At 36.7% G+C, this 65,911-nt stretch overlaps 1 protein-coding gene across 1 annotated transcript; it reads right to left on the bottom strand.

Moving 5' to 3' along the window:
* Positions 1–17,270: 17,270 nt before the first annotated feature.
* crispld2 (cysteine-rich secretory protein LCCL domain containing 2) lies at positions 17,271–60,682 on the bottom strand. The gene is made up of 15 exons (XM_056462390.1): positions 60,483–60,682; positions 53,668–53,972; positions 50,184–50,302; positions 47,284–47,416; positions 40,912–41,027; positions 40,480–40,580; positions 38,692–38,853; positions 37,324–37,384; positions 37,166–37,232; positions 36,932–37,062; positions 35,535–35,578; positions 35,373–35,445; positions 34,557–34,632; positions 26,669–26,799; positions 17,271–20,682 (listed from the first exon to the last, which is right to left on the bottom strand). The coding sequence occupies exons 2-15, from the start codon at positions 53,920–53,922 to the stop codon at positions 20,631–20,633; spliced, it is 1,521 nt and encodes a 506-aa protein (XP_056318365.1). The 5' UTR covers positions 53,923–53,972; positions 60,483–60,682; the 3' UTR covers positions 17,271–20,630.
* Between the last annotated feature and the right edge of the window lie 5,229 nt (positions 60,683–65,911).

Here is a 65,911-nt window from a genome sequence, read left to right on the forward strand (position 1 = left end):
AGAAAATGATTAGCCCTTTATTCATTTTCCAATATTTCCCAAGTGCTGTATTCCCAGAGCAAGACATTTCCACAGTATTTACTTATCTTATTTTTTATAGTTTGACTGGAATTTTTTTAAATAATCATAATTTTTTTAGGTCAGTAATATTATTGGCTACAGAACAAACCTCTGTTGCTCAGTGACTGCCTAGTTAACCTGCCTAGTTTACTTAATTAATCTAGTTCAGCCTTTAAATTGCACTTTAAACTGAATACTAGTACTGTAGCTTGCAAAATAACTAGTAAAATATTGTGTACTGTCATTATGGCAAAGACAAAAGCAATTGGCTATTAGAAATTACTTATTAAATAATTATTTTAATGTGTTTAAATGTTCATTGAACAGCACTTAGGAAATATAAAAAAAATGATTACTTTCTAATTTCACTGGAGGGCTAATAATTTTGACTTATTTTGACAACAGTCAAATCTATAAAGACTCAAAGTAGTCCAGTTGATAATTATTTCAAGCCCACAATTTATTTGTCTTCAAAAACTGTTTATGAAATCTGAGATGTTTTGGTCTAAGAAAAGCCTAGAAAATCCAAAAAAACATCATAAAGCCTCGTAAAAAAAACAAATCCATATGAACAGATAGGATTCATTCTAGTCATTTAAAGAGATATAACCTCAATAAATTGAATTTAGAATATCAAAAGAAATTTCAACAATTAATAAATATGAGCTTCAACAATCATGGTTAAAAATAAAAATAAAAACTTCTAGTCAAATTCCTTTTAAGGTCTTAAAAGTCCCTATAATCATATTAACAAGACAGGACATGCGCAAACAACCAGGATTAAAAGATCTGTTCAGCTTGCTGTGATCATCAATCATCATCAAATGTGATCAAGAATGAGTTTTACAATGAGAGGTTACATGAGTGGATGTTAAATCAGGTTTATTTTGTATATTAACATAACGGATGTCCATACAAAGGTGGATATTAACCCTGCAAAAACAGTGCAAATTTAAGTGGGCGCTGTGTGTGTCTGTGTGTGAACTTTGTAACGACTTTGCAGAAAGGCTTGAATTAAATCCACAACAAATACATCAAATAATCATTGGAAAAGTTCTTACTGTAGTATTTCTCACAAACGTTACGTGAGATCTGCTTTCTTCATGTCTGTCACTGTGCTGTTTATCTGGCGCAGCCGGAGATTGAGGCACACTCTGACAGGCACGTGGGAACGGTGGGCGGGGAGAACTAGCATTTAAGGCAGAGGCAACAAAAACAGCTACATGGTTGTTCAGAGCAGAAAATCCAATATTCAGCAAGGTATAATAAATAATCTGATGGGTGTTTTGAGCTGAAACTTAGGGAGGTTTTTACAGTGCAGAGTCTCCATCAAAATGCTGTATGCTAACTCCTAATGTTGAGTCTTTCTCCTTATACACACGTAATACACTTAATTTCCAATAAATGTTCTCTGAAAGCACATTTATATGGTTTTCACTTCTGACAACAAGGCTTCTCCAAACACTGCAGTGGGCCATCCTGTAGACGCCAGCGTAATCTTCATGAGCATATGGTGGCAATAAAAGCCTCGACATCCATCAAACAACACCTCAGAAACCATCCACCAGACCATCAACGGTCCCAAAACATGTCTGTTGTTTCAAGCGTACTGCATTAGAGACGTGGTAAAACGATGTACAGAAATAGGCATCCTAAACTGTAACATCTGCCGTGTCTTCCCACTGCGTATATGTGTCACTTTGGGGAAAAATGAGTCCATTAAATTGTAACCCAAAAACAGCATTGTGGTTGAGTTGGACCCAGATTTGACTCGTACTGCAAATCCTTCAGGCTTACAATGATCAACGATGATTTTTCCTGCTGAACAACATGATGGCGCTCTGTGTTTAGATCAATATTTCAAAGAGACGATGTTTGATGCAATGTTTAATACAGGATGTGTTGTCATTGATTTCAGAAGGCTGCATTGTGCTTTGAATACTTTGTTCTTTATACATGATGAATTTGATATTAAGCTATTTCTAAACACACACACACACACACCAATTCACACACAATGCAAATGTAAAAAATGTCAGGTAAATATAAGAAATTGCATTTATGAATGATGATGATTATTATTATTATTATTAATATTATTATTTTTCGTTCATTTATTGATCATTCAAAATAATGATTTATAAGTATTAATAATAATATAATATATTAATAATATTATTGTTATTTACAATAATAAAGACAATAATAATAATAATACAAACATTTAATATTATTATTATTATTTTCATCATCATCATTATTAATAATAATAACTTTTAATATTATTATTATTATTAATAATAATAACAATAATAATAATAAAGATAATAATAATAAATATCAATCATCATCATGTTATTATTTAATTTGTTTTTTCATAAGAATCATTTATAAGAATTATTACAAATAACACGTAATAGTATTGTTATTAATAATAATAATAATAAAGATAGTTATAATTAATATCAATCATCATCATGTTATTATTTATTTTGTTTATTCATAAGAATAATTTATAGGAATTATTAAAAAATAATACATAATAATATTGTTCTTAATAATAATAATAATAATAATAATAAAGGTAATAATAATAAAAATCACATTTAACAGTATTATTAATAATAATAACAATAGTAATAATAATAAAATAAATTCTACAATTAATAAATATGAGCTTCAACAATTTAACAAGGTTAAAATTCCAAAAAAGCTAAGGAAAAAACTTTGCAATATAACTTTCATTTTATATTATACAATTATTACAAAAACATTATTATTAATAATAATGATATTTAATAGTATTAGTATTATTAATAATAATAATAGCAATGATAAAATAAAATTCAACAATAAATATGCGCTTTAACAATCTTGGTTAAAATTCCAAATATTATTATTTTTAATAATAATAATAATAATAATAATAAAGATAATAATAACCATAATATCTAACATGTAATAATATTGTTATTAATAATAATAAAGATAATAATAACCATAATATCTAACATGTAATAATATTGTTATTAATAATAATAAAGAAAATAATAATAATAAAAACATTTTAAAGTATTGTTGTTATTGATAATAATAATAAATAATAATAATCATCATCATATTTTGTTCATATTTTGATTATTCATAATAATAATTTATAAGTATTTTAAATAATAACATTTAATAGTATTGTTATTGTTAATAATAATAATAATAATTTTCAAATAAAAGGCGAACCTGTTTTAGTTGTTTTTATTTTTATAATTTATTTATAATATTTACATTTTATTAAATTGTTTATTTTAAAATAGTTTTTGTCCCTGACTAATTTATAATTTGTTTTTAGATATATTAATTTTATAATACATTCATTTAATACACTGTTCATTTTATTTAATTTTTTCCCACTGGCTGATTTATTTGTTTATTATCAGAAATTTTTACATCGTCGTACATTATTTCATAGAGACTTTATTAAACATTAAAAAGAATAATTTATGCATCATTGATGATTATTTTTAATAATAACATTTAACAGTACTATTATTATTATTATAATTATTATTATGTATTTTCAAAATGAGGAGAACTTATTTTAGTTTTTATTTATATATTACATTTATTACATTGTTAAATGGATTTATTTATTTATTTTTCCCTGACTTATTTATTTATTATTATTAGTATTTTGCATGTCAGTATGCGGTGTGATGGTTATTTCCAGATCCTGCACTATAAACCAGAAGACTCGAAATGTAAATCATTTATTTTATTAATAGCTCTGTGTATTAATCTTAAAGCAATCTTTGCAAAGGGGCAACAAGGTGGCTCAGTGGTTAGCACTGTCGCCTCCCAGCAAGAAGGTTCGAGTCCCAGCTGGGTCAGTTGGCATTTCTGTGTGGAGTTTGCATGTTCTGCTTGTGTTGGCGTGGGTTTCCTCCGGGTGCTCCGGTTTCCCCCACAGTCCAAAGACATAAGTGAATTAGATAAACTAAGTTGGCTGTAGTGTACACTGTAAAAAATCTTATGTGCTATTTACTAAAAAAAATAGTGGTAACACTATTGCACGTATTATTTTTAAGTAAATGTAAGTAAAATAAAGTGAGAGATGAAGATTTTAATATTATTAGCAGAATGTGCTTTTATAATTTAAGCAAATCTAACACCATTTACTCATATTTATTTTTTTAACAAAAAACACTTGAATGAATCATGTGAAAATGACTAGGTTTTTTGAGTGATAGATGATGAATTTAATATTATTAGTGGAATATGCTTTTATAATATAAGCAAATAAATCACCTTATATAATTTCATTATATAATTCAGAATGAACATTGAAGCAAATCAATTTCAAATAATGGGTGGTTAAAAAGACCTGTTTATCCCTATATACATCATATGGCAAAAACTAAGCTCCTGAACAAGCTTGAGAAGCATGTGTCTTTCCTGAAAGAGCTTAGGCTATTTAAGACAATAAAATGATAAACTGTTAATGCATACCTCTTAACATGCTCGCTGTTGATCTGCTCCTTCAAAATGTCGTATGATCACTGCCATTGTTGAGATTCAAATGCAAACATCAATCAAATCCACATAATTGAGTGAATTTTCTTAAAATAAACGTGAAGCCATCTTTCCTCAATATCATTAGCTTCATTGGCTTCTCAAATTAAGCTTAATAATTGCACTAGTTTGCTTTAAAAAAAAAAAGTGAAGATCAAATCTTAGTTATAATAGCAAAATCTTAATTAATAGCTAAATTAATTCTTAATATTTTATAATAAATCCAGAAAATCTAATTTTAAAAGAAAATATGCAATTTTTTTTAATGACCACATACATTTTTTAATGAAAATTACAAGCCTCAAGATTAATTTTTTACAGTGTATGAGTATGTGTGAGAATGAGAGTGTATGGGTGTTTACGCTGGGTTACGGCTGGAAAAGCATCCACTGATAAAAACATATGCTGGAATAGTTGGCGGTTCATTCTGCGGTGGCGACCCCTGAATTAAAGGACTAAGCCGAAGGAAAATGAATGAATCTTTGCATAGTATGAAAAGTAAATTAATAAACATTTTAGTTTATTAAGTGATCTGTTCTACCTGAACATGAAACGCTGATGTTTATCTGCTGATTCTTGTATAATGCCTCTGGAAGATTTGTGGGCCTGTTTTGACGTCAGTAACAGTGTGAACACAGTAATGGTGTTTCCAGATCTCCGGTGATTTATTGCAGCTCTTCTACACACCATTTCCTTCACCTCTGTTATTAGAGGCCCCTGACCTTTGACCTCTCTTATAGCACCATCTTTAAACGGAGACCTATAGTATAAGGCAAGCAGCAAGACAATAATAAACTTTACTGTACTTCAGAAATTGCATCTGGAGACCTGCTTCAAAGACTACCGTTATTATTCACCAGGCCTTAGTAGTTCATCTCCATCTTCTTTTATTGGAAATTCAATGGAATTCTCCTGTAAAATGAGATGAAGATTACACAGATTTGTGGAAGTCTAATGGAAAGAGGCTACGCACGACAGTATTGTTGTCATTCATTCATTTGATTTTCAGCTTAGTCCCTTTATTAATCAGGGGTCGCCACAGCGGAATGAACCACTTATCCAGCATATTTTTTTACGCAGCGGATGCCCTTCCATCTGCAACCCATTACTGGGAAACACTCATACACACTCATTCACACACATACACTACAGACAATTTAGCTTACCCAATTCACCTATAGCGCATGTCTTTGGACTTCTGGGGGAAAGAAACCACAGCACCTGGAGGAAGATCAACACGGAAAGAAGATCAAACTCCACACAGAAATGCCAACTGACCCAGCCGAGGCTCGAACCAGCGACCTTCTTGCTGTGAGGCGACAGCAATAACCACTGTGCCACCTAAACTGTTTTTTTTTCTTCAGTGGATTTACTTACACAAATTAATTGTTCAATTAAAGACTAATGACGTGTGCTAGCAAAACTAACAATGTAAAATTTTGATTTCATGCTAACTTCAAAGTCCACAGGAACCATAAGCAAGAACCTTTTTTTTGTATTGTGACGCAGTTCCTTGAGAAACAGAATATTAAATGAGAAAACAGTGGGCGTGGCTTGTTTTTTCTACTGCAAGTTGATTGGATGTAGTATAGTAGACATTTTGTTTGGAAAGAAAGGGAAAAGACTTTGGGGAGAGTTGTTACAACCTAACAGACTCCTCCTCCTGCACACCATTTTTTTATGCTGGAGAGGTGTGGTTAAGTATGTTAGCCACGCCCAATAGACGTTGACAAACAGGAAGTGCATTTTCAGATTTCAATTTTAGATTACAAGGGCATTTTTTTTTCTCCAAACCAGCAATGTGAGCTAACAAAATCAATCTGGTTAGTTTTGATTTCATTTGTACTTTAATTACTTCACTGAGAAGTCATTCGTTTGAGGTTTTTGTGTCTTTCTAAATGGCTTATCCAGTTTCCAGCCCTTGATTTGTACCAGAAAGAGTGATTCAGAAATTAGGAGAGGCGCTCATTTTCCACTAACACTCCTCCACGCGTCTGTTTTCCAGCATCAGCAGGCCGTCTCTCATTCTCCAAGGTTCATTGTGTTAAAAAAACTCATATTTTCTACTCTTTTCTACCTAAATCTTGCGTCCTCCTCCTCCATGACAGTCCTGGTTTATCCTGCCTTTCCCAAATCATTAATCCATCTCATAATCAGTGCTGAAATTCAGGGAGAGTTTTCTAAATTTACACTGACTAAAACACAGACCAGACTTTCTGAGATACATTAAAGGTGCTTTAGGTGCGTTTCTGACTCTTCTAAATTACAACAATACCATAATACATTTGCAGATATTCAAGAAATGTTAATAGAACACACTAAGCAGGCACACAGCATTAAGACGTTAATATTAGGTTAGATTTAGGTCATGACGTCTGGTGACCAAAATTCAATGTCTAGCCAGAGTCTAAGGACAACGTTATTGTGACGTCCAAAAACGACGTCAAATTACGTTGATATTTTTTGATTTTAGGTTGTGTTGGAAAGTGACCAAAATCCAACGTCTGATAGATGTCATAGTGGTAACGTCCACACAACGTCAAGATGTAACATGATTAGACGTTGATATTTGGTTGATTTTAGGTTGGACATTGGCGTCAACCAGATTTTCATTTCCAAACAAAATTCAACGTCCCCACGATGTTGGGGTATGTCAATATGATGCCCTGTTGACGTCCCCACGATGTTGGGGTATGTCAATATGACGCCATGTTGACGTCCTGTGCCTGCAGGGTATTTGTTTATCCGAAAAACAATGTTAGAGTCACTACTTTGAATGTCTGTCTTTATTTTGGTCTCTATAACTAGCCCACTGCCAGTTTACCTAAAAATAATTCAGCACCCCGGGTTGCCATGTTGGTTGAAAAACACAGCCTATTTTATTTCAGTGATTTAAGCTGCCTCAATATATGAGGCATAGCCTAAAATGTGACTCCCAAAGGATAGAAGTAGACTCAGAAATGACACACAGATTCCGAGTCATATTGTGTTATTTTATTTTAAAAAACAATTCAAATGTTACAAACGAACATGAAAATTTTACACTTCAGTGTGCAAAGACCTGAAGGCTAAATCTTCAACATGCTAGTGATCTGTTTTGTTAACGTCATCAATCTGGCAACCTACTCGGACATCATGTCATCAGAGGAGGAGCTGCGTCACGGAAAAAACCCTCTCCGCTATTTTGAATTTGGACTGCGATTTAACCACTAGGTGTCAATCCTGCACCTTTTAATATGGCAATCATACTGCAATTCCCCTCATAGTTTTACAAGTATGCATTGGCTTTGCTGATCCAGGTTTGTCTTTCCAATAATTCTCACAAATAGAGATGCAAATCCTGCAATAACTCCAAAGTCTCAGCGAATAACAAACTTTCCTGGAGCGTTTGGAGTCTTTTCTCTTCAATCGTTTATCCAGAAATTAGTGAACTTGAGATTTAGAAAATGGTGGTCTACAATAAAGTTTCATTAGTTAATATATTTGCTAACATGAACTAATAATCAACATTACTTGTACAACATTTATTAATCATAGTTCAACCTTTCCTAATGCATTATTACATCCAAATTCATGCTTGTAAACATTAGTTAATGGACTGTGCATAAACATGAATTAACAATGAACAACTCTGTATTTCATTAACTAACATGAGCAAATACTGTAATGAATTGTTCATTGTTTGTTCATGTTAGTAATTGCATTAACAAACTCTATGATTTTCTTCTATGGTCTGCAGTGTTAGTATTGACAGAAGTATTGCTGACTGCTATGTTTGACTAGATTGTTTCCATCATGCACAGCAGTGGGTTTATAACCATAACATGTGAATGAACGTCTCTGAGTCATCCCGATTCTGTCATTTTCCGATGCCGAAGTGTCAAGTCAGAAGCTCAATCAAAAACCGACATGATCCTGTAGACGAGTCTGTGGAGAAAAAAGGCTGAAAACTTTGGAAAAATAAAGTCAAGCTGATGTAAACAAGTTCAACATAATCTAATGATTCTGAATATGGGGACGTTTAAAGGGAAAAAATCATGCAAAAATGAAAAGCTGCTGTTAATTTACTTACCCTCAGGCCATCCAAGTTAGAAGACCTTTTTTTCTTAGGTGATTATAGTGAAAGCTTGGTGATTTATGTAATGTAATTTAAAAGGAATATGAATAATATAACCAGGTCGATTTTATGATATCCTTTAAGATATTTGTGTATACCCTACTGAAAAAAACAGCTTAAACCAGCCTAAGCTGGTTGGCTGGTTTTAGCTGGTTGACCAGCCTGGTTTTAGAGGGGTTTTGGCCACTTCCAGGCTGGTTTTCAGCCATTTCCAGCCTTGTCTTAGCTGGTCAGGCTGGGAGATGACCAGCTAAAACGAGCTTGACCAGCTTAGCCAGGCTGGGAGCCCAGCCCAAACCAGCTATGTCCAGCTTAAACCAGGCTGGAAGTGGCCAAAACCCCTCTAAAACCAGCCTGGTCAACCAGCTAAAACCAACCAACCAGCTTAGGCTGGTTTAGGATGTTTTTTTTTAGTAGGGTACATTGCATTAGTCAGTATCAAACTAAAACTGGAATTAATCTGACAAAATAACTCAATTATATCACAGTGCAAGAATTGGTCCACTCCAGTGAATCTAATATGGGAAAATGTGTTTCAAGAGTTCACACTTAGATATTGTTTGACAACTGTTAGCAGGTTTGGCATGCTGTCCCGGGAGAGAACCCTGAGGTTGGAGATAGTTGAGCCCAGGGCTCCCGCCTGGTCCATAGAGCATATGCGGGGAGTACGAGATCAGGTGGTTCTCGAGAGCTCCCCGTGGTAAGAGGAAGAAAGGAGGAGATGGGGTGGATGGGGGGTTTCTTCAGAAAACGAAGATAAGAGAGTAGTTCTAGCTAGGCTACTTATAGTGAGTTGGGGTTAATCTGATTGGCTAACTAGTGAATGTAGATGAGTGGCCAGCTGCAGTCAATCATATCACGTGCTCCTCTCGAAATTAGTTTGAAAACTTCACTTAAAAAAAATGGAAAATTTAAATAAAAAGGAAAACTTAAGAGAAACGTATTACATTTACTTAAAATAATTTGTGTTCTGGGATGAATCCTAGTATTTTCTGTTATTTCCGAAGGGCAGTCGCTAAATGAAGGAAAAAATATATTTCAACAAAATAAGAAAAATTGCATATCTTCATCCTGTTTAAAAGTTTTCACCCCCAGCTCTAACGCCTTGTGTTCTGGAGCATCAGTGAGGGTTTGAACCTTTTTAGCAGTTGTGTTTGAGTCTCTCGGTCATCCTCAGTGTGAAAAGATGGATCTCACAATCATACAGTCACTACTGGAAAGAGTTCAAATCTGCAGACGATGCTGGAAAACTAAAGAACAGCAGTGAGTTTAACTGTTCAGAGCAAATAAGAGACTCATAAACCACCATCACACAGTAGACAAAGCACTCGCAGATCATCAGGAAACCGCACTCTATTGAAAACCAAAGGTATGTAAACTTTTGCGGGGGCTTATGTAATAATTTCTGCTAGATTTTTGTGTAGTGAACTATATGTTTAACTATATGTATTTTGTGTAAAGTATCTTACTCGGGAAAGTACTAAATAAAAAAGAACATGTGTTTTGTCTGATCTTTCTTATTTTGTTCAAATTATTTACATTCTATTCAAATTCTTCAAAGGGTATGTAAACTTTTGAGCACAACTTGTTTGTGTGTGTGTGTGTGTGTGTGTGTGTGTGTGTGTGTGTGTGTATATATATATATATATATATATATATATATATATAGTTGAAGTCAGAAATATTAGCCCTCCTGAATTATTAACTCCACTGTTTATTTTTGTCCGCAATTTCTGTTTAACGGAGGGAAAACAATTTCTAAACATAAAAGATTTAATAACTAATTTCTAATAACTGATTTATTTTATGTTTGCCATGATGACAGATTTGACTAGATATTTTTCAAGACACTTCTATACAGTTTAAAGTGACATTTAAATGCTTAACTTGGTTAATTAGGTTAACTAGGCAGGTTAGGGTAATAGACAAGTTATATGTACAATATATACAAGTACAATGATGGTTTGTTCTGTAGACTATTGAAATATTAAATTGGGGCTAATGGGGCTAATACTTTTGACCTTAAAATGGATTTTAAAAAATTTAAAACTGCTAGCCGAAATAAAACAAATAAGACCTTCTCCATAAGAAAAAATATTATCAGACATACTGTGAAAATTTCCTTGCTCTGTTGAACATCTTTTGAGAAATATTCAAAAAAGATAAAAAATTCAAAGGGGGCTAATAATTCTGTCTCAACTATATATATATATAGCATAACAAATTATAGCATAAAATGGTAAATAAATACAATCTCCTAATAACATTGAAGTCTTATTAAACTGAACATCCTTTACGGCATTAAATTAAATAAATTAAAGGGATAGCGCACCCAAAAATAAATATATATATATTTCCTCTCCATTTACTCACACTTAAATGGTTCTAAACTTTGATCATTTTCTTCTTTTGTACAAAAAGGCAGATATTCTGAAGAGTGTTGGAAAAAAGCAGTCATCGACGTCCATAGAAAACACAAAATACTGTGCAAGTCAATGGTGTGCATGAGACATATAAGAATATGTGCAATTTCGAGTGACACATCGCACCAAAACCTGACTACTATAAATACAAAATGTCACGACCTATAAACGTCATGTAGCTTGAAAATATGTTATTGAGGAAGCATAAACAAGTGTAAATTACCAGAGTAAACTCTCTTCAATCACAGCTGAAAGATTTATATGTTGTTCAAAATGAAACATAAGAGCTTTTCACACTTAAACTAGTCAACCCTTGGTCATTCTACACCAGATAAGCAATAACTTTGTTTTTTATGGGCTTATTTTGTATTTTCCTTCAGCTTAGTCCCTTATTTATCAGATAGTTATATCTGTATTAGATATTTATATACATAATAGTTTTAATAACTAATTTCTAAAAACTGATTACTTTTATTTGTGCCATGATGACAGTAAATAATATTTGACTAGATATCTTTCAGTATTCAGCTTAAAGTGACATTGTATAGCAGTGGTTTGTTCTGTAGACAATCTAAAAATATGTATTTTGCTTACGGGGGCTAATAATTTTGACCTTAAAATGATTTTTAAAAATTAAAAACTGCTTTTATTCTTGCCGAAATAAAACAAATAAGACTTTCTCCAGTAGAAAAAACATTATCAGAAATACTGTAAAAATTTTCCTTGCTCTGTTAAACATCCTTTGGGAAATATTAGAAAATTTCTAAGTAGGGCTAATAATTTTGACCATCTATATATGTCCAGATTTTAACCTGCACACCCCTGCTGAAAAATCCAGCTTAAACCAGCCTAGGCTGGTTGGCTGGTTTTAGCTGGTTGACCAGCCTGGTTTTAGAGGGGTTTGGGCCATTTCCAGGCTGGTTTCCAGCCATTTCCAGCCTGGTCTTAGCTGGTCAGGCTGGAAAATGACCAGCTAAATCCAGCTAAAACCAGCTTGACCAGCCTGGTTTAAGTTGGACATAGCTGGTTTTGGCTGGGCTTCCAGCCTGGCAAGGTGGTCAAGCTGGTTTTAGCTGGTCATTTTCCAGCCTGACCAGCTAAGACCAGGCTGGAAATGGCTGGAAACCAGGCTGGAAATGGCCAAAACCCCTCTAAAACCAGGCTGGTCAACCAGCTAAAACCAGCCAACCAGCCTAGGCTGGTTTAAGCTGGTTTTTTCAGTAGGGACGTGTGATTATATGGTTAGCTACAGCTGATTATTTACATTTCAGCATTGTTATTACCTGCTGTGACCCTATCAGAACAGACCTGCCAGAGTGTGACATAAAACATGCGCCGCCGTGTGCTTTGACAAGCTGTTTTATAAACTGTTCGGAGGGAATGTGTCCTGGCTAAGAACCCAACTGCCATTCTTGCGAAGAACTGTTTGTCTCAGATGTGGACAGGCCTCATTTAGGGCACTACTTTTCCATCAAAGTATATTCAGGTATTCATCCTAAGAATTGAGCTTATAACGTGTGTAAGAATGGAGCTTATATTTGTGCGTACACTCAAAAAATGGTGTTTACTGCTTGTTCAAACTACTTACTTAAAATGAGCTGAAACAACACAATTCTTGAGGCTTTTTGGGGGGGGATTACTCAATTGTTTTATGTTTAATCAACTTAAATTTGTAAAAACTAAACTATAGCTGCGTCCCAGATTGCATACTTATGCACTATTCTACGCCATTTTGTAGTATAAATAGTGTAAGTAGTGCGTTCACACTGAAAACACTTATGCAACTGGTAATATGAAGTGTGTATTGATGGACACCCACTCAACGACCGCAGGTTTGCTCAGGTAGCGGAAGGGGCGGAGCTATCGGGCACACATGTTGGATAACTGTATTTATTTTGGTGGATGGTGAAAGCAAAATTCTCCTACGAGAGTGATTATAGCGCCTCCCGATGGTGAATGCTGTTATACTCATGACAGATATTATTTGATAGTTTGGTCATTTATTTTACTGATTTGGCAACCGCCAAACGTCACCAAGGAAACGGTTTGAATTTCCGCTTAGTAAATAAACCATTAGTGTTCCATTTGGGACGACACAACCTACATATACTATGCTGTTGAGTGTGTAAGTGCACATAGTTGTACATAGTGCATGAGTGCATAGTGTATAGTGTGAGATTTGAGACGCAGCTTATGTTAACTTAATTCTGTCATGTTGTCCCAGCACAAATTGATTGTGTGGAACCCATCCAATTTTTTAGTGTACACTGATGACGCAGACTTAAGTCTATTTTTTCTATACTGTAAATAAAATGCAGGGTTTCACACAATTCAATACAAATCGATTAAGTTAACAACAAATTTAAGTGGATTAAACATAAAACAATTAAGTTGTCTCAAAAACAAAATCTCAAGAAGTGTGTTGTTTCAGCTTATTTTATATAAGTAGTTTGAAAAAGCAGCAAAAATCTTTGTTTTGAGAGTGGAATTAGAAAAATAATGAAGTTTAATTTTTCACAATTTTGATTGTTTACTAAATTAAGTAAACATTTGCTTAAAACATCAATTTTTTTCATATACACAGTTGAAGTCAGAATTATCATCCCCCTTTGAATTAGCTTTTCTTTTTTAAATATTTCCCAAATGATGTTTAACAGAGCAAGGAAATTTTCACAGTATGTCTGATAATATTTTTTCTTCTGAAGAAAGTCTTATTAGTTTTATTTCGGCTAGAATAAAAGCAGTTTTTAATTTTTTAAAAAGCATTTTAAGGTCGGGGGGGGGGGGGGGGGGTCAGCTACGTTCATTGTTCATTCTACGGCCATGTTATTCTAAAAAGATGCTGCTCCATCTCAGTGTGGATGGGGGAAAACGGAGACATCTAAAAACGTAGGCGGGGCTGCAGACATTCGCCTCTCCGATCTGGGCTTTTCCTCAATATTAAGTAGCCAACATACAGTTCAGTCCTGCATCCTCTACTTGTAAGTTCAGACTTCACAAGTTTGATATGGAAAACACACTCCCGAGGACATGTCGGATAAATCTTCAAAGGGAACAGTGTGCTTTATAACCTTATTCACATCATCCTGGATACGTACGTTGTTTCACTATCTTAACAATAAAATGAAATATTGATATAAGGGACTGCTATTTTCATTTTGATATTAGCAACTTAACAGACAGCAGAAATGTTGAGGCGTCGTTTAGCTGCATAATATAACCGTCATTTTCACTGTATGCATATTTATAACAGAACGGAGCCTATAACATTACTGCCTCCTTTAATTTTCATTGATTATTTGAAACATACCCTCATACCCTTGCTGAATATCAGTTTTAATAATCAATAATGACCATTATAAAAGTATAACGCACAATAAGTTTATACATTATAGGAAATAAAGGCAAACAATCAGTCAATATACAGAAGGTACGTGGTTACATTAATTATTAACTTATCTTTGCGCTCAGCCAAAACACAGTACCTGTGAACAAGTGATAGATTTAACAAACCAAAGTCGGGCAATATGTCGTTTTAGAAAACAAGATTAATTAAATATCAGGTTTGACAAATATAGTGAGATTGGATGCAGTGGTAGATCCTTGATGAACAGTCTGACGAGCACAGCCCTCATCTGGCTAGATATGCTGCAGAGTATGTGTGTGTGGTCACGTGATGTGCATTTTCAGTGGTTTGGTGTAGACATAGAGTTGTTCAGAAACGCTGGGTGAAACGCTGGTGTGGACGCGGATCAATTTCATTCTAAAACGCCATTTTAAAATGAAAACAGCATTAGTGTAAACGAAGCCTAAGCCGAAGGAAAATGTATGAATGAAACTGCAATAATCAAAAGCCTCAAAACACTATGCAAATCTGAGTGTGCCTCACACAGGTGAGTGGGCCTGGCAAACCACCTGTAGAAAGCACACTCTTTCATCTCACTGTCATTTTAACCAACACTTTTGCATCGGATTTGCACTTTCTTACAATTACTCAACGTCTCTTAAAAAACACTGTGCATTTATGAAGTGAGCTTCACACAGGTGAGTGGGCTTGACAAACCACCTGTAGAAATACTCTCTCTAAAAAATCTCTAGCTCTTAATGCTCTGCGCACTTACAGTTTCTTTGTATAATCAGCACTTGTTGTGTGTATTGCCTCTTCTTGTGAAATCGCCGAATGTCTCCTCAACTGTAATTCACTTTGGACAAAAGCGTTTGCTAAATGACTGAATCTTAAAATAATCCTTTTTTTAACGTCATCAAATGATTCTTGTTCAAAATATGACTGACAAGATTTCATCTACTATAACCCTTTCTTCAACTTTGACACGTTTTCCAAAGCAAAAGACAGACACCATTTCAGTCTCATAACTTTATTTAACAGTCGTATTTTTATTATTAATTGTGCAAAAACAATTATCTTCTGGCTTAGAAAAGGCACACTTTCATAATTTTACAACACCGACTCAAAAAAAACAAAGCACAAATCTGAATATGTACACAAAAACACTGTACAAACATTGATGATTTCCCTAAAAACACAGATGCTCAAATAAGCTGCTGCGCTGAGGTAACGAAAATACGAGTAAAAAAGCGATTCGTTACTTTACTTTCAAGAGTTCACACTTGGATATTGCTTGGAACTAATTGCAGGTTTGGCATGCTGTCCTGGGAGAGAACCCTGAGCTCGGAGATAACTGAGCTCAGAGCTCCCGCCTGGTCAATTAGCATGTAAGTGGTCCGAGATCAGGTAGAGCTCCCCCTGGTAATGGAGGAAGAAGAGTAGGGTGAAGCTGCAGGCCTGGAGACTCAACTGCACACTCACACCATCACTTTCAGACCTATTGTTTTCTTAGCCCAGGGATGGGCAAACTCGATCCTCGAGGGCCGGTGTCCCTGCAGAGCTTTGCTCCAACACTAATCAAACACACCTGAACACCCTAATTAGTGTCTTCAAGATCACTAGAAAGCTACAAGCAGGTGTGTTTGATTAGGGTTGGTGCAAAACTATGCAGGGACACCGGCCCTCGAGGATCAAGTTTGCCCATGCCTGTCTTAGCCCATAAGAACCCAGACCAATTTCTCCTTATAGGAAAGTTATGGGGCATATAATACAGACCAAATGGACCACTTATAACATGTTTCTGCAGTTGTTTTTGAAATGCAGCCCCTCTTTGTGAAAGATCTGTAATGTTACATATATGTCACATTGGGCATTTATTTCACAATTGAAAAAAATAAATTTTGTCTGTTTGATTTGCTACATAACATATTTTTTTCAGTTTATTTGCTTTTCCATAACATATTTCAAAGCCCCAAACTAATACATTTTGCAACATCTCTTTCGAGACATCAAAATTCACCCTTTTTTGGTATATGGTTGTTCGTATATTGTTTTCACAACTTGAAAATGTGTGAACTAAATAAAAATAAATAACTACCTCACAGTGGCTCAGTGGGTAGCACAGTGCCACCTGCTGTTGGGTCAGGTTAAGCGGCAGGTCCGGAAATTCAACTGCATGCTCAGACCAGCACTTTTGATAATGCTGCAGCCTGCAGCTTGTTGACGTACTGGACAAGGTCCACTACGTAATGGACGATTGCCTACACCTCCCCCATACCCTAAACCCAACCATCGTAGCTATGTGCGTATTACCTTAGTGACCGGTTCAATGTCCACTATGTATTGGACCTGGTCCAGTACGTCATCATGATTACAGACTGCAGCGAGGACATCTCGGCACTTTCTAGTAAGTAGCAACATCAGACACGTGACCTTAACCCTAACCCTAACCCTAACGATAGGTCTGTGTGTGCAGTTGGGTCTCCGGGCCTGCAGCTTCATAATGTTGAGGAAAAGGGGGAGATGGGGTGGAAGGGGGGATTCTTCAAAAACTAAGAAAAGGGAGATAAGGTTAAAAGGGCTATTTATTGTAGGCTTTTATTAATCTGATTGGTTTATCGATGACTGCAGATGAGAGACCAGCCACGATCAATCATATCACGTGCTCCTCTCGAAATCAGTTTATAAAAGAAGTTGATTTGTGTTTAGAAAGTTAGTAAACTTCATTCATTCCTTTTCCTTAGGGTTTTTTATAATAATAATAATAATAATAAGTCCCTTATTTATTAGGGGTCGCCACAGCGGAATGAACCGCCAACTATTCCAGCATATGTTTCACACAGCGGATGCCCTTCCAGCCGCAACACAGTACTGGGAAAAATTCAGTAAACTTAACATTTATGACTATGCACATAGTTTGTTTACTTAATACTTATTAGACAATGAATTTACTGGGGTTTTTTTTAAAGTAACGTCAACTAATCGCTTTTTACAGTGTGGGTGAAGAGTAAAAAATCTGCGAAAAAACATGCGGAAGCCTTGAAAGGGATTATTGTGCTCCACGGCCCTTATTCCTTATAAGAACATCCACATTCATCCAAATCCTGAACTCTGAACGTGATCCAACTGAGAAATATGCATTAAGATAAGCCGACAAACAGCCGTCTCTTTCCTCTCAGAAGGCACGGCTTTAGTTGCTTTCAGCTTAAGTACCTTTTTATTACGTCGCCGTATAAAAGTGTTTTAAACAAATGGATGTTCGGTGGCTCAGTGGTTAGCACTGTCACCTCATAGCAAGAAGGTCGCTGGTTTGAGTCCCGACTGGGTCAGATGGCATTTCAGTGTGGAGTTTGCATGTTCCCCCCGTGTTCATGTGGGTTTCCTCCGGGTGCTCCGGTTTCCCCCACAGTCCAAACACATGCGTTGTAGGTGAATTGAATCAACTAAATTGCTCGTAGTGTATAAGTGTGTGAATGTGAGTGTGTATAGGTGTTTCCCAGTACTGGGTTGCAGCTGGAAGGGCATCTGCTGTGTAAAACATACACTGGAATAGTTAGCGGTTCATTCAGCTGTGGCGATCCCTGATGCATAAGGGGCTAAGTTGAAGGAAGGAGGAAAAAAAAATCTAATGAAATTTCTTTTGGCAGTAATGACGGGACTCTGGTTTGTATTGTATATAGCGTTTAACTAAACAGGAATATGTTACAAACTACTCTCAAGCGAGCACATATCAGGTGTCACGTTCATAAATATTTGGTTCCGCTCCACAGAATATGCAGAGGCCGAAGGAGGCATAATAATAAATAACAAAAAATGAAGGTACTATAATGAAAGATGAGCCTAAACATGCACTCGCTGACTCTGAATTGTCCAGGGACGCCACATTGTTTCAGTGTTTTTGCACCTTCACCATAATGGCTGAGCAGTGTTGATTCTGGAAGGCTCACATGCATTATGAAGGAAAGGTCTCTTTTGCTTGGAGGTCTGCCTCTTTTTTTTCTTCTCCTTTCCCATTTTTCTGCGTCTATTTGCACAGTCCAGGTCTAACAGATCCCTCTTAATGCACTTTACACACTTAAATACAACCGCTATTCACTGGTTCCACACAATTCATTCATATTGTCCCAACACACGGCACGGTGGCTCAGTGGTTAGCACTGTTGCCTCACAGCAAGAAGGTTGCAGGTTTGAGTCCCGATTGGGTCAGTTGGCATTTCTGTGTGGAGTTTGCATACTCTCCTCATGTTGCTGTAGGTTTCGTCCGGGTGCTCCGGATTCCCCCACAGTCCCAAACACATGCGTTACAGGTGAGTTGAATAAACTAAATTGTCCGTAGTGTATGAGAGTGTGTATGTGAGAGTGTATGGGTGTTTCCCAGTACTAAATTGCGTCTGGAAGGGCATCCGCGGCGTAAAACATTTGTTGGATAAGTTGGCGGTTCATTCCGCTGCGGCGACCCCTGATTAATAAAGGGACTAAGCCAAAAAGAAATGACTGAAATTGGCCATAGTGTATGAGAATGTGTGTGAATGTGAGAGTGTATGGTGTTTCCCAGTACTGGGTTGCAGCTTGAAGGGAATTCCACTGCGTAAAACATGCTGGAATGAATTAGTGGTTCATTCCGCTGTGGCGACCCCTAATGAATAAAGCGGCTAAGCTGAAGGAAAATGAATGAATGAATGTCCTAACACAAATCGATTAAGTTAACTTTACAGATTTAACCAATTTAAGTGGATTGAACATAAAAAAATTAAGTTGTCTCAACAAAATCTCAATAATAGTGTTGTTTCAGCTCATTTTAAACAAAGTTTGAGAGTTAGGCACAACTGGGAGGTTAATAACATTCATATACTTTACAGAGAAATTAGTTTTAACATTAAAGCATTTCTGGCTACGCAGTGGCGCAGTAGGTAGTGCAAGAAGGTCGCTGGTTCAAGCCTCGGCTGGGTCAGTTGGCGTTTCTGTGTGGAGTTTGCATGTTCTCCCTGCGTTCGCGTGGGTGTGCTCTGGTTTCCCCCACAGTCCAAAGACATGCGGTACAGGTGAATTGGGAAGGCTAAATTGTCTGTAGTGTGTGTGTATGGATATTTCCCAGAGATGGGTTGCGGCTGGAAGGGCATCCGCTGCGTAACACATGTGCTGGATAAGTTGGTGGTTTACTCTACTGTGGCGACCCCGGATTAATATAGGGACTAAGCCGAAAAGAGAATGAATGAATAAAGCATTTGTTACGATTTGTAATGTTTTAATTAGTCTCTGTTTGGTTCAGAGCAGAGGATTTTGTCCAATAAATACTTTTTTAAAAAAGTAGATTGTAAACACTAGAAATGCAGGGTAAAATGCAGACAATGTGTTGTTTTCTGTTGTATATTTCTGTATTTTACTTGTCTGTGCAATAAAGTATATATATTTAAAAGAAGCAGGGTTCCACACAATTCCTTTATGTTGTCCCAACACAAACCGATAAAGTAACTTAATCGTGTTTACAAATTTAAGTGGATTGAACATAAAACATTTAAGTTGTCTCCCCCAAAAGAACATAGGAATTGTGTTGATTCAACTCATTTAAAATAAGTAGTTTGAATAAGAAGCAAAAGTAACTTTTTTTTTTGCGAATGTTGAGCTCTGTTCCCGGTTTGGCTTCCAAAAACATTCTTTTAAATAAAGTAAAAAAGTTAAAAAACATATGAGGAATTCAATATAAAATCTGTACAGGTTAAATACACGGTGATCAATAATCATTCTGAATGACAAATGAGCGATTTCGCATATATTTAAAACACTTTTAAAAAAATCTAAAAAAAAAAACTTGATCTGAAAATCAAAATCAACAACGATTAAAACCAGCACCGCTGTTAAAACACCATTCCTACCGCACTGCATGTTGTTAAGAGAATGCGGTCGATATGATACAATGAGATCGTTCGAAATTGTACTGTATATAAAACCTCTGGAAGCCCGTTGATTGAATAGCAGAAAGACTGAAGGATCCTTTGGTCTTCGGTAAAAGGCGTCTTTCCTCCAAACGGCAGCGAATGTGAAGAGTTACATTCCACGTTGACATGTCCTGTCCTTCTAAAGCAAATCAGGAGACTTTTTGTGTCCCATCAGAGGCATCTCACTCTCTGACAGCAAACACACGGAAAGAACCACCTTCTGTATTGGATTTACTGCAAGACAGAGAAAGAAAGACACAATTAATAGAGTATTCTAAATATAAAAACACAAACCTTGCTACTTTATGAACAAACCTTTTTTTTCTTTTTCAACTATTTCTCAAACGATGTTTAACAGAGCAAGGAATTTTTCATAGTATTTCCTATAATATTTTTTCTTCTGGAATTCTAATTTGTTTTATTTCGGCTAGAATAAAAGCAGTTTTTAATTTTTCTAAAATAGTTTTAAGGTCAGTATTATTAGCCCTCTAAAGCAAAATTTGCTTTCGATTGTCTACAGAACTAATTATTATGTTTGGAAATGTGTTGAAAAAAATCTTTAATGTCCGTTAAAGATGGGTATCGTTAAGGTTTTAATGGTATTGCTACTTTTGTCGATACCATTTATCGGTTCGGTACTTTAGCGGTTCTCTTATCAGTACTTTTTGTATTTTTTTTTTTTTACATTTTTTTTTTATTGTAGAAAAAAACATTTGACTCTTTTTTTTTAACTCTACAACCCCCCCCCCCCCCCCCCCCCCCCCCCAAAGCATCCAGATTCAGTTGAACAGGTAAATGTATTATACATGGGCTAAGGCAAAGAAAAACATACTGTATTCCACATACAAAAATACACATTTACATATATATATATCAATTAACTAATAGCGTGAGAGGTATTTGCTTGTGCCATTGTATAGTTATGATCCAAAAATTGTAATAAACAGATCCCAAATTTTATGGTACTCCTTTAATTTGCCCTTTATACTCTAGGTGATTATTTCCAGTGCAATGTAATGTGTCAAATCTTTCAGCCAGTCATCAATCGATAGACTTTCTATGTTCTTCCAATAGAGTGCTATCAAACGCCTTGCAATCACAAGACACATATCAATCGTTTTAGCTTTATAACCTGGTAATGACAAACTTACTGGGAATAAACCCAACGCACATATTTTAGGTGTAACTGGAATTGGTTTTAAAATAATTGAGGAGATTAATGTTACTACGTTTTGCCAGAAAATCTTAATCATTGTAGTGTTTTTTTAATCGAAAAAAACAAATTGAACAGAATTAAGAACACACTATTTTATTATTACGTTTTTAATGTAAAATAAAGCAAAAACAATAATTGTAAAACAAATAAATAAAAGACATCCTGTAAATGAATGTACAATGGTTTGAAGGAAAACGACTCTCAGTGTTTAACCATTTTTCTGGTGAAAAATCAACATGTTTGCCTTTTCTGACAGAAGCCAGGATTTTTCTTGGTTTATTTTGCTTCCTGCAGCTCAAAATACCCTCTTTGAGTTGCGAAATGCTGTTAAATAATCAGATAATGTTTAAGATTTTTCATTAACACATTCAAATAAATGAGTTAATGCTGTTTTGAGAGTTAACAATGTAAAAATAAGCAGTTTTTTTATAATTTCTTAAGCATAGTTTATTATTAGGCTATTCAAGTGCTATTATTGTAAACACAGTAATGTAAAAGCATTTTTAATGTTTAAGATTTATTTAGGCTCCTGCAGAAAATATACTGTTTTTAATGTAAATGAATGTGTGTTTATTAAACTATTAATATTTTACTAATTTAGAGAGACCTTATGTGATTGACTGCTAGCATAACCATGTGGATTATGTTTAGCTATAGGCAGTCAAGAACTTTTGATTTGTCTTTCTGCAGTTAATGCACTTTTGAAAGATGCTTGGCCAGATTGCTTGCATTTCCGCTTATACAAGAAAACAACTTGTTGCGTTTGTTGCAATGGGGATTGTTGCTGTCCACTCAGGAAACCCTGTTGAAAAATCCAGCTTAAACAAGCCTAGGCTGGTTGGCTGGTTGGCTCGCCTGGTTTTAGAGGGGTTTTGGCCATTTCCAGGCTGGTTTCTTAGCTGGTCAGGCTGGAAAATGACCAGCTAAAACCAGCTTGACCAGTCTGGCTGGAAAATGACTAGCTAAAACCATCTTGACCCGCCTGGTTTTGGCTGGGCTCCCAGCCTGGCTAGGCTGGTCAAGCTGGTTTTAGCTGGTCATTTTCCAGCCTGACCAGCAAAGACCAGGCTGGAAATGGCTGGAAACCAGCCTGGAAATGGCCAAAACCCCTCTAAAACCAGGCTGGTCAACCAGCTAAAACCAGCCAACCAGCCTAGGCTGGTTTAAGCTGTTTTTTTCAGTAGGCGATATAACCCGCTTGGTTCTCTTGCCACTCCGTAAGCTTACCAGCTGTGTGTGCGAATCTGTGTGGCAACTCGAGAGTTATGTGTGTGCGCTTAGCGCGAGCTTCCGCTGAGTGTGCGTGCACAGCCAGGCGGACACATGAGCATTTGTCATGTGAGATTGCCAACTCTGCAGACGAATATCAAATATCGCAAATTAGAAAAGGTTGGTCAGTTAAATTATGCTACTGTAAGTAATGTTTATTCAGCAATAATTCTCCAGTACCGATAGCAGAACCATTAACGTCAGAGCTTATCGATATTTCGGTCTTTTAAATTGTAGCACCGATACCGATAAATTCCAGAGTTTCAGTATGCATCCCTATGTTTAACAGAAGACAAATATCCATGGCTAATAATTCAGGAAGGCTAATAATTGTGTATATAGCAGGAAAACCAAACACTATGGAAGTCAATGGTTCTTCAAAATATCTTCTATTGTTTTCAACAGAATAAAGAAAGTCAATCAGATTTGTCACAAGTGAATTTTCAACATTTTTGGGGTGAACTACCCCTCATCTCCTGGTTCAGTTTTCCATTCAGCCACCATTATTGACTACTCTTCTTGGCCTTTTCCTTCCTTCATATATAGACCGGCCTTCAGGTGGTGCTGTATTGGATATTACCGTTTCTTGGTGGCATCAAATTCACTGTAATTACTCTCAACCGGGACCACTGAGTCAGACACCAACGACTTTTCCATCCAACACTAATACGGAGAATATGCGAATACTTCCCTGTTAATAAAGCAAAGTTCACCCGACTGGCTGCCCCCCATTTCCCACTACATTGCATCATATGAATAGCGCTGCGGTGAGGAGAATATCTATCCAAGCTGTGCACGAGTGAATGCTTTCACTATATACGTCGGTCAAGGCCAGCGAACGTTTAAGAGGCAAGGATCGATTCCTTCAATGATTCAAGTGTTAGGTTTCATTACACTGGAGCTGATTTTTGTCGAGTTAAGCATTTCGAGCGCAGCATTGGAGACTCGGCATTGAGACCCTGTGTGGTCCGTCAGGCGATGAGAAACCACATCATTACTCTTCAACCACTAACAGATCTGGCCCATTCTGACCGCTCAACTGGGAAAACACTGCAAAAATCACTCCTTATCTAGTCAAGAGCTACCATCGTATTTCTAGCCAGCAGACTGATCTTGTTTTAAAGGTCCACTGAAATTAAAATTAAAATGTTTAGATGTTAGTTTCAGTCTGCTAATTTGACAAAATTCACATTATAAATTAAATATGATGTGAAATATGTAAATATACAAATATAAAACTGATATAAACATGTAAAGCTTGTAATTTGTCACTTCCGCCTATAAATGAATCAACGATTTTATTCACGTCGCTTCATACTTCAGTTTCTCATCAAATCTTCTGACCAATCAAATGCTTTCTCGTATCTGACATGCCCCGCCCCATCAAGATGCTTCTCGTTTGCTTTTCATTTGATGCGCTCGAGCTCAACCGCTCAATCACAGAGCTGTGATAAAAACAAACTGCTATTGGCTGTTTATTCAAAAGGGGAAGAACTACTCTATGTCCCACCCTCTCTTCATATTTCAGTTGAAATTACGTCAAAAATCGAATAAAAAATTTAGATTTCAAAGCAATTATGTTCCAGTGACGCATATTATGGTTAGCTGCGAGTGTTAACTCATTAATACTTCGCAAAAACAATACAAATGTGGTGTTATATCTGTAAAGTTAAGTGGAGCACTGAATTAAAAACGCACAGCACACTGGCAGTATGTATTGGTAACGAAATTAAGACATTGTAGTTACATTGGCAGTAAACCATGGAATTACCAAGTTATTACTACACTGTGAACCCAACTGTTGTCATCACTAAAAATATTAAGTTGATATAACTTGGCATTACTGGACATTACTTTTGGCATCAAAACTTAAACAGGAGTGTTTAACTTACTCATTAGGCAGCAAAAAAAACTTTTACTTAATATTTTGAGCTCTCTAAACTTAACATTTTAAGTTTACGATTGACTATGTCTCTGTTTAAAATCATTGGTTGCGCTTGAAGTTCTGCCTTGACAACCGTGCTGATTGGTTGATATATTATATGACACAAGGTAGTCATTTTGCTTAAGCGTAGTGGTTAGCACTCTCGCCTTACTGCAAGAAGATTGCTGGTTCGAGTCCCGGCTGGGTCAGTTGGCATTTCTGTGTGGAGTTTGCATGTTCTTCCTATGTTGGCATGAGTTTCCTCCGGGTGCTCCGGTTTCCCCCACAGTCCAAATACATGTGCTGTAGGTGAATTGGGTAAGTTAAATTGTCCGTAGTGTATGTGTGTATGTCCTGGTCCTCCAGGTTGGGGGGGGGGGTGAGCACTGGGCTAACAACCCACCTCATAAAAAGTAATGAAACACCAACATGGTGTGGCTAAATATCAACTTCGATATAATTGGCCCTGGGAGTAAGTAAAGAATATAAAAGCTGACAAATTTGGCTGTTTAGTCTATTGGCCATTTTAAGTTATCTGTACTTAAATGTTTAATTACAGATAACTTAAATGTTTAATTAAAGATAACTTAAATGTTTAAGTTAATTCAATGAAGAGACCACACTTGGTCAACTCAGTTAATTGAGTTGTCGATTTCGCATTACTCAAACAAACCGAGGGAATCACTTTCCTCAAGTCATTCGAGTAGTCTCAACTTATTACGGTTTACAGTGTAAGAGAGTACCCATCTGGGACGTTCTTAATTACTTTATTATGTCAGAGGGACATACTGACAACGTTGTGATTTAGTTACAGGATGGTAATGGAATTACCAGCATACAATATTGTGGTTACGTTGCCTGTTGTAAGTCACAAAATGACCAAAAATGACGTAACTGTTACAGTACGTTGTGTGTTAGCTGGGAATGCTTTGAGAAGTGTGAGTGCTCTGAATCAGGCTCAGGCGCGGTTCAGTTGGCCGGCCCTGGCCTGGTTGGAAGAGGTGTGCTTGAGCGCGGTTCACTTAGGCGCGGTACACTTGTAGTGTGAGTGCAAGTGCACCCAAGCCCGAAACTGAAGACGAAACGTGACTTAAGACGTTTTCATTTGGATTTATTAATCATTTTTAATGTTCAATTAACGCAAACTGTCGTAGATTATAAACATTTTTTACAATTTTTAAAATATTATTCGTGCTCAGGCTCAAATGCAATGTGAGTGCGGGCCGTCGGGGGAGACGGGAGGGGGCCTCAAGCGTGCTTCAGCCCCGGTTCAAGACAAATGTACATAGTGTACTTATTTGACTTATTTTAATAAAACGTACTAATATTAGTTTTATCTTTCATTTTCCTTCGGTATAGTCCCTTTATTCATCAGGGGTCGCCACAGCAGAATGAACCGCCAACTTATCCAGCATATGTTTTACACAGCGGATGCCCTTCCAGCTGCAACCCAGAAACACCGATACACTCACACATTCACACACACACACACACTACGGCTGTGGGGGAAACCGAACCACCCGGAGGAACCCCACACCAACACAGAGAGAACATGCAAACTCCACACAGAAACAGAACCAGCTCGAACCAGTGACCTTCTTGCTGTGAGGAGACAGTGCTAACCACTGAGCCACCACGGCGCCCCTCTTTTTTATCAAATGAAATATAATTATCTTCCTGCACTGGCAGATAACGTGGCTTGTTTCTAATATCTAGTATCTTCTTAAATCATTAATTTAGTTCTCCTATTAAGATGGTTGTTTTTTTGTAGTGAATGTGAAGGAAGGAAACGAGAGATGCAGGACGGGTACCTCTCCGACTGAATGCCATTCTTCAAGGTGCCGGTGTAAGTTTTCCTCTTATCCAGAGCCAGGAGATCCAGATATCCTCCGCTGGCTTTGATCACTCCAGCGTGGATTGCCGCTCGGCAGATACTGGAGCCCTGGACATGAGGAGACAAAAGAGTATTCTTTTAGCGGACACTCTTTCTGGTGCTAGACTCCTTCAGAGAAGCGTTCATAAGTAACTCCACTGACCCTCATACTGGAGATAGATCTTGGGTCACTTTATTTTGATGGTCCATTTGTTGAATTTAAGTTATATTTCAATTAATTCTTATTAGATTATAAGTAGAGTGTTAGGTTAGTTAGGGTTGGGGTTAGTGTAAGTTGACATGTACTTGCATAGTTTCTTATAATCAGTTAAACGTCTGTTGAATGTTTGTATTAACAGATATTAAGCAGACAGTCTACTAATACTCAAATGGACCATCAAAATAAAGTGTTACCAGATCTTGAAACATTTAATATACGCAGTTAACAAAATTATTAGTCCTTTTTTAGAAATTATGAAAAATATTGAGCTTTAACAGAGCAAAGAGTTAAATTTTCACAGTATTTCCTGTGATATTTTTATTCTGGTGAAAGTCTTATTTCTTTTAGTTTGGCTGGAATAAAAAATATATATTTTTACATTTTTTAAATGCTGTGGTTAATATTATTAACCCCTTTAAGAAGTCATTTTTTTCAATTGGCTACTAAACAAACCACCGTTGTCAAATGACTTGCCAAATTAAACTAGTTAAGTCTCTAAATTGCCCTTTAAGCTGAATAGTACAGTATCTTGCAACATAAGAAAATAAAATATGATGTACTGTCATCATGGCAAAGACAAAAAACAGCTATTAGAAATAAGGTATTACTAATTATAATAAATAATTAAAATAAGTAGTATCGTGTTTAAAAAATGTCTTTAGGACAGCACTTGGGAAATAAAAATAATTGGGAGTGCTAATAATTTCATCTTCATATGTGATTAATTTTGCAAGTATAATAACCTATACTCATATGCAACATATACAACATAATGTCTTTTTGAAGGGACCATCAAATAAAGTGTAATCAAAACACTAACAATGAAAGATGTTCTGACTTTGTAAAAGATTAGTGAGAAATACTAGGCATCATACACTATAATACAACGCATCTTACACTGCAAGACTTCAAAGATATTCCAAACATGTAACTTGTTGCTAAATAATATGTGTTGTGAAATTTGCACATTTGTGGATGTGTATGGAAATGTTAACTTTGGAAATTGTCATCATCTCATCTGAAAGCTGAATAATTAAGCTTTCCATTGGTGTATGGTTTGTTAGGATAGAACAATATTAGGCAGAGATACAACAATGTAAAAATCTGGAATCTGAGGGTTCAAAAAGATCAAAATGTTGAATTTATCTCTGAAGTTGTCTAAATGAAGCTCTTAGCAATGCATTTTACTAATTAGAAACTAAGTTTTGATATTTTTAAGGAATGTTAATTTACAATATGTATTTACGGAGCACAATCTTTACTTAATATTCTAATGATTTTGGGCATAAAATAAATAATATTGATAATCTTGACTTATAACGTGTACTGAAGACACAAAGCTACTGAAGACTGGCTTTGTGCTCCAGGATTACATTTGATCTCGTCCAACTCGGATGTATGAAATCAGAATGTACCACCCATCACACACTCTAAAAATGCTGGGTTGTTTTAACCCAAAGTTGGGTGAAAAAAGAAACATTTGGTTAAAAAGTGTCATTTACAGTCAATTAAAAGCAATAATTAGTTCGTCCATTTTTTCTGAGTAAAAATCTACTGACTGGTTCTAACTTTAAGCAAAAATACTGTTGAAACACCCATACCATCCATAAACTCCAAAAATGCTGGGTTGTTTTTAATCCAAGGTTGGGTCAAAAATACATTTGGTTGGTGCATTTTTGACCCAACATCAGGTTAATACAACAGCTTTTTCAGAGTAAAAATCTACAAACTGGTTCTAACTTTAAGCAAAAATACTGCTGAAACACCCATACCATCCATAAACTCTAAAAATTCTGGGTTGTTTTTAATCCAAGGTTGGGTCAAAAATACATTTGGTTGGTGCATTTTTGACCCAACATCAGGTTAATACAACAAAGCTTTTTCAGAGTAAAAATCTACAAACTGGTTCTAACTTTAAGCAAAAATACTGTTGAAACACCCATACCATCCATAAACTCTAAAAATGCTGGGTTGTTTTAACCCAAGGTTGGGTCAAAAATACATTTGGTTGGTGCCAACATCAGGTTAATACAACAGCTTTTTCAGAGTAAAAATCTACAAACTGGTTCTAACTTTAAGCAAAAATACTGTTAAAACACCCATACCATCTTTAAACTTTAAAAATGTTGGGCTGTTTTTAACCCAAGGTTGGGTAAAAAAAAATCGTTAATAAAAGGGATTTACACTTAATTGAAAAAAAAAATGAGTTTGTCCATTAATTAGTCTATTTCTGACCTAACATCAGGTTAATACATCCCAGCATTTGTATATTTTTAGAGAACTTTAAGCAAAAATAATGTTGAATCACCCATACTATCCATCACATGCTGTAAAAATGCTGGATTGTTTCAACCCAAGGTTGGGTCAAAAAAAGACAAACCCAACCATTTTGTTAAAAAGTGTCATTTACATTTATTTGGAAAATACATAATTGTTAACATTTGGTTAGTCCATTTTTAACCCAACATCAGGTAAATACAACCCAGCTTTTTTTTAGAGTAAAAATCTACAAACTGGTTCTAACTTTAAAATACTGTTGAAACACCCATACCATCCATGAACTCTAAAAATGCTGGGTTGTTTTTAATCCAAGGTTGGGTCAAAAATACATTTGGTTGGTGCATTTTTGACCCAACATCAGGTTAATACAACACAGCTTTTACAGAGTAAAAATCTACAAACTGGTTCTAACTTTAAGCAAAAATAATGTTGAATCACCCATACTATCCATCACATGCTGTAAAAATGCTGGGTTGTTTCAACCCACGGTTGGGTCAAAAAAAGACAAAACCAACCATTTTGTTAAAAAGTGTCATTTACATTTATTTGGAAAAAACATAATTGTTAACATTTGGTTAGTCCATTTTTAACCCAACATCAGGTAAATACAACCCAGCTTTTTTAGAGTAAAAAATCTACAAACTGGTTCTAACTTTAAAATACTGTTGAAACACCCATACCATCCATAAACTCTAAAAATGCTGGGTTGTTTTTAACCCAAGGTTGGGTCAAAAATACATTTGGTTGGTGCATTTTTGACCCAACATCAGGTTAATACAACAAAGCTTTTTCAGAGTAAAAATCTACAAACTGGTTCTAACTTTAAGCAAAAATACTGTTGAAACACCCATACCATCCATAAACTCTAAAAATGCTGGGTTGTTTTAACCCAAGGTTGGGTCAAAAATACATTTGGTTGGTGCCAACATCAGGTTAATACAACACAGCTTTTTCAGAGTAAAAATCTACAAACTGGTTCTAACTTTAAGCAAAAATACTGTTAAAACACCCATACCATCTTTAAACTTTAAAAATGTTGGGCTGTTTTTACCCCAAGGTTGGGTCAAAAAAAAATTGGTTAAAAAAGGGAATTTACACTTAATTGAAAAAATAATTAGTTTGTCCATTGTTTGTTGTTTTAAGCCAAGTTTGGGTCAAAAAAAAGACAAACCCACCCATTTTTTAAGTGTCATTTTCGTTTACTTGAAAAAAAAGAAAGAATTGAGAAAGAAATGCAGTAACATTTGGTTACTGCATTTTTGACCTAACATTGGGTTAATACAACCCAGCTTTTTTTAGAGTAAAAATCTACCAACTGGTTCGAAATTTAAGCAAAATAATATTGAAACACCCATTTAATAAAACCGCATGGATAGTAAAAGTGATACTTGACAAGGCACTATCCAACTATGTTTCCCTGTTCAATTCAACAGTCCTTAAAATGTAAACATAGTGAAGCATCCCAGACAAATGACATCACTTTGATGCCTACAGTGCGCAAGAGCAAGACCAGAAAAGGCAAAAAAAGGCTCAGACGCCTGACTTCAGCACAGCTCAGTGTGCGTAAACTCTCTGATACTTCTCTTAACCTGGAAAGACGGTTCAATCCTGTCATCTTCTGTCCTCAAAACAACTCCCCAGTAATAAAAGCTCACAGCTCATCGCACACATCTTATAATACCCATCTAATTGCTCGTGCATTGACTTTCAGTGCATTTTTAAACAAAATCTACCTTTGCAAATAACCACGTCCAAACCACTGTATAATGAGGGTTAATTAGTGCTTGCTGGAGAGCGTGCTCTGATCTGAGGCCAGCTCCACAGACGCTCGGCTTTTACACAGGAATGTGGCAAGAACAAGCCAAAAGGGCCAAAAGGCAACAAGTTCATTTGAGTTCACACACCGCTACACAACCAGGCCAGCAGACACAGGAGAGGAGCTGGCTATCAGGACTGGGTTTAATTAAAGCTAGGTTATAAAATAGTTTTGTCTGTTATGATAGTCACTGTGTCAGATTATGTGATTTTGACTCCTAAATTCTTGCCGGGTCATGAACGTCCCAACCAACCAATCACTGAACTTGTGACTGATGATATTCTACTGAGGGAAAAACAGTCAACTACATCTTAGGCTGGCTGAGAGTGAGTAAATTCAATAAATAGTTCAGCCTATTGTTAAAGTTATTGGCGTCATACAGCCTCGTAGTATTCATTTAACCAAGAAACTGCAGTCAAACATATGGTCTAACATATGGGCTATCACAGGGGCGTAGTGGACATTTTAAAAGTGTGGCTGAATGAAATCCAAAAGTTTACATTCTTAAACACTTGTTTTTAAATGGTCTGTCTCTAAAAGTGAGGGGGACGTATCCACCCCGTCCCCCCTGGTTGCTACGCCCCTAGGCTATCAAACAAAATTGCTCTGCATTTGTGTTAATAATGAACCTATGGAATACTAGGTATAATTATCTTACTTTACATACTCATACACAAATCATTGACACCATTAAGGTGTTTGGTGTATTGCAAAGAATTGGATGACAATAATCTTTATTCTTTAATAATATGTCTCTGTAAATATCATCAGTGTGAAAAGGAACAAACGTTATTGGCATCACACTGCTTCATAGCATTCATTTAACCTAGATACCGCAGTCAAGTACGTTTTTAATGGAATAATGAAGTCACACTGTCCAAGCTGAACAAAGATCTGTGATCTGACCTCAGGCATGCATGAGTCAGTGCAGGAGAGCGGCTCTCACAGCTGCTGTTCTGCGGTCAGTCAGAGAAGTTAGTGGCGACAATGGACTCCTCGTCCATCAAGACTCACACACACACACAATTCCAGCGGTCGAGTCTTGCCACAAGAGCAGCACGCTCACTTTAGCATTCACAAGTGCTCCACTACTACTGCTGTTCTCCCTCATTTCCAGCTGTTCGGTGACATCACACCGCCGTTTTTGTTGGACCCAATTGCCATGCTGCTGATATGGCTTGATTATGTTATGTTGCCCAGTGGTGTTAATATGCTAAACTGCTTTTTATTACATAAACGTGTCTTGACTGATTTATAATACAAGAAATGTGATTTACTGACATTATTAACAGTTAAGTTCAGTGATGCTAATGCAGCGTAATGTTAACCCAGTGTTTCCCAACTCCTGTAGGCACACCAACAGTACATATTTTGGATGTCTCCCTAATCTGACCCAGTAACTTCAGGTTTTGGAGTCTCTTCTTATGTTCTGATGAGTTGATTCAGGTGTGTTATTAGGAAAAGGTTGAAAATGTGTACTGTTGGTGTGCCTTCAGGAACAGGGTTGGGAAACACAACTTTGGGAAATTAATCATATTAAAACCGTTTGCGGATCTCGGATTGGTAATTTTAATTGACTAACAGACAGGCGGCTAAAATAAAAAATAAAAATGTCATGTGCAACGTTATTAAAACCCATTGTTACACGACTGTCTGGAATACTCGATTGGTTGGTCATGACATTCCAAGGTATGTTATTCTGAGAGAACAACCACTAAATAACACAGGCTCATCCAGGAACTTCAAATCGCATTGATCGTCAGTGAATACGTTCAAATCTATACAGTATACTTACATTCACATTAATATGCATCTGCAAGTCTCTGCTTTTTGACAGTTTGGTGCCTTCTTGTAAATGAATAATGCTTAGGATTGTATATGCTTTATTCAGTCATTTTCGTTACTGTCAGCTTTGCGAATTTGATTGTTTGGCGCCATCTTGTGACAGAATAATGCGCATGTTAGTGAATACTCCATCAGCTGTTTTTGTTTCTGTCAGCTTTGCATATAATTAATGAATTAATAAACTATCATGGCTCAGAACAATGTTTTGTGTCAAATTTTTTATGTTGTGTGCCAAGTAGCTATGTAATAAGCAGGATAAAGTACAGGATAAAGGGTTATTTTCCCAGAATAAATCCCTTCAGCCTTATAAAACAGTTTGCATCAGGCAGCCGATAAGCCTGTCGGGATTTATTCTGGGATAACAACCGTCTGGATGTACTTTATCCCTTACTTAACAAATGTCTGGAAATGTAAGTTGAGGCATGGACCAAACACAGTTGGGGGTTACAAAAAAATGTATCCAATAATAGTTGTGTTTTTTCAAATATAAATTTCTTATTCTCATGTAACCACAAAAAAATGCAACCCAGGCTCATTATGGATACGTACCCCTGCATACATTTCTGGACAGCGCAAAATACGTTCCAGGAGGTGTGTTTTTTTGCAGTTTTTGTTTTCATAGATCCACCAGAAACTGCTGTGTATGCTTTTCAGATCTCGAATTTCCCTCATGAGAGCCATTCGTGCCTGCTGTTCTCGCATTAATCCACCAGAGGCCGCTGTCAACTGACTGACTGACCAACCGACCGATTCCCCCATCCACCCCTTCCCTAAACCCAACTGATAGTATTTTCAAAAGCACCAATTGACCCGATCACCCCCTTTCCTAAACCCAACCGACAGTGTTTTCAAAAGCAATCCAGGAAAAGAAAAGCCCTCGCGGCAGCATGATTTTTACCATGTTTTCAGATCTTTCCACGTTCTCAGCCTGTTATTCACTCATTTATTTTCTTTTCGGCTTAGTCCCTTTATTAATTAGGGTTCCTCACAACTTATGAACCACCAACTTATCCAGCATATGTTTTATGTAGCGGATGCCCTTCCAGCCGCAACCCAACACTGGGAAACACCCATACACTCTCGCATTCACACACGTACACTACGGCCAAATTAGCTTATTCAATTTACCTACAGCGCATGTATTTGGACTGTGGAGGAAACCGGAGCACCCAGAGGAAACCTACGCCAACACGGGGAGAACTGACCCAGCCGGGGCTCGAACCAGCAACCTTCTTGTTGAGAAGCGAAAATGGTTTAGCTACCCACAACGCCACCCTGATGCCCTACTCTGTCATTTACTTCTCTATTTTATTTTATGCCTTTTGTTTTTGTTTTACCTGCTATCTGGAACCATTCTTCGCCAGACTCAAACCCTGTCGTCACAATCAACTCTTCTCTGCTTCTCAAGTCTGCTGACGTACGTGGCGAGCCACTAGGCAAACTGGTAACACCAGAAAAGCCATCCATATGGAGGTAAACGGTCTGCGGCGTCATATCCCCCCGCAACATAGTTTTAAAGACGAAATGCAGCCATACGCATCTCTGGCTACATAATTCACGCTCTCCAGAAGTGTATATGGGGGTACGTTTTCACAGTGAGCCTGTGTTGCAACAATGCAATTGAGCGAGTCTCTGTTAGGCTTGATGAAAGAAGCAGATACTCACATCAGCGTAGATGTTGCTGCCGACCACTGGAGCCCAATATGAAGGTTCATTAATGCAGTTTGCAGGGCAGAACACTCTGAAGAAAACGATACAGCGCATTATAATGAGGACAGTGCTTCATATTAACCTAATGTACACTCAATAAAAAGGATTTTGCTGCTTGGTCAAACTACTAATATATATATATATGAGCTGAAGCGACACAATTAATGAGGTATTTTTGGGACAACTTAATTGTTTCTTGCCCAATCTACTTAAATTTGTAAGTTAGCTTAATCGATTTGTGATGAAACAACATGAATGAATTGAGTGGAATCCTGCATTTTTTACAGTGTACACAAAAAAAAATGGTTTAGTCCCTTTATTCATCAGGGATTGCCACAGCGTAATGAACCACCAACTTATCCAGCTTATGTTTTACACAGCTGTTGCCCTCCTAGCTGCAACCCAGTACTAGGAAACACCCATACACTCTCACATTCACACATATACTGCCAATTTAGTTCATCCAGGTCACCTATAGCGCCTGTCTTTGGACTGTGGGGGAAAGCGGAGCACCCGGAGGAAACCCTCGCCAGCACGGGGAGAACATGCAAACTTTACACAGAAATGCCAACTGACACACGGGACTCGAACCATCGACCTTCTTGCTGTGAGGCCTTCTGATTGTGTCAAACTAATTTAAAATGAGCTGAAACTACACAATTATTGAGATATTTTTGACCCAACTTAATAGTTTTAGTCTTAACAGTTCATTTTTACTCTGTATGTTGTACAGTGTACAGTTTTGCATGTTATACAATACTTGAACTCTACCTTGGACAATGCGAGGTGGTCGACTTGAAGGGACAAATCTCAGCCACTGTAGCGTAGCAGTCTATTGTTTGCTCTAAAGAGAGAAAAAAAACACACATACTTGGTCAAAACATTTATTAATATCAATAATACATCAATTATGAAGTTAAGACAACTGCTCACCTTCCACGTTTGACACCATAAATGCATTGCCAGCTTTATATTTACTGAAGATAAAAATCACAGAAGCCATTAGTTTAATCACTATGATAAAACTGAATTAAAAGGACTACAACACTGTGAAAACATATCTGTTAAATAAAAGCTTCTGTATTTTGTGATTTATTTTCCGTTTATTTACGGTTGTGAATTGCATTATGGGACGTTCATCTCTGCTCTGTCGACTTCTGATGTTGAAAATTTAACTCTACAGTTTAACAATGTGACTTTTATTGACATTTTAGTAGTTTGAAATAATATAATATATATAAAAAAATCATATATAGAGAAATAAGTGTGTAAAATAACAGAAAATGTGCTGGCAGTTTGGTAATTGTACCGTAATATACAACACCAACTCAGACAATTAACCCAAGCTCATTCTGAAAATGTACTTCTATATACATTTCTGGAGCACGTGAAATGCGTCCTAAGAGTACATTTTTTGTAGTTTTTCTTTTCCGCAAATTCACGAGAGGCCGCTGTGTATGCTTTTTGAGATCTCAAATTTCTCTCGGGAGTGCCATTCGTGCCTGCTGTTCTCACGTAAAACCACCAGAGGCCGCTGTTGACTGACTGTTTGACTGACTGAATGACTGACTGACTGACTGACTGACTGACCCACCCTCCCCCTTCCCTAAACCCAACCGACAAATTTCAAAAGCAATCCAGAAAAAGAAAAGCCCTCGTCTGATTTTTACCACATTTTCAGATTTTACAACATTCTCACCCTGTTATTTACTTGTTAATTGTATTTTTTGAATTGTTTTTGTCTTACCCAGGGCCGGCACGTCCATAGAGGCGCCCTAGGGGCCAGAATAGTGAGGGTGGCGTCCGCGACACCTCCACCAGCCTTACCGGTCTTACCTGGTCTTGACCGGACTCAAATCTCTTCGTCATGGTCAACTCCTCTCTGTGTTTCAAGTCTGCCGACGTACATGACGAGCTAACGGGACAAACTGGTTACAGCGGGAAAGCTGTTCATACGGAGGTAAGCGGTCAGCTGGTAAGTGCGAAAAGGAATGGCGTCATGCTGCCCCGTAGCGTTCGTTTAAAAAATTAAATGCAGCCATACGTACCTCTGGCTACATAATTCGCGGTTTCCAGAAACGTATATAGGGCTACGTTTTCAGAATGAGCCCATGTTGCAGACAATAGATCACTTTAAACTATTAAAAATGTTCATAAAAGTCACTTTTACGAACTTTTCAACGTTAAAAGTTGTTGGAGGAAAGATCAAGCTCCCATAATGCAATTCAAAAGCATCAAGAAATGGAAGGGGGAAGAACAAAATACAGATAACTGCTAATTTACGGTTGTTATTTTTTTTACAGTGTATATCATTATAACATTCAGATTACCTAAAGGATTCGACACCGTTTTTGGTTGCCTTTACAAAGAACGGGAAGCTGTCTTTTCTAGTGACGTCCACAAGGCCTCCATTGTTATCAATTACTCCATGGTGAATAGCAGCACGGCAAATACTTGATTGCTGCAAACATACAAGGAGAAGGAAATTAAACAAATGAATAAAACTTTCATTATCATCATCATCATCATCATCATCATATAAAAGAGCAGAAAGTGTGACTTACAACGTCATAATACAGCGTTCCCCATACTTTCCCCTTTTTATTTAAGCAGTTTGCTGGGCAGTTGTACCTGTTATTGAAGAAAAGGTTTACCATTAGATTTCTGAAGGTTTAAAATGTATTGAAATCCTAAAAGGAATGATGAATTGTGTTTGACTGACCTATTGCAGGTTGCTCCTTTACACTTGTCTCTCATTTTTGTCTCACACTTGATATTTTGGGCTGAAAGGCAAAAGGGAATAAAAGATTAAATTATTATTATTTATTCATTCAATTATTTTACTTCTGCTTAGTCTCTGATTTATCAGAGGTCACCACAATGGAATGAACCGCATAAATTATTATTTAATTAGATTTAATTACTTCAGTTACATAACTGATTTTTTAATTTTTTTCAGATTTTTCCATTTAATTACATCATTTAAAGAAAATCATAATATATATATATATATATATATATATATATATATATATATATATATATATATATATATATATATATATATATATATATAAAATAAATAAATAAATAAATAATATTAATAATAATAATAATAATAAATAAATAATAATAATAATATTAATGATAAATAAATAATAATAATAATATTAATAATAAATAAATAATAATAATAATTTATAACAATTATTATTAGTAGTAGTGGTAGTAGTAATAGTAGTTTATGATTGCTGTAATTATTTTATTATTATTATTATTATTGTTGTTGTTGTTATTATTATTATTAATATTATTATATTAATAATAATAATCATTTATAATTGCTATTATTGTGCTTTTTATTTATAATCATTTATTTTAAATGAATAACACACTTTATATAAATAATAATAATGATAAAAATAATAATAATTATTATTATTATCATTTTATTATTATTATTATTATTATTATTATTATTATTATTATTATTATTATTATGTATTATTATTTATTTATTATTATTATTAACATTATTATTATTACTATATTTATTTATTATTATTATTTATGTTATTATTATAATACTATTAATATTATTATTATTATTATTTATTATTATTATTATTATTATTTATTATTATTATTTTTATTATTATTTATTATTATTAATATTATTATTATTATTATTTATAATTGCTATTATTGTGCTTTTATTTATAATCATTCATTTTAAATTCAAAACAAACTTTAAAAATAATTATTATTATTATTATTAATATTAATAATATATATATATTATTATTGTCTATTAATATTCTATTATTATTATTAATTGCATTTTTAGTGCTTATTATGTTTTATCTAATTTTTAATTGATGACAAAGTTCCTGTTATTAACATATTAATAATATACATTAATAATAACATATTAAGAATCATATTCATGATAATTAAATAAGTCATCATTTGTTGCTGTTAAGACATTTAAAATTTGTATTACACTTTACACTTTAACACTTTACAATAACTTTACATTCATTACTGTTAGTAAATGTATTTGTGACCAAGAAATAATATCCACACTAACCCAGATTTCTGGTGGTCTTTGGTGAGGAAGGTTTGGCATTTGCAGGTTTTTTGGGCGATGACGGTTTGGGCTGGGGTTTGGGGGGAGTAGTTCGGGGCTGAATCGGCTCCTGAGGTTTTTCCACCTCATTCATATCTGGAGTCTCGTGACGTTCAGAGTCTCCTAAAACAAATCAGAAATTTAGATTTAGAATTTAGATATGTTAAACCTTTTAAGTGATTTTTTTGACACTTTACTTGAAGGGGTGTTCATAAGACTGTCATGATACCTTTATAATCATGAATATGAAGGAGATTTTATACATGTTTGTGACAACTGCGATTTGTTATTAGTTATTTAAATGCAAATGTGACATTGTTTGAGGCGTCTTTGTTATGATAACTTGGCATAAACAAATACATTATAACCTGTCTTTGTCATGACAACTCGACATTACCAATACAACATGTCATAAATCTGTCATAAACATCATGAGGCAATTACAAATGTGTCATGAATATTTTTCTTATCTCTTTTTTGAGTGGAACAAAAATTAATTTGTCATTAAAGAATATTGGTAAAATGTTAATACTCAGTCAAAATAAAATGTATAACAGTGTCATTATTACAGCGTTTCAGATTTTAGACTTTTTAAGACCGTAATGAAGACTTTTACAAGGCTAAACACTATAGGTTGGCCCAGTGGAAAATATTTTGACTTGCCTCATCAAAAACATTGTAATTTATTTATTTCTTAGCGACATATTTGAAATAATGAGTCAAAACAAGCAAACTCTAGTCATATACACACTTATTTTCAACATAACTTTTCTTTTACACAAATGTACTAGTTTAACATTGTTAAAAAGTATATTTAATATGGAGAAAATGACATTATGCCTGAATAATCAAAACTAATTTTGTCGACTATTTGTTGACTTTTGGTCCAAATGGATTGAATATTTATCTCCTATTCAACTGATCCTTATTGAATATATTCTCCTATGTGTTTCTAGTATAAAACCCTTAACACACCTCTTTTCTGCAAAGCGGGAAAATTACTGTTGCGCTGGTCTGAAAATAGCAACACATCTAGGCAAACACGTCTTGCACCTTATTGTGTATGATGGGGCCCATTGACACTTGTCATAAGCATGAATAAAATCTCATTTATACAGTTGAAGAATTATTAGCCCTCTTAAATTATTAGCCCTCCGGTGTGTAGTTTGTTCCCCAATTTTTGTTTAAAGCAAAGTTTTTTTTCAACACATTTGTAAACATAATAGTTTTAATAACTCATTTCTAATAACTTATTTAATTTATCTTTACCATGAGGACAGTAAATATCTGACATCATATCTGACTAGATAATTTTGAAGATACTAGTATTCAGATTAAAGTGGCATTTAAAGGCTTAACTAGGTTAATTAGGCAAGTTAGGATAATTAGGCAAATTACTGTATAACAGAGGTTTGTTCTATAGACAATCGAAAACAATTATTGCTTAAGGGAGCTAATAATATTGACCTTAAAATGATTTTTAAAAATTTATAAACTCATTTTATTCTAGTTAAAATAAAACAAATAAAAAATTCTCCAGAAGAAAAAATATTATAGGGAATACTGTGAAAAACTCCTTGCTCTGTTAAACATCATTTGGGAAATATTTGAAATAGAAAAGTTCACAGGAGGGCGAATCATTTTGGCTTCAACTGTATATTCATCACATGTGATTATAAAGCTTTCATGGCAGTCTTATGAACACCCCTTCAAGTAAAGTGTTAATTTTTTTTTAAAATCACTGCTCACCCTTATAACAGAGGTTGTCTCTACAGACTCCTCCATAGCTTGGTGGGCACTGGGAACAGGAGCGGCCATGTTGGTATGGTGCTTCCCCGATCCAATTTCCCCTACAAAGACAGAGGCCACAGGTTCAGCACGGGTTTGGAAATTACTGCACAATCCACACATTTGACTGATCGTTCGAAACACATTAAATCGCACACTCTCACGGATCTCAATTTAATATAATTTAGCAAAACAATCCCGCGGCTGCCAAATTAAATCGTTAGCTTGGAAAAAGAATAGCCGTGTGTTTTCCTTTCCTAGACAAGCGTTCATTTACTGTACTTTTCCACTTTCCTCGGGATGAAACGTTTGAAAGGTTTGTTCCAGGGGATCGTCAGCAGGAATAGTAATTAGCCATCTGCTGTTTAGTGAATCGATGTCAGGCGGTCTTACTTGGGTGAATAGTTGCAGACGAGATACACGGCGTTCTCCCAGATCTCTCCCCATACGTTCATACGGGGACACACGTGCACGGCACACCCCACACGATTGGTCGTGGCCCAGACCAGCTGCAAACAAAGGAAAACACAGCATTACTGAAGGGATAGTTCTCCAAAGCAATGACAATTTCTACATTCAATAACACTTTGCAATAACAATACATGACTAATGATGTACTAAAATGTAAACAAAAATTTCTGAATATATTGTTTTGGCGTTATATTGGTTAGCACTGTCGCCTCACAGCGAGAAGGTTGCTGGTTTGAGTCCCGGCTGGGCTAGTTGGCATTTCTGTGTGGAGTTTGCACGTTCTCCCCGTGTTGTTTTCCTCCGGGTGCTCCGGTTTCCCCCACAGTCCAAACACATGTGCTATAGGCGAATTGTATTGCGTAGTGTATTGGCCGTAGTGTATGAGTGTGAATGAGTGTGTATGGATGTTTCCCAGAGATGGGTTGCAGCTGGAAGGGCATCCGCTGCGTAAAACATGTGCTGGATAAGTTGGCGGTTCATTCCGCTGTGGCGAACCCGGATTAATAAAGAGACTAAGCCGAAAAGAAAATGAATGAATGAATGAATGCGTGAGTGGGTGTGAATGTGAGAGTGTGTGTGGGTGTTTTCCAGTACTGGTTTATGGCTGAAACTGCATCTGTTGTGTAAAACATATGCTGAACTAGTTGGCGGTTCATTCCCCGGTGGCAACCTCTGATAAAATAAGGGACTAAGCCGAAGTAAAATGAATGAATGAATGAATATATTGTTTTGTGTTTAGAACTTCTGTTTAGAAACACTGGTAACACTAACAGTACATGGATAATGATGTACTAATTATGCAAATTCAAGAGGAGACTAATTATGTAAATTCAAGGAGATTGAGCTCAGGTAGATCTAAAAAAAACTCCACTGCTGATGTGGCTAAACGTGAACTGCTTCAAGAAGGAAAAATACTGATGCTGAGCTAGACCAGTGTTTCCCAACCCTGTTCCAGGAGGCACACCAACAGTTCATGTTTTGGATGTCTCCCTCATCTGACCATTAACTTCAGATTTTGGAGTCTCTTCTAATGTTCTGATGAGTTGTTTCAGGTGTGTTCGATTAGAGAGAGGTTGAAAATGTGTACTGTTGGTGTGCCTTCAGGAACAGGGTTGGGAAACACTGCTGTAGACTATGGCGCCTATTCGGCTAAGTCAGTTTACGCATGACGCATGTCTTTGGATGGTGATAGGAAACCGGGGAACTCGGGGGAAACCCACACGGACACGGGAAGAACATGCAAACTCCGCACAAAAACGCCAACTGGCCTGACGAGGACCAAAGCCGGTGGTGTTCTTGTTGTGGGGTAACAGTGCTAACCACTGGGCTGCCATGCCACCCAATCTAGGTAAAGGCGGGTGGACAAGGGGAGGAAGGGGGTTTCTTCCAGACGAAGATGGTTGTGGAATGAAGTCTGTGGTTATTTATTGTAACGAAGGAGTCATCTTATTGGAGGATCATCTAATAGCTAATGCAGGACCAGCTGTGGTCAATCATAAGCACGTGATCCTCTTGAAATTAGTTTGTAAATAGACCTTAAATGTTACTTCTTCAGGAACTAATGATGAGTTAAGGCACGGGCTAATCATGAACTAACTTTAACCACAATATGAGTCACATGAGTGAAAAATGGCTACCTTAATTACTTGTATGTACATGTTTGTTAATCAATGTATTAACACTTTAGTTTAAGCTAAATGTAACCAACATGAACTGTTAACGTATCTTTATGTCATGACTTTACTTAGTGGGGCACATTATTATTAACTCATGTTTAAACTCTTTATTTTGATGTAGACAGAGAATTTTTCTATTGTCAATGTCAATGTTATTTATATAGCACTATTTAATACACCAGAGGTTGACCAATGTGCTGCACAGTACAAATCAAAACACATAAAAAACAAATGTATATATAGAATTATAAAATTATTGCTAAAACAGACCCTTTTCACTGATAAAACGCCAAATCAAAGAGGTTTTTAACCTAGATTTAAAAACAGATAGGGATGAAACAGATCTGATACAGAGCGGCAGAGCATTCCACAACCTAGGACCAGCTACAGCGAAAGCACGGTCACCTCTGCATTTCAGCCTCGACTTAGGTATGCATAACAGTCTCTGGTTAGATGACCGAAGAGACCGACCAGGCTGATGCTCAATTAAAATGTCTGACAGATAAGAAGGTGCCAGGCCATTTAGAGATTTAAAAACCAAGAGAAGCATTTTAAATGTGACTGGATAGTGCACAGGCAGCCAGTGCAGAGAGGGTAAAACTGGTGTAATGTGCTTATGTTTCTTGGTCCCTGTTAAAAGCCTTGCAGCAGCATTTTGAACTAATTGTAACCGGGATAAGGTTTTCTGACTAATCCCAAAGTATAATGAGTTACAATAGTCCAATCTAGTGGTGATAAAAGCATGAATTATTATTTTTTTTTTTTTTTCTGGATAAAATAGATTTGACTGTTTTTAAAAGTCGAAGCTGAAAGAAGCAGGATTTGACCACTGCATTTATCTGTTTGTCAAAGCTCAAGCCATCATCTAGAATAACACCAATATTTTTTACCCAGGGCTTCATAGAAAAACGTAATTTTTCTAGATTAACTATCGGTGCTCTGGAAGAGTTTGACGGGTCGAACAAAATCATTTCACTCTTACTTTCATTAAAATCTAAAAAGTTCAAGGACAACTTTGTTTTTCAATGTAAACATGCATTAGAGATACGTGCATGATGTTAGGTAATCCGCAGATCGTTGTATAATGATGGTTTGTTCCAGCCTGATCTCACGAGAAAATGTAAGTATTTTACGTTTTGTCAGTTTAGTGGCTAATTCGTACGAATTCGTACGAAATTGTACGATTTTAAAAAGGAGGCGTGGCACCTAACCCCGCCCCTAAACCCAACCGTCATTGGGGGAAGACCAAATCGTACTAAATTGTACGAATTAGATCGGACGAATTCGTACGAATTAGCCACTAAATCAAAAAGTTACGAATTGCCATGAGATTGTGTTGTTTGTTCTGTAAACAATCGCAAAAACGTATATGGCTTAAGGGGGCTTATAATATTGATCTTAAAATGGTTTTTAAAAAATTTAAAAATGCTTTTATTCTTGCTGAAATAAAACCAATTTGACTTTCTCCTGAAGAAAATCTATTATCGGAAATACTGTGAAAAATTCCTTGCTCTGTTAAACATTGTTTGGTAAATATTTGAAAAAGAAAAATTCAAGGAGGACTTTATATTTTGACTTCAACTGTATAATGGGATCAAATAGCTTTTCTTTCTGCATGCATGAAAGATGCAGGTCTTTTTGCTGCCGCCGCTGCTGTTGTTGTTGAAAGCATTAAAAAAAGACATCCATATCGGAAGTGTTGCCCAGCAGGAAGTGTCTCCAATCTGGATCAGCAATGGTGGATTGATGGGGCCACAGGGGCCTCTGAATACAGACTGCCCTCTTTCATTCTGCCCTGTAGGCCGGAAGGAGAAGCACCTCAAGTGTGACCAGGCCAGCTTCCTGAAAAACGTGTGTGATCCTTCGCTTCATCCACTCCTAAACACACAAATGCAGTAATGCCTGCGTGCAGCCCATTGAGTTGCGGTCAAGGCCCTCACTGATTGCCTTAAACACAATAGAGTTCAGCGGGGGCAGCAATGCAGCAAGAGCCAAACCATTTGACTGTCTAATGAAACGGAAGTGCTTACTCAGACCCTTTTTCTACATACAGTCGAAGTCAAAGCTATTCGCTCTCATGTGAATTTTTTTATCTTCTAGAGAAAGTCTTATTTAGGCTAGAATAAAAGCAGTTTTTAATTTTTATTAAACCATTTTAAGGTCAATATTATTAGCCGCATTAACCCTACAGAAAAAAACAGCCTAGGCTGGTTGGCTGGTTTTAGCTGGTCAACCAGGCTGGTTTTAGAGGGGTTTTGGCCACTTCCAGGCTGGTTTACAGCCATTTCCAGCCTGGTCTTAGCTGATCAGGCTGGAAAATGACCAGTTAAAACCAGCTGGACCAGCCTTGTTTAAGCTGGACATAGCTGGTTTTGGCTGGGCTCCCAGCCTGGCTAGACTGGTCAAGCTGATTTTAGCTGGTCATCAGAAAAAGAAAAGCCATTACCTGATTTTTACCACGTTTTTAGATTTTACCACCTCCTCACCTGTTATTTACATGTTTGTTTTATTTTTTGGCTTCTGTTTTTGTGTCAAGTCCGCCTAACGTACATGGCGAGCTACTGGACAAACTGGTAACAGCAGGAAAGCCGTCCATATGGAGGTAAGCGGTCCGCTGGTAAGTGTGAAAAGAAACAGCGTTATACCACCCCGTAGCGTTCATTTTAAAGCCGAAATGCAGCCATACGTACTTCTGGCTACATAATTCGTGATCTCCAGAAATGTATATAGGGCAACGTTTTCAGAATGAGCCTATGTTGGATTTTTTCTTTTTTGGCAAACTTTAAAAAGATTCACTTCACGTTAGGATGGAAACCCGGCTAATGATACAGCAAACTAATCAGTCTCCAAACACACAGCTTATCCCTGATGGATGGTTTGGCAGTGAGAAGATGGTGAGGCCCTCCAGACCTGTTCTTCCATGCACAGCACGTGAAAACAAGAGTATTTTGGCGAGGATCCCCAAACAACTCTGCGTTCTGGATCTTCAAAGGAATTCGGGTCAAACAGGAAAATGATTCAGGAGTCTGGGAACAGCTTCCAGATGCTCGTGACCTGCTTTCGAGGGCCAGTGAGCTGAGCAAACGTATATTTGCACAAACTCATCCCAGCGATGAAATAAAGTCTGTTCTTATTGTTTTAACGGTCACACTTTATTTTGATGGTCCGTTTGTTGAATTTAAGTTACATTGCAACTAATTCTCATTAGATTATAAGTGGACTGTTAGGTTAGGGTTAGGGTTGGGGTTAGTGTAAGTTGACATGTACTTGCATAGTTTCTTATAGTCAGTTAAATCTCTGTTGAATGTCTGTATTAACAGATATTAAGCAGACAGTCTACTAATACTCAAATGAACCATCAAAGTAAAGTGTTACCGTTTTAACTGTACAATCTTCAATTTTATCTCTCAAAAACTTTACTTGGCATCTCTTTCCCACTCTTCTTTTTTTTCTGTATATATATGTAAATATATGTAATATATGTAAATCCATACTTTACATATTCGGGGTCAAACTTCGACATATTTGTTGCTATAATTAAATGAAATTTCACATGTCAAAAGGTACAGTTGTCGCGCGCACATTTCAAAATAAAAGTCCGGTATAAGCAAAATAATAATAAAAAAAATTTAACTTTTGCTGTTTTTTTTGACCACACACTCCGTGACCCACTGAAAATGTTCCCTTGACCCAGTTTTGGGTCGCGACCCACCAGTTGAGAAACACTGATCTATGTTAAGCTGCTTTGACACAATCTACATTGTAAAAGCGCTATAGAAATAAACATGAATTGAAGTGAAGTTTCATAAACTAATTTCGAGAGGAGCACGTGATATGATTGAGCACGTCTGGCCGCTCATCGGTAATCAGTGATAATCCAATCAGAGTGATCCTAGTTTACTATAAATGGATCATTTTCTTCCTACTGCTCTATCTTCGTTTGGAAGAATCCCCCCTTCCACCCCATCTCCTCCTTTTCCTCCCTTTTCTAAAGGGGGAGCTCTCGAGACCTACCTGATCTCGGATCTCCTGATATGCTTATTGACCGGGCGGGAGGCCTCGGCTCAAATATCTCCGAGCTCAGGGTTCTCTCCCAGGACAGCATGCCAAACCTGCTTTAAACGCCAAGCATATCTAAGTGGGAACTCTTGAAAAAGTTTAGGTATTGGGTAGATTTAGGGATGTAAAATAAGATCATACTTTATACGTACTAATAAACAGTAAATATCTTAATAATAGGCAGGTAATAACCAAGTAGTTAATAGCATGAACTGTTACTTAAACTAAAGTGTTCCCAAAATCTATTTAAATAATTAGAAGCAGGTACCACTTCAACAATCTGCAGACTACTAGTCCAAAGATGTTTTGGGGCCATTATATATAGCATGTATGTTACATGACACTGTTTTGGTGGGAGACTATTGAGCCCCAGTGGTCAAGGGTGCACTCCATATGCTGCTTCTGCTTTAATGCAGGTCACACATGCTACTTATTAAACTCTGCTGGTGAGGTGAACGGCAGGCTGGCACGTGCACACCTTCGCACGCGAGGTTTCACATCATAAACAAGGTCATGTTGTTTAGTCCCACTGGGATAATTGTTTGTAAACCAGACTCACTTGTGTGTAGTGGGTGCACATGGGGCCAGAACAGCGCTCCGGGCACCAGGGGTTGCACTCGTGTGGGTAAGGATAAGTGTAGTCCTTCTCCTCATCGTACCATGCTTGAACATGGTAGGCAGGAGAGCGGTACCTATAAGAAGAAAGACACTTTTTTTCTGTTTTGTATCTAACATGCTAGTACGTTTATTAATTTTTTTATGTCATAGCATTCACATTCAGGTTTTCTACGCCAGTGCATGCCCAAATTTCCAATTATTAACTTTCCAATTATAAAGTTATTTGATTAGGATAAAATGTCATGTGAAATTCTTAGATGTGACTCCAGTGGATTTCAATTTGTGTGTTAAACGTTGGATTTTACATATTTAAATTAAGCAAAATATTAAAAATAGTAAAAATGTGTTAATTTTGTCTGCTCCGATAGCCTTGTGGGTAGCATGCCACCATTGTGCTTCGGCCATCGTGAGTTTGAGACCAAGTAAAGGGGAAAAATTGGCAAAAAAATTCAAAAGAAAAAATTTGTCAGCTCAACCAGTTTAAGTAATAATCCCAGTTTAAGTAATAATCCCAGTTTAAGTAATAATCCCAGTTTAAGTAATAATCCCAGTTTAAGTAATAATCCCAGTGAATGCATGAAGTAATCAAATGTATTTGTGTCATGCAGTTTTTAACACAGGTAAACGCAAATCATTATCATTTCTTTCAGAATTGGGAGTTTGGAGTGTTTCACATGAGAGCAATAAAAAATATATCTTCACATATAAATTTTGCATTGGGTTCAAGCTGGTCAAGCTAATTTGGCTTGGCTGGAAAGTGAACTATGCTTCATGTATTGCAAAACTACAACAAAATCTAACTATTTTAGATTTTGGTGAATAATTGCTAATTCTTACACTTTATGTGCGTGTTTGTTTTCATACACATGCCTCAGTAATGGTTATGTTTAAGGCTGGACCTTTGAGCTTAATTTATTTTTTGTAAAAATAAAGATTTCCATGTGGAAAATTATCATGGGTAGGGTCACATATATGAATGAGTGTTGTTTGCTTTCAGAAATATATATAGTCAAGCCTGAAATTATTCATACCCAGGGGCACCGCTGGCCGATATGGGCCCTATGACAACATTCTTGAAGACTGGGGAGGGCTGACAAGGACAAAGATGAAGAGCGCAGAGAAGATGAGGGGGGATTATGCGGTGGCGATACGAAACTGAAGAGGGAGGGTTGGGGATTGGGGTTTGATTTAATAACTTTGGGGGCCCCAAAAGGCTGTGGGCCCTTAGAATCGTCCTGACTTCCCCCAAGTGGCGCTCATGTTCGTACCCCTGGCACATTCTGACTTAAAATCACTTAAAGAGATATTTTTCCACAATGATGCCTCTTTGTATATCGTCTTATTTTCCTTTGGGAGAAGCCCGTGTCATTTCGGGTAAAAAAAAATAACTTGCTGGTTAAATAAAAATAATAATTTGTATAATTTATAATAAAGTCAAGAATTTGACAGGGGCGCCGCTGGCCAGTTCGGGCACCCTGATACAAATTTTAAGGTAGACCCCCTTAAGGCTGATTTATACTTCTGCGTTATACTTCTTACGGCGCAGCCTACACGTGGACGCATAGCCCCTCGCAGTGGCCGTCGCTGTCTCGCACCTCTCAAAAAATGTAACACGTACGCGTAGCACAAGCTCTGTGATTGGTCGGCTTGGTAGTGCTGACGAGTGTGGGCGGAGGTGAGAGCCTCGCAAGCGTGATGCAGCGGGTGTTTACAAGTGTGGAGTCCCGTGAAGGAGCTCCGGATGGAGACTGCTGTTTTGTGTTTACCTTATGATTAAACTTGTTGCACGTCCGCCGGTTCCCGCCTCAAAATGAGCGAATTTGAGCCATTTGTGCATTACGTAAGCATACAGAAAAAACAAAACACCAGCGAAGAGCAACAGAAACAGCGTGCAGAATATATAAATGCACGGCTACGCGTAAGGCTTGCGCCATAGGTCACGCCGATCACTTGACGCAGAAGTATAAACCAGGCTTTAATCACAAACAAAGAGCGGGGGTTGGTTTTTGGAAGGGTTGGAGGAGGGGGGATTTGCAGATGGTGGATCGTTGGTGGAAGAGCAGGGTGATGGGGTTTATTAGTAATGCGGGCCCCCCAATAGTAACAACTGGGGCTTCTAAAGTTCGTGGTCCCTTAGGGTTGATTTATACTTCGTGATCGGCCTGACCCACGGCGCCTGCCTTGCGCGTGGCCGTGCATTTATACTTCTGCATGCGGTTTGTGTTGCTCTGCAATAACACTTCCGAAACACTAGCTGGCAGTAGGGTTTTATGTTCCTCTGTGTCGAGTTTCTTCATGGGTGTTTTGTTTTTTCTGAATCCTTCCTTAATGTACAAGTAGCTAAAATGCGCTCATTCAGAGGCGGGAACCGGCGGATGTTTAACTTTAATCATAAGGTAAATACAAAACAAAAGTTCCCATATGGAGCTCCTTTACAGGACTCCACACTTGTAAACAGTCGCTCCAACAGGCTCGCTGCTTTCCGCACCAGCCACACTCGTCAAGACTACCAAGCTGACCAATCACAGAGTGTTACGCATCGTCGCAACATGTAGTTACAATTTTTGAGATGTGCACGTCAACGTCGGCGTTAGTCACAGCGAGGGGTATGCAACCGCATGAAAGCTATGATGGACCATGCTTGACACAGAAGTATAAATCAGCCTTTAGAATCATCCAAACTTCCCCCCCACATAGCCGCACCCTTGGGTATTAAGCATTCCAGGCTTGACTGTATATTTATAAGTATATATATATATATAACCTACTATATAAAAACCTGAAAATCACTATTTGTTTTTATTTTTGATTTGGCCGTTGTAATCGTGTATATACTCATACCTTCCCCAGTGCACTGCCAGGTTCTGCCCGATGGACATCAGTAGATCCTGAGGTCCATGTTCCCATTGGCACTGCTCTGCCCAAGAAGTCGCTGACCTCTCCAATTCATCATCCCAAATCTGCCCATACACACACACAGACACACAATGCAATTCGCAATTCAAGTTACTCCCAGCAGAACCCACCATGTCCATAATTCCCCTATATTTGCACTGAGGCTTTAACTAAATACTGAACATGCAGTTTTATTCCCAGATAATTCCCTTCACCTTCTTCTGACTCCTCATCTCTACTATTGAGCTAGGAATCAGGCCCAATACAACTAAAATATTGGCTACACGCACGCACATCAGAGCTTGGCCTCCATCCATTGTAAATCCCCAGCAATCAGGGTTAAATGAAACAAATTTCCCTCAACTTATTTCTCCACCTGAGCAAAAAGAGGACTCACTTCGAACGGCCGAGGATCTCAGTAAATTTCCAACTGCATGATGGGTACAAACACTCACACATTCTGTAGCCTCAGTTCAGAAGGTGTCGTTTGGGACGAGGCCACGTTTCTGAAGCCCTTACTTGTTCATTGAGGCCTGGCGGGGATTTGGAAATCCCTGCTTGTGGTAGACTCCTGTCTTTCTACATTAACCATGACCTCTTGCTCTTCATTTCTTTCTCTTAAGAAAGTACATCAGCATTTAGCTCATGTTCAGTGTGCAGAAGCACACGAGAAACAGCGACAGAGCAGAACTGTGCTCTCTTTAGGTTGCATGTACAGTTGAAATGATATTTGATATTCATAAATGATATGTAAAGGAGCAAAGAATTTTTCACAGTATTTCTGATTATATTTTTTCTTCTAGAGAAAGTCTTACTTGTTTTATTTCGGCTAGAATAAAAGCAGTTTTTAATTTCTTTAAAACCATTTTAAGATCAATATTATTTGCCCCCTTAAGCAGTATTTTTTTAATTGTCTACAGAACATTATACAATGACTTCCTTAATTACCCTAACTTGCCTAATTAACCAAGTTAAGCCTTTAAATGTCACTTTAAGCCTAATACTAGTATCTTAAAAAATATCTAGTAAAATATTATGTACTGGTATCATGTCATAGATAAAAGAAATAAGTTATTACTACAGTATTTTTTCATATTGGTCTGCATCATGGCTCGTTTATAAGCAGGTAGTTTAGTCCCAGTGTAATTGTCTCTGCAGTAAAAGCACACCTCAGCACACTTTCCTCTCTACCTCCCAATGAGTTAAACAGGATTACACTCGTAAAATCAACATGTCTCTTCCCATGAAGCCTCTATTTGGCCTTTACGCAAACCTAAAGATATTTACTGCACTAGAACAGATGACTGATGCTAACACAATATGCAATTAGATTAAAAAAGGGTCATTAACACAGAGCAGGGTGCTGGTTTTGTACAGCTTTCCACATGTGTGGTCGATATATTAAAAAAAGCTTTGCTGCAGACTAAACTCATTGAACCTCTGCTTTGAAACCTAGTAAACCAGGTGAACTACATAGACAGTTACCTTCAGAGTGAAATAAAAACTGTTTGTGTTTTGGTTGTTCATTCACACGACAAGAGCATTTGGGGGCTCGAAAAGTATCATCAAATTATTATCAAATCTATGTTCCAAGCAGTGGTTCTGAAACTTTTTTGGTCAAGCCCTCATTTAAAGTTTAAGAGAAATATGCAGCAGATTTACTCAATTTTTTTATGAACTTAAATGGAGTTAAATAATTGAGTTTAACCATTCTTGTATCCATTCAGCCGATCTTTGTTTCTGGCGAGAGCCCTTTTTGCTTAGCTTAGCATAAACCATTGAATCGGATTAGACCGTTAGCATCTCCCTCAAAAATAACCAAAGCGTTTTGATAGATTTACTATTTAAAGCTTGACGCTTATGAATGTAGTTACATTGTGTGGTCCCTAAAATAGTTCCTAGGTAGGTAACTGCTGCAGCATGGTACGCCAGAAAACCTTGACCCAGAATGAGAGCAAGTTCCTAACCTTATCGGCCTAGAAAATAGCAACTTTTCAGACAGAAGAGTCAAACTTTCAGCAGGAAGACTATCAAAACTCTTTGGTCATTTTTTAAGCAAGATGCTAATGGTCCAATCCAATTCAATGATTTATGTTAAGCTAAGCTCAAAGTGCTCCCGCCAGACCTGCAGATCAGAAGAATGGATTCAAATATGGTAAAACTCAATTGTTTAAAACAAAAGTGTAGTAAAATGAGTCTATCTTCAAAAAAAAGAGGAGTGTTCCTTTAAGTTAACTCAGTATAATGTTACTCCCTACCTTTTGAAACAATCGCAGTGTCTGTAGCACAACTGTAATGACCTAAAATGCTTTCTAGGAAGGTGACTCACTAGTTTAGTTTAGATTATATTTCATTCCTGATTTCCTAGTTACAGTAGGGGAAATAAGTGTTTAACGAGTCATTTTTTTCCAGGGAATAATAATTGAAAGGGGCTGTTGACATGGAATTAAACCAGATTTTAATAAGAAATAAGAAAATTTTGTTAGGTGTAATAACAATGGAATGACACAAGGAGAAAGTACTGAACTACCAGCCTGATCTCATGAGAAAACGTAAGTATTTTACGTATATTGTCAGTTTAGTGGCTAATCCGTACGAATTCGTATGAGTTCAGTCATACGAAAATGTACGATTTTAAAAAGGAGGCGTGGCACCCAACCCCACCACTAAACCCAACCGTCATTTGGTGATGAGCAAATCGTACTAAATTGTATGAATTAGATCGTATGAATGTATATGAATTAGCCACTAAATCAAGAAGTTACGAATTGCCGTGAGACTGTGTTGGAACTACTGATATGTGTTTAATACTTTATAAAAAAGACCTTTTTGGTGATGGCAGCTTCAAGACACCTCTCATATGGAGCCACACACATCGCTCAGGTGTGATTCTTTTCACAGACTTCAACAGTGTAAAAATCTTGATGGTTCTGTGGGTCTCGTCTATCAAATCTGAGCTTTATTTTGTATTTTCTACTGGATTGAAGTCAGGTGATTGGCTGGGCCATTCTACAGCTTGATTTTCTTTCTCTGAAACAATTTGAGAGTTTTCTTGGCTGTGTTTTGCTGAAATGTCCACCCTGGTTTCATCTTCATCATCCTGCTAATGTAGATGTTGGACTGAAGTAGCAAATATTAATTTACAATGGCCAATTTCTGCTGATTTCAGCTGCTGTCTGGGCGTTCCATGCCTTTCTACACCTCCCTTTCTTCATGTGTTCAATACTTTTTTTTTCATTTTATTACACATAACTTAATTTGTAAACTAATTAGCTTTGCATATATGGATTTCTTTGGTTGTTACAAACATCCGGTCAAAATATCAAGTCAACAGCACCTTCAGAAATATGTTTTCTGAGAAAAATGGGGACGTGTTCAATACTTAATTCCCCCAGTGTTTTTTTGAGTGCAAACTGTGGTGGATTCTCACCATGTACTCCATGTTGGAGGCAGTGGGTTGAACCTCTCCTCTCAGCTTGTTGTGCAGCTTCAGGATCTCCTCTCGGTCCGACCACTCGATGGCTCTGCGGGTTCGGACAGGAGCATCAGGTTTAGTGCTGTTGGGCTCCAGCTCCTCCTGGTAGCGCTGCATTAACTGACTGAGCTCCAGGGAATCGGGGAGGAAGAGCGAAGCCGACAAACTGACTCCGAGAAACAGCAGAGCGATGGAAACCAGAGCGTGCATTGCAGCGTTGATGATTTCAGGACTCTACAGTAGACTCTGTTCTCAAAAATCTGCAAGGAAATATGGTTTCCATGAGGAGAAGTGTTGGGAAAGTTGTTGGAGCAAATGCTGGATGGTAAACACACGTTCATTTGTTTACTCACAAAGAGACAGAAGGGCTTTAAAGAGGAATTTCATTAATCACACTTGACTAAACATTCACCATAAATAGATGAACACATACACAATCCAATAATAACAATCATTACTGATGAATCTGAGAACTACATGAGATGCATCTATAGGTTGTGCAGTAGCTGATCATTGGTTTGACCCTATAATTACTTACCATTTGTATTAAGTAAGCTACATTTTTTACATTAATAAGATTGATTGTGGCTGCACGGTGGCGCAGTGGGTAGCACATTCAACTCACAGCAAGAAGGTCGCTGGTTCGACCCTCGGCTGGGTCAGTTGGAGTTTGCATGTTCTCCCCGTGTTCGTGTTGGTTTCCTCCGGGTGCTTTGGTTTCCCCCAGAAGTCCAAAGACATGCGCTATAGGGGAATTGGGTAAGCTAAATTGTCCATAGTGTATGTGTGTGAATGAGTGTTGTTTCCCAGTAATGGGTTACGGCTGGAAGGAATTCGCTTTGTAAAACATATGCTGGATAAGTTGGTGGTTCATTCCGCTGTGGCGACCCCAGATTAATAAAGAGACTAGGCCAAAATGAAAGATTGATTGTGATAATACATTTATGACAGCTCATCACATTATTTCCAAATTCTTACCATAATGCGTTGGTTTTTCTCAGTGGTGATTTGCTTTACTGTAAAGCAGGGGTCAGAAACCTTTTCTGCCAAAGAGCCATTTCAGATTTTTTTGGCAAATGCATTTTTTTAAAGAGCCATTGGGGATATTTATGAAGCATCACATGTTAAGCAAGTCCATATATTAAGAGAGGATAATTTATAGAATTTTTTTCTTTTTGCCATCACCACTCACGTGTATTGGATGAAACATGCTTTTATTCTTATTCTTATTCATTTTGCTGTAAAAATATACAATATAAATTAAATTTTAGTTGTATTTTTAATAGGAAACTGATTTTTAGTTACAGTTTTATTTTTTTATTGAAGGGAAACAGCTGATGAGCCACATATTTGTGGCTCCACATGTGGCTCCCGAGCCATAGGTTCCCTACCCCTGCTGTAAAGCATAACTTTATCACTACATTACAGTAGAAACACTGAATTTTTAAATGAAATTGATTACTATTTTTAAAACAATACCCAAATTATTAGTAATTAACTAATACATATAATAAACTTACATATACAGTGCTCAGCATATATAAGTACACCCCTAACAAATCTCTCTTTTAAATTCATATTTTAATAGGAAGCTATACAATATTATATTTTGTGCATATACATTAGATTAGTCAGTGCTGAAGCCAAATCTGGAGCTTATCTAACACAATAACTTAAGATAACGGTCCAAAAACTAGCACACCCAAATGTATATGTCATAGAAAAATATTAAATACTAATTTTAAAAGATGGTTCAAGCGTTCACCCTTAGCTGATGATTGATTATAAAGTGTTTTGGCATGCTGTTCCGGGAGAGAGCCCTGAGCTCCCTCTCGTTGCAGGGCGAGAAGGGAGTCTGAGCTCAGGTAGGTCTCGAGAACTCCCCTGCTTGATAATGGTGAATGTAGATTATGAATAGCTATGGACAGTGTATGCTGAATTAAACACTTGTCTATGATGTTGATTTAGTTTTGTCGATTTACTTATGTTACATATTTTCGGTCTGTGGGAGGAAACAGGAGAGCCCGGGGAAAACCCACGCAAACACAGGGAGAACATGCAAACTCCACACAGAAATGCAGACTTGGCCAGGTAAGATCTGAGGCAGTGACATTCTTGCTGTGAGGCAGTGGTGCTAATCATTGGCCTCCGTGCTGCCTTGACAAGGAAAGGGGAGGAGTAGGGGTGGAAGGGGGGATTCTTCAAGAGGAAGATGGCTAAGGTAAGATACTCTGGTTATTTATAGTGATTTAGGAATCGTCTGATTGGTAAACCGTGCGTTAGTTAAGGAGGACCAGCTGCTCTCAATCATAAGCATGTGCTCCTCTCAAATTAGTTCATAAATAAACTTCACAAAAATCAAGAGAAGCAAAAAAATTGACAAATTTTTGTTGAAATTTTGTAGGTTGTAATTTTTTTTTTTGTTTTGTTTTTGCAATATTTTGCTTAAATTGAATTGTATTATCTTTTAATTTCTTAATATGTTTGGTGACTAAAATATTAATTTAATAAATATATTTGTTTAATAAATCTGATTTGTTTTAATGCACCAAAATACACTGCCTACATTCATTGAGAAAATTTTCAAAATGGGGTGCACTCAGTTATGCTGAGCACTGTCCAATCAACACCTCTACTGACAAAAGAAAAACACAGCAACCTTCATAATTACTCAAAACCTTCATAAATCCAATCTCATTTGATTATCTACTGCACTTTGGTGAACCAGCAGGTCTGTTTGATCTCAGAACTTCATTTAATATCCAGAGATGACGAAGTGTGTAATTCATTAGCAACGAGGAGCGAATGGAATAAATCCCTGACATCGGCAGCTCTTTCATTCACACATTTATCACAGCAGATCCCTCTGTGTCCCGGACTGACTTTCTCCAGAAATGGAAATATCCAGGATTGGACAGCGGCTGAGGGCTGAGCGTTTGAGTTATTTATTGGGGGTGGAGGTGAAGGAGAAAAGTGGACATTTCTAGCACACTTGCGGACAACTAAACTGCAATGAATCACACTGCCCAAAAAAAAGCTGGGTTCCACACAATCGAATTGTGTTGGGACAACATGAAGGAATTAAGTTTACTTATTCGTTTTTACAAATTTAAGTGGATTGAACATAAAATTAAGGTGTAACCCCTCTGAAAACTGAAGAATTGTGTTGTTTCAGCTCATTTTAAGCAAGTTGTTTGAACAAACAGCAAGTGCCAAGATCAGCATGCTTATCAGAAAGCTAAAACCTCACTTAAAGGGGTAGTTCCCCCCAAAAATGAACATGTACTCACTATTTACTCACCCTCAAGTGGTTCCAGAGCTTTATGAGTTTCTTTCTTTTGTTTAACATCACAAAAGAAGATATTTTAAAGGAAACTGAAAAGCTATAACCACTGACGTCTAAACAAAAGGAAGTCAATGGTTACAGCTTTCCAGCTTTTTTCAACATCTCTTCTTTTGTGTTCAACAGAAGAAATAAGCTCTGATATGTTTGGAACAAATGTAGAATGAATAAATAATGACAGAATATTCAGTTTTGGGTGAACTATCCCTTTAAAACGCTCTCTTTTCGGTTCAAAATTGACTGTGCTTCTCTGTCTCCCTGCAAAGACTCGACATCCAACACCAGCCTGAATAAACACTGCTCCAGTTCACATTCAGTGCCGTCTCGTCCCTCTTCTGAATTTTATACAACCATGACAGACAGGAGGGCAAGGAAAACTCCGGTCGGGCACCTGGTTCACGTAAGCACCAGCCAAAACACTGGCAGGTGGTCCATCTGTAAGTTTTATATGGCTTTTTGGTTAGTGGTCTTACATATCATGATGAGAGCTGTCAATCTGAGCAATCAAACCAATCTAATAGTGTTTCTGCTGTAAAACAGTCCGTTTGGTTGACCCTACACACTGTACCCACCCACTATACCTGACAGTTTCTATTAGATAAAGGGATAGTTCACCCAAAAATGAAAAGTTTGCCATCATTTACATGAACACACAAAAGAAGATATTTTGAAGAATGTTGTGACCTAGCAACCATTAGCTATGTTTACAGCCAAAAATGCTAATCAAATTTAAGCGAAAATCTGGAATATTGCATAAAAGACGTGCGAATAAAGCAGCGTTTTCATCCAACGAGTCAAAGAGAACAAAATCAGCACTTCCTGATTATCTGGCGCCAAATATCAAAAGCAAAAACTGAATTTGGTAGGAGAAGCTGTGTGAATCTTTTCTTTATTTATTAAATGACCTCAGAAGACGATGCCGACATGCAATGAACACGTGGTGGCGTTTGAAGGCGTGAGATGCGGAGCACAGACGCTCTTGGCAGTTCTGGAGGTCATTAATAATATAATATAGCATTCATTCATTTTCTTTTCGGCTTAGTCCCTTTATTAATCTGGGGTCGCCACAGCAGAATGAACCGCCAACTTATCCAGCATTTGTTTTACGCAGCGGATGCCCTTCCAGCCATCACTGGGAAACACATACACATACACTACGGACAATTTAGCCTACCCAATTCACCTGTACTGCATGTCTTTGGACTGTGGGGGAAACCGGAGCACCCGGAGGAAACCCACACGAACGCAGGGAGAACATGCAAACTCCACACAGAAACGGCAACTGAGCCGAGGCTCGAACCAGCAACCTTCTTGCTGTGAGGCGACACCTACTGCGCCACTGTTTCACCCATAATATAACACTAATACTGAAATGGTTACATCGTTTTAGAATGACCAAAACATTTCAGATGTTTTACAGTGTGTTGTTCATTCACACACACACACATTGTTCATAGTTTGTTCATTCACACACATTTTTATCATAAAATGATCTCCTATAACAAAATCACGTGACTTTTTTAATGAGCATACTGGAATTTGTTCGGTAAAAGTGTTTCCGTCGTAGTTTATGTGCACCTTTTCTTATTGAGTAAAAAGTTTATCCTACTCAGTTATGCGCATACATATTTCATTCACATTTTCAAAATGTATGCATATCTTGGCGTTCCCATCAACCTTTTTTTATGCACATATATGCAAAATACACAAAAATAGGTGAATTGAAATATAACTATTGACTTCCAATGGTTTTTCCTACTATGGATGTCTAGCGGTCTTCAAAATATACTGTTTTGTGTTCAACAGAACAAAACAACTCAAACTGGTTTTGAAGTCAAGGTTGAGTAAATGATGGCCGAATTAAATTTTTGGGGGTGTCTATCCCTTTAAGCTTGCAATGTTTTGCCACCTTATGACCAAAATATCCAATTGCTTTAGCATAGCAGCATGCAATACCACACACAAGGGTCTCTTAATATCTGTGCATCCAGCCTGATCTCACGAGAAAACGTAAGTATTTTACGTTTTGTCTGTTTAGTCGCTAATTCGTACGAATTCGAGCTCAGTCATACCAAATTGTACGATTTTAAAAAGGAGGCGTGGCACCTAACCCCACCCCTAAACCCAATCGTCACTGGGGAATGAGCAAATCGTACTAAATTGTACAAATTAGATCGTACGAATTTATACGAATTAGCCACTAAATCAAAAAGTTACGAATTGCCGTGAGATTGCGTTGGTGCATCATTATGTATAATGTTTGAGCTTGCATGAAACAAGAACACCTGCCTTATACGGTTTACTAATGTTTAGTTAAGTTGACCAAACAGCTTCATCTGCATACTGTTTACAAGTACTTTTGCTTCTGCAAGTTTTCAAGGACGTTTTCAATGAAATATAACACAGCATTGTGTTATTTATGATGCTAGTTTGATGCTCTACTTTATAAAGTTCTCCAAAGTTCACTCATTTCAACGTTTCCGGCATCACCACTGGTGCACATAATAAGTAGCAAACAGCTCAATCCAGTTCATTCAATGCTGAACAGTAAGACAATGAAAAAATAAGCATTTTAAGCTAAATACCCTGGCTAGGCATCTTAATACAGAAAACATACTGCAAACATCAGCTTTTAAGTTACTATATTTAAGTTATATACTGACTAGCCAACGAAAAAGGAGAAAAAACTAACTCATCCTCTGAAAGTTTAGGCAATATTCAACTTTAATACACTGAACAATGCATTTAAGTGCAATTAAAGGGATAGTTCACCCAAAACCTGAACATTCTGTCATCATTTACTTGTTACCTGCTTGAATTTCCTCTGTTGAACACAGAAGAAGATATTCAGAAAAATGCTGAAAACCTGTAACCATTGACTTGCATAGTATTTGTTTTTCCTACTATGGGGGTTAAATATTTCAGCGTTTGTCAAAAGATCTTCTTTAGTATTCAAGAGAATGTATAAACTCAAAAAGTTGAGGAAGAGTAAATATTGAGTAATTTTTATTGTATTTTTTGGCTGAACTATCTCTTTAAGCTATGGAAATAATTGTGGTAGTGGTGCACTCTTAACAATCTAAATTCTTTTGGTGTAAAGAATTGTTCAAGATTAGAATTATTCAAATGCATAATAATAATAATAACTCATTTTTTATATATAAATGGCGCCTTTCTGGACACCCAAGGTTGCCTTACAACAAACAGTTAATAAAACATTGCCAAACATAATTTCAAATAAATGAAATATGAAAACGTTACAAATACAAAGACATCTTAAATATAAAATAGCTTGATAAAAATAGTCATAAGAAAGCCTGCTTCAAAAAGATGAGTCTTCAGATTTTTATAATGCTCAACACACACACAAGTTCTTTTGGAAATGCAATGTAATTCCATATAACAGAGAGTTAAACTCACAGTTTACCTTATTCCGAGTCTTGCTATTCTCGAGTGCTTCCAGCTCAGCCCAGAGTACTTTCCTTGAAAGTCAAACAAGTGTGTGAGTAGTGGAGTCTGTCTGGAAGCCGGTGTCTCGGACTGACCCTGTGGAAGCTGCTCAGAGCCTTTTATAGCGTGAAGAAGAGGAGGGGAGGCTGAGGAAGGCTGTGTTCCTGGCAAATCTCCGGCGCTCTGACGAACTATGTCGAGATGAAAACGCAAAGCGCGTAAATCAGCAGAAAGCAGCTCCAGAGACGCGTCCGGGGGATTGTTACTCAACACCGCTCCACAGCAGGATGTTTACCGATGATGATTTACCGTTTGGTAATATGTCATTACGTCTGTCAGTTAAATACATTTTAAACCTAACTCTTGGGTTTGTCCATATTTGACCGAGCGTTGGGTTAAAATAACCCAGCATTATACCGAGTCTGTTATGTATAATATGTAGCCTATATATTAAAAGAGTACAATATCGTATACTGTATGTAGGTCGATGACATAAGGATTGAAACTAAAGCCCTCTTTCCCGCCAAATTTCTTTAATCCTCCATTTTAGCATGATTTACAGAAGACGACTGCTAAAATATTCAGTGAGACAGTAAATCATCATTTATAATACTATTGACAAGAAAGATGGCTTGAAATAACACATTTTGCTCTAGCTTATTATTATTATTATATTCGTAATGCATAACTGTAAAAATGCCGGGGTGTTGTAACCAAAAGGGTGTTGTTTTAAAATTAAACTTAACATCTTTAAACACAACCCTTAGGTTTTTCCATATTTGACCCAGCGTTGGGTTAAAATAAGCCAGCATTACATTGAGTGTGTCATGTATAATATGTATATAAAGAGTAGGGCTGTAATATTGTATAGCCTACTATAGTTCAAAAGACATAAGGATTGAAACTAAAGCCCTCTTTCCCGGCAAATTTCTTTAATCCTGCATTTTAGCATGATTTACACTGTAATGACCTTTTAGCTGTCTTCTTCTGTAAATTATACAAGACAACGGCTTAAATGTCATTCAGTGAGACAGTAGATTGTCACTTATGATAATATTGACAGGAAACAAGGCTTGAAATAAAACATTTTGCTCTTGCTTATTATTACTTTTATTATTATTATTACTATTATTATTATTATTGTAATATGCACAATGCATAACTCTAAAAATGCTGGGGTGTTGTAACCAAACGTTGGGGTGTTGTTTTAAAATTAAACTTAAATGACATCTTTGAACACAACTCTTGAGTTTGATTATATTTGATCCAGCGTTAAGTTAAAATAACCAAGCATTACTTTGAGTGTGTTATGTACAATATATTTATAAAGAGTAGGGCTGTACTGTGGGTCAAAGACATAGGAATTGAAACTAAAGCCCCCTTTCCCGCCAAATTTTTTGAGTTACAGAAGACACCGGCTAAAATGTCATTCAGTGAGACAGTAGATCATCATTTATGATAATATTGACAGGAAAGGAGGCTTGAAATAACACATTGCTCTTGCTTTTATTATTATTATGACTGTAATATGCACAATGCATAACTCTAAAAATGCTGTGGTGTTGTAACCAAATGTTGGGGTGTTTGAAAATTAAACTTAAATGACATTTTTTAAACACAACCCCAAAGGTTTGTCAACATTTGACCCAGCATTGGGTTAAAAAATAATCCAGCATTACATTGAGTGTGTTATGTATAACATATAGGCTATGTATAGAGTAGGGCTGTAATATTGGGTGCTCTGGTTTCCCCCACAGTCCAAAGACATGCTCTATAGGTGAATTGAATAAACTAAATTGGCTGTAGTGTATGTGTGTGGATGAGTGTGTATGGGTGTTTCCCAGTACTGGGTTCCAACTGGAAGGGCATGCGCTGTGTAAAAACATACGCTGGATAACTTGGCCGATCATTCTGCTGAGCGCGAGTGTGACGAATTGAAGTGACATAGCAAGTAAACAACTCAAGCTAAGAAGAAACACAAAGAAGCCGGCTGTAATTTTGCTACGTTTCTCAAATATTTGCAAACAATAAAGATTATTAGACATATTTACACGAGCGAATTCCTCCATGGTTACTGACAATTACTGTGATAACAATACTAAAGGCTGCATTGTTTACGATTTGTTTGTGTACGTTGGAAGTTCGGTTTCCCTTTGCGAAACTAGAAAACCTGTGGTCCAGAAAGAATGCGGCTCTTGTTTCAGGCAGCCTTTGTCCGTTTGGCGTGTTCATGTGCAGCTTTTTGGTCCAGACGCGGACCAACGCGGGGCGTCAACACAGTTGGGTTTCGTTGGTGCTGGTTGTTTGGCATCGGCTTAGTGTATCACAGCCCTAAAAATGAATGGAAGTGAGACCGGAAGTCTAGAGCCAAAAAGATTCCAATGCCTTTGTCCACTCCTACATAATAAGGTCAATAATTGACATTAGAAGCTTTTTCTGGCGAGTTGTTTAGCTGAGGTTGTTTGCACTCCATTTATGAATTTGCCTTTTTTTTCTCAATATCGAGAACCACAATGGAAATATGTCAATGGCCTTTGTGTTTTTCGTCTATTATTAGACTTGATTGTATAGCCTATTGTTATAAATTGTCTAAAAAATGCTTTAATTACAGAAGTAGTCTTAAAAAAAAGAAGAAAAAAAAGAGAAAATCTGGCATGTTTAAGAAAGCCGAGTCAGATTGATGTGCTTGATGTTTTGCCCGCCACCAAATATTTCATGTCCTCCAATCAAGCGATATAGGGTTTAGATATTTGGCACAAGGGTGTGCAATTTTGGATCATATGAACCAGAATAGGATTAGTAACTGGCTGACAACTTCTAAATCTAAAGCATCGTGTGCTTTGAAGGCTTCTTAACCCTATAAAGCCTTCATTATCATAGCTGATACACAGCTTTCTGTCCTCTAAATCTCGAAAAATCTGTTACATGCTATTTACTAAATGTCTTTAAGTCATCTGATTAAATTGATTCAGTAAATTTATGAGTTGTTAGCTTTTGAAGGAATAGCAAAGGATACAAGTTATGTTTTGTTACCAACGTACAAGTTACTGCCATCAGGAAGGTAATACAGAGTTCCTTTTTGTAGAAGTAACCATTACATAAAGTCATTTATGCCTGTGTCTTTTAGTATTTTAAATTGTAATCTACCTGGACGGCATTTTAAAATCTCATTCTTGTTGGTATTGTTAATGTCACTTGCTGTCTATTGATGTGGACTCAGTCAAGTGTGTAGCTTGAGTCCAAGACAAATTTCCTGCAAAGGACAATAAAACTACAATTCTAACTGATATTAATAGACATTTCATGAGTAGTTTGTGATCTTACTTTGACCATATGATTTCAACCCAGGCTCATGGTGAAACGCACCGCTATATACATTTCCGTAGAGCGTCAAATATGTCTTAGGAGCTACTTTTTTGCAGTTTTTGTTTTCGTGAATCCGCCAGAGGCTGCTGTGTTTGTTTCAGAAAAATGTGATACATACATACTGTATTAGTAACCAAATAACAATCACGGAACACACACCCACCCCATCCCGACAGGGCCATTAAAAAAATAAATAAATAAAAAAAAAGAGAAAGAAAAAAAAATATTCACATGCAAGGAATATAATACATAAACAAATAAATAGAAAATAACAAATTAACTAAAATAAGATTAAATAATAATAAAAAAAATAAAAAGGGCAATTTTGTAAAAAATAAATAAATATTAAAAAAAAAAAAAAAAAAAAAAATCACATTAAGACCTTGACATTACAACACATACATTCTAATGAAAGTGAAAAATAATTTTAAAAGCTAAAGCTAAAATATTAAAGCTAGTCATTACAAACACACAGTGCACATTAACACAGTCACATTGTTTGGGATTACTAACGGTCAGTCCACTCTTATTTAAAAAATGAAGGAAAAAGTCCCAAATCTTGTAGAATATGTGCAGTTTTTGTTTGATTGAGTAAGTCAACCTTTCGCCTGCTGTGCTCACATAAATCCACCAGAGGCTGCTGTCGACTGACTGACTGACTGACCGACTGACCAACCCTCCTCCTTCCCTAAAACCAACCAATAGTGTTTTCTATAGCACTGATTGACCAGCGCCCACCCACTTCCCTAAATCCAACGAGTTTTAAAATGTAATCCAGATAAAGAAAATCCTGATTTACCACATTCTCACCTTGTTATTTACTTGTTTATTTTATTTTTTGGCTTTTGTTTTTTCTTACCTGTTACCAGGAACCATTCTTCGCCGATCTCGAACCTCATCATCGCGGTCAACTTAGCATCTCAAGTCTGCTGACGTACACGGCGTGCTAACTGGACTCACTAGTAACAGTGGGAAAGCCATCCATACGGAGGTAAGCAGTCAGCTGGTAGCGCAAAAAGGAGCGGCGTCATACCATCGAGTAGCATTCATTTTAAAGACAAAATGCAGCCATACATACTTCTGGTTACATAATTCGCGATCTCCAGAAATGTACATAGGGCTACGTTTTCAGAATGAACCTATGTTGTATGAATTTCAGAAACATCAAATTGCGTTTTTTAAGATAAATACACTGTAAAAATGAGGTCACTTTATTTTAATGTACAAGTCACGCTATTAACAAACTCTTATCTAAGTTAGATAACTTATATAACTTAGCGCAATAAAAGACTAATTAGCTGCTTATTAATAATTAAGTACTTATTAATAGTAAGGTATAGCTGGGTTTAGGGGTTAAACAGGATTAGGGATGTGCAATAAGATCATACTTTATAACTGCTCATACACGGTTAATATCCTAATAATAGGAGGGTAATAAGCCAGCAATAAATAGTGTGAATTGTTACTTAAACTTAAATGTTAATGTCATTTTTTTTTCGAATAACCATTTCAAGTTTTAATTTACAGTACATTTAAAAAAGGGCCTGTTCTCACATGATCTCTTCACAGCAATTTACCAGTAATTATCCAGAAAACTCTCTCTGCACTACCTGACTAAAGTCTTGTCGCCTATCCAAGTTTTAGGAACATCAGGTAATAACTTGACTTCTAGTTGATCATTTGGTATCAGAAGTGGCTTATATGAAAGGCAAAGGCCTCTAGATTACGCTTATTATACCAAAATAAAATATGATCATGCCCTGATTTTTAATTATTTAATTAGGACAGTATAGTCTGACTTTGCTTAGACAAAAGTCTTGTCACTGAACAGAAATAATGTCCAGTACAGAATATAAAGTCATGCTGCAGTGGAAACAGAATGAATATAGTGTCTGACTCTATCATGAGCTTGGAGGACTGCATTCATACATCTCTCAAATAACTTACTAATAAAGTCATCTGGAATGGCAAAGAAAGCATCCTTGCAGGACTCCTCCAATTCTTTGGATTCATCTTTAATGCCTCCATCTTACCCCAGAC

Source organism: Danio aesculapii, chromosome 7 (genome assembly GCF_903798145.1).
Source record: "Danio aesculapii chromosome 7, fDanAes4.1, whole genome shotgun sequence".
In the NCBI taxonomy this organism is placed as follows: Eukaryota; Metazoa; Chordata; class Actinopteri; order Cypriniformes; family Danionidae; genus Danio; species Danio aesculapii.

Bases quoted from the DNA above. Each gene is read 5' to 3' on its own strand.
- crispld2 (XM_056462390.1), bottom strand. From the start codon at position 53,922: ATGCACGCTCTGGTTTCCATCGCTCTGCTGTTTCTCGGAGTCAGTTTG. The intron at 47,417-50,183 runs GTATGAGTATAT...TTCTTCTTATAG, and splicing joins CTGGCAGTGCACTGGGGAAG to GTACCGCTCTCCTGCCTACC. The intron at 37,233-37,323 runs GTCAGTCAAACA...CTTCAATAACAG, and splicing joins AAAGGAGCAACCTGCAATAG to GTACAACTGCCCAGCAAACT.